Genomic DNA, 72,089 nt, shown 5'->3' on the forward strand with positions numbered 1-72,089 from the left:
AAAAAATATTGTATTAAAAATCTTAATAAAAAGAAAAAATAGCAAAAAATTAAAACAAAACAAAATTATTTGTTGACCTGAGGAGTTATCTGTGCTCAAACTATAGTGCACGAGGAAAAGCTCCCACAATCACATTGGTGTGAGCAGACAGACCACTCCCCACACCATCTGGAACTTGCTCCTCCAGAGTCTACAGAGGCTGCTGAGATGCCATCACTGCCAGGAGCAGTGTCCTTTGAGGTTAGCGTCCTTAGCAATAACAGAACTAACTAGACCAAGGTGCATGTGCTAACGGTGAGACTGTGTCCCTCAAGGCTAAGTGGCTCCAAAGAGTGATAACACAGTTGCCTTTGGAGAGAGAATGTGACGATGTCAACTGGTGGAAGCACTTTGGAGGTGGCAGGGACGTGCTGAGATGCCATGCTGCGAGCAGTTCACAGATGCCCATCTCTGTGGGTGGGGAGACAATGTGCCATAAAAATTCATGCACATATGCACTACTTTACAGAAGAAAAGCTGCTCAAGAAATTGGACTAAAGCTCTTCCAGCTTTTTTGTATTATTTTGGTTATTTTGCTAAATATATATATATATATATTTAAAAATAAGTGAGTTGGGATTGACTTAGATCATCCAAAATGGAAATAACAAATCAAACCAATGACCATCATTTATAAATGTTACTACTATGATAGCATTGGGAAAAGGAGTAAAGGGGGTTGAAATGATTTTTCTAAAATCTTCACTGGTTTGGCAATCTATTAAATATTGAATATAAGCCACATGAAGCAGAGGTCTAAACATGTGAGGTGACATACAGAAACAACATAAAAGGACATGGAACTATGGAACCAGAGATACAGTGGGACAACCCCATACAAGAACATGACAACAGGCATCAACATGAGAATAGAACAGATGCTGCCCACTTCATGGCAAATGAGCCGGAGAACAAGCATGGGAAAAGCGAGAGGATGATACGTAATAGGTAAGACTATAAAGCATTACAGAGAATATTGCATATATGGATGACAGACAAGGAAATCTATACATCTCTGGGTTCTTCAATGAACAAGTTAGCAAATGGAAGACAAAAAATTCTAATATATAAGTTAAGAAAACTTTCCATACTATGTGAATTACACATTCAAGTAACATCATTGGTAGGTTAAGGTTTCAACACTCATTTCATAACAATTATCTGTGTGGGATGAAAAGTGTATTAGGCTCACACTCCCTTTCATGGACACATTCAGAGGAAGAGAATACCAAGCCTTGAGTATGCCAAGAATGAATGGAAAACCCCCAAAATTTTATACATAGCATAATTTTCATTCAAGTACAAATTCCATAGCACTATGATTTCTTAAACATAGAAGAATTTATAGTTATCAACTACTTTGTATTAAAAGCTATAGGATATACCAGATAAACCCAAGTAAAGCCAATAATGATTGGATAAATCAATGCAAAAGAATCACCCAGGATGCATAGCTATAATACTCATGCTAAAACAATATTACGTATGGAGATATTTTTAATGATAGCATAGGTCTAATAGAAGGTTCATGGAAAAGAGAAATGATGTACGAGATAGGGATGATAATCTTAGTCTTCAGATAATGAAGGAAAATTTTCATCTCGGTTAAAATTACCCTGAAATCTATAACAACCACTGAGGTAGAAGCGGGGATTTAAAAATCTCTCAAACATAAAATGGTCAGGACCAGGAGGATTCATCACAGACCTCCACCGGACCTTCAAAGAACCAAAACCAATACTACTCAAATTATTTTGTAAAATATAAAAGGAAAGCATTCTTCCAAACTCTTTATGAAGTCAGTATGATTCTGATACCTAAAACCTTAATGAACATAGACATAAATAAGTGCTTATAAACCATGTTCAAGAACACTCAAAAGATTGCTCCCCATGGTCAAGCTGGCTTCATACAGTGATGCAGGGATGGCTCAATGTACCTAACTCAATGAACAGCACTTGTCCCATAAATGGACTCAAGTCAAAAATCACATGAAAATCTGAATGGATGGAGAATAAAGAAAACCTTTGACAAAAATCCAACACCATCTTATGATTTAAAAAGTCCTAGAAAAAATAACAAATTCTGAACACATGAGTGGCATAGGTCACTCATGTAGAAGCAGTTCACTTGACAATGAAGAAAAGCAGGCATATTTCAATGAGGTTGTTCTTGACAAAAGATGATCCCTCCCGAAACTGATGTAAAAAGCATTGCTTTTTTTAGGGAACTACTTGAATCTTTGACTTTTACCTCAGTAAGACTCTTTCTGAATGATAAAGTAGATAAAAATTCAGTTTCATTATTTATATCTAAATTTTCTCTATTTTTAACCTTCTTAACACTTATATTCTCCACTCACTCTGTTTAAAAAATGGGTTTATCTTTAAATTATTTTCAGGATGGCCTTATTTAAACAAAACACGCTGTTCATTTTGGTAGTATTCATACTTGTGCACGTTTTAACCATCATAAAGGGAGAGAATTTGTAAATGGATGTGCACCAGCTTGAGACAGTGCATACGTCTGTATATAGTTATACTCTGAAGGGAATTGTGAAAAGCCCTCAGCTAATTCTCCCTTTACTCCCAGGCTATTCACTGCCCAGGAAAGCTGTGTGTGATATGTTGGAAACTCTGGCTCTAAAGCGAATCCCTAACTGCCCTTGCTTTTGCTGTTTGGATTTGACCGCGTTACTAAAGAGAATACAAGTAACAACTGCTGCTCCTGTAACCATAGCACTCTGTATTTCGCTGTGAAACCAAGTATCATTCTTTTGAACAATCGTATTGTGGCATTGGGCTAATGATTAAACGGCCCTACACATGGGAATTTCAGTTGTCCATGGTTGTGCCACAAAGTCAATTTTAAGTTAATTGAAAAGAGGAAAGGAGGCAAAAGTCATAGCGTATGCTAATGCTGCCTAGTTTTCTGTATTATTCTTGATCACTTCACGAATGTGTAGGCCAAACTATTGATGGCGTGTCAATTTCTGCTCATGACAGATGCAGGCAATGGTACTAATGAGATAACAGTTAATAGTCACTGAGTTAGCTAATTGGTTTAAGTACAATTATTTACAACAGAACCCAAACTCTTTCATATTTCCTCTGAAGAAAACATTATGTGTAGGGATAAGTCCCGCCCCTTAGGGGGCGTGTTCGCCTCAGGCTAATGTTTGCCTATAAATTTGGCGAGCGTGTTCCCAGCAACTACTTCTGCTTTCCTGGTCTCTGCGAGAACGCTGGTTCTGTAAGTCTATTTCGCCATTAAAGCTGTGTATATATTTTTACAATCTGTCTGCATTCGTTTACGCCGTTACAATTTGGCGCCCACCGTGGGGCTCGAACCCACGACCCTGAGATTAAGAGTCTCATGCTCTACCGACTGAGCTAGCTGGGCGGCCGGGGTGCTGGGAACACAGCCCCACTGCTTCTTATTACTACAATTATGAATACATATATTAAAAACTCTAAACATTAACTCCCTTTTGTAGTGGCATTTCACTTGTATTTTAATAAATAAAACTTGCCTGAGGATCAGAAAAGTAAAACAGCTGCATTGGCCAGCCTTACAGACCAGGAGACTATAACACACATCTTTAATCCCAGTAGTCATACTAGTTTACCATAGAAACCAAGCAGTAGTGGTATGTGCCTTTAATCCCAGAACTAGAGAGGATTATCAAATAAGAGGAGACAGCTTTTAGAGTGTCTCATCCTGAGATTCCTGGAGGCAGGATTGCCATTTTCGGACTGAGATTGAGGTAAGAGCCAGTGTCTAGCTGTTTTGCTTTTCGATCTTCAGACTGAACCCCAATTTCTCTCTCTGAGCTTTACTAATCATGCTTCTCCCTTTCTAGAATACGTTTCCTAACGAACATCACTCAGAGATTGATAACAAGAAAAATGCCTGTCAAGGGAATGTAATCTCTCTGGAAGCTTTGATAATCATTTCTGTAAATAGCATACACGTGCCCGTGACTCAGCAGTTCAGTTCTGAGGCATTTCCTCACCAGAAATGAAGCTCGTGTTCCCCAGGAGCCTCTGTGGAGGTGCTTAGAGTGTCTTACAGTGTCTTACATACTCAAACTAGATGAGAAGACTTCTACTGAATTCATTAAAAGTAAAAGTAGATTAAACTGAAATATGGAAATTTGATTGAATACGCTAGTAAGTGGAAGTCTTTCTTTCGTTCTGTATGTCCTGCTTTCCTGGTTCCCCCATGTCTGGTTGACTGGCCTCTGTCTGCTCCCTGGCCACATGGCCTATCCCTGGCTGGCTGGCTGGCTGGCTGGCTGGATCTCCTTTTCTCTCTGCCCACCAGCCCCACCTATCCCTCCTCTGTCTAGCTATTGACTGTCAGTCAATAATCAGGTTCCTTAGGCAGGCAAGGAGAAACAGTAGTACATCTTTACATAGATAGACAAATTCAGCATAAACAAGTGTAACACATCTTTGCCTAGTTAAACTAATATTCTGCAACAGCTGTACACACTAAGAGAATGAGAATGAGGCATTACAAATCATTGAATTCTTAGCGTCAGCAAATTGAAGAACTAGTTGCTTGTTTTGTTTTGTTTTTTATAGGAACATAGAATCAGAAGTAACAAGCACTATCTTATCGTAGGAGATAAGCTATATAGACATAATTATTTTGCTATCCTCGTGATGATAATAATGCTGCTATAGTTCCAGCCATTATTCTGTGTTCAGGGGAAAAGTAACAAAGTATATTCTACCTGTCTCCTTTTATCAGGAATGTCAAGCCTCATCTCAACTCATGAGCACAGAATGCTGCTTATATTGATAGAAACATATCATCTGTCACCATGAGAGCTAGCATGGCAAAGGTACAAAGTCAGTGTTTAAACTGGGTACCTTGCAGCCTACCCATAACCATAACTCCTCTACCAAGCAAGAGTTGAGACAGAGATGGTGGCTAGGTCATTGGCCATGTCTACAACATATAAGGATAACAAGGAACTGTGTAGACCTAATTTATGCACATCTATGTATTTATATAAGCAATGAAGGGGATTTCACACGATTCTGACAGTCAACAGAAATGAATATCTGCCGGAACCGGATGTATCATAATAAGGTTATGATGCCCACGTTCATGAGGAGGCACTGGACACTTTGGAACCCAGCTTTCTATTATCTATTATCCAGATTCTCAGCAATGAGAAACTTAAAAACAAGACCTCTGCATAAATATTCTCTAAACGCTGGGGCAAAACACTGGAGACATGTCAAATCCTAAGGTCAAAAATTTCAAAGACTTCCACTTACTAGCTTATTCAATCCAATTTATATTTTTCAATTTAATTTACTTTTACTTTTAATGAATTCAGTAGTAGTCTTCTTATCCAGTTTGAGTGTGTGGTCACAATGAGAAATCAATCTATCGACTCTCTGCTGCTTTGTTTTGCTAGAAGCTCCCTATTAAGCAAGTCTAAAGAATGACTCATGAATAAAACATATACTTGGGCCCAGTCAGAAACATCTAGAAGCTGTTTCATATCTGATATTTATGACAGATTTTACTTGCTGTCATGGCTCAAGGATGATAATTACTATCATTTATTTGAAGGATGACATTTTTTATCTCTTTTTTTCTTAATGTGAGGGTCATTTAAGCTGAGACACTTGGGAAATGCCAATAGCTCTAATATATATATATATATATATATATATATATATATATATATATATATATCTACAGTATGCATGGCTCTGCTTATTTTCTCTGTATTTTTTTCAAAATACCACAAGAAAAATCATGTCTAAGCTTACATGAGTAATGCATTTCCATTATCATATATTATTGTGCATACTTAGAATTATTTAAAGGAATTCCAAATAAACTATTTTTAAATCTAGACGATTAAGCGTATCAAAAGGCTACTTATTTTCATCTGTGATTATTTCTCCAATATGTTCATTACTGCCAACTTTTATGGTTGATCAATATAATTTTTAGCCAGGGCAGAAATAAGTAAAATTGAGCAGGAAGCACATGACAACAGTCCTATCTAGGTGATACACGTCACATTTTTACTGTATTCTTTAAGACAGTTCCTTCATCAGATAGTACTTGATCAAAGGAGAGAATATAAATATTATTGTCCAAATAGCAGAGATAATTTTTCTCTAAATTAGTTGAATTTTTCATTCATGGGATATATATGTACCTCCTATAAGAGTATAAAAGGCACAATTTTGTTTTATTATTGCTAAATATTACGATTTACAAATTTGTCCATCTTAAAAACAATAAACCCACCCTAGATGCCCAAGACCTTCTCCATTTGTGATCCCCACTCTGCTCTCTGTTCGGCTTTCAATGTACATCCTGTCTCCACCCTATCCTAAGATGTGCTCAGACATTCATCTCTCTGCTCTGCCGCAATCTTATTCTCTTAAGCCACCACCGACTTCCAAATTATCAAACATGCAAATTCTCTGTGTTCTGCTCCCTGGTTTACCACGAATATTTAGCACTGCCTTCGTGTGCTTTTTTTATAATTAACTTCAGAGCATCCGTGACTCTTGGGCTTATTCTAATTGCCTGGCTTTTCTTTATACCTCATCCCTTTACATTGGGTCCCTTTTCTTTCTAAATGTTGAGTTTCCCTAGATTTCCTTTTCCAGGACTCTACTTTCATCTTCATATATACTTACTTCATGTAAGCTTAGCTAGTTCCCCAAAGTCCCGTGGTGTCATAACACAACCTATATCTGTGCAGCTTCTCTCCTATTATTTGAATATCCTAACTAGGGACTTGGTAACCATATGAAGTGAACGTTTTCAAGAAGCTTGTTTGCTCGTTCAATCTTGACTTTGCCCAGTATTCCCCATTACTGTGAGTGGTCTCGCCATTCATCAAGATGGTCATAGGAACCTTGATTTTTCTAGTTTCCTCTGTACTCTGACCCTACCCATCAGTAAATTCCTGTAGCTTATTCAATATATACACAATGTCATGACCTCTAGGACCACACCACTTTAATTCTCTCTAGTAACCCCATATCTCTATGACCTCAGATGTCCATTGCACACTCCACAGTCAAAGGTCATTGTCTATACTATAAATTATTGAGATGTCCGGACTTTTGATGTTCCAGTTTTTCCTGGAATGCAGGGCAATGCACGAGTCTCTGTCTTGCCCAAGGAGTCTAAGGTTCAGGGCTTCTGTACATAGTTCACATCATTTTCTCAGTCAGCTCTCTTGGGACTTTGCTCATAATCCTTTTCTTCACAGACTTGTGCTAATCCTCCACAGCAATGACTGTCTCCTTGCCCAGCCTGCAGGGTTTTAGATTTACAGGAACTGGCACGTGTGTTTCATGCATCCATGTTTGCTTTTCGGTGCCCTGCTTTACTCCTGGAGTGTGATCTGTATCAGGTCAGGGACTCAGCTTCATCCCTCACTTATTCTCAGTGTCTAGGTTCGCCATCGGCTCACCCTCGGCATCTGCAGGACACAGAGCCATGAGCAGGCCAGAATCACTCCTACAAAGCATGTTTTCCACTCTGAGTTTTTCTTTTAAAGTTAATCTTTTTTGCTTCACTATAAAGTGGAATTCCATATTCTCGCTTGTTCTTTTTAACAAAGGAAGCATTTGCTGTGCGGCCATCCGACTCTCTAATCACTATGAAGAAATAAAAGCGGGTGGACAAATTCGGGCCCAGAAAGCGCTGTGTGGTTCTGCTTGTGAACTTCTGAGACATGAACTCTATGATAGTGGCAGAGAAAGGTAAGGTTTTGCTATCACACATTGGTCAGGAGACAGCAGGAAATTACTGTTACTGTTCATGAGCCCCATCTACGTAAAAGGTTCGGTGGTAGACTTGGTTAACAGAATTGAATTTTCCTTGCATAAAAGTAAAAATGCATCAGGCAGTGGCAGCATATGCCTTTAATCCCAGCACTCAGGGAGACAGAAACAGGTAGATGGGTCTCTGTGAGTTCAAGGCCAGCCTGGTCTACAGAGTGAGTTCCAGGACAGCCAGAGATACACAGAGAACCCCAATCTTAAAAAACAAACAACAACAACAACAACAAAATACAAAAAAAGTAAAAATTCAGTTATTATGGAGTAAATTGAATATTAAACTCATGTAACAGCTAAAAAATTAAAGTGATTAAAATGTATAATTAGAGTCCTGTACCAGTTATTTAGATATAGCAATTTTCAGTGTGATTTGATTACCTGAGGTGTCTGCACAGAATCCTGACCAACACATCTAATGCTATAAACCCTCTTGAATATTCATCCCTGTAGACAAGACAGCTTGTGTCTGGATAAGAGATAGAAGTGTTTTAATATCTTGTGTGGTCCATTTTCTGTGTCCAATAGCAAGCATGAATATGGAAACTACTAGAAAAGCTTATAGAAGAAAATTTACTTTTTCAGACTTAAAATCTTTGCTTGTTTGTTTCTCAGGATAGGATCTGTCTGCAACTTTGGAGCCTGTCCTGGAATTCACTCTGTAGACCAGGCTGGTGGTGAACTTGCAGAGATCTGCCTATCTCTGCCCCCCCCCCCCGAGTGCTAGGATTAAAGGCATGTACCCCCACTGCCAGGCCAGTCTTCAAACCTTATTTTCTCACTGGTTTAGGATGCTGTTTTTAACTATACTCATCATAGTCTTGTATGATTAACAAGCTAAGATATTTTTAATTTAAACCTGTAAGAATACAGAAGCTCTACACATTACAGGGCGACCGTACGATGTACACTGCATACTTAAATTAGGCAGTGGCACAAATCTCCTCAAGCACTTATCATTCCTCTATGGTAAAACATTCGAAATCCTCTCTGCCAGCTTCAGAAAGGCACAGACCTTCAGAGCTGTGTTGGGAGCAGTGAGACCCCAGATCCTGAATTTCTTGTAAACAACTTGTTTTCCCCTGATCTGAGTGCCTACAGCTGCTCTGAGCACGAGACCGTCAGGAGTTCCTGATGGCAGGAGAGTGGTTTCTGGTGGGTTTGACTGGGGTGTGGTTATCTCTATACAATAGGCCCCTGAACACTATAAAAGGGGACATTCTTGGAGAATTCAAGGATGACCCATGTTGCTGTTTCTCTGTGTGTGTCTGTGTATTTTAACCTCCAGCCTCCTTGCCCGAAACTCGTGAACTGGGTAGACACTGGGGCGCGGTGCGAGGCAGATCTGTGGTCGTCTTACTGTGCACGGGGTGTGGGGAGGGGGGGTCAGGGCTCCTTCCTGTGGTCCAGCTGCGACTCAGTCCCCACCTCTTCTCATTCTCTCTCACAACCTTCATTTTCAGAGCCACATTTTGTAGATGCCACATTGAGCAAGACCACAGGACCATGTACGTGGTGCTTGACTTTCTGTGCCTGACTTATTTCACTTAACATAGTGATCATTTCCATCCTTGTTGCTACAAGTATACGGGTTTAGCGACGGCTCAGAGGTTAAGAGCACTGGCTGTGCTCCCAGAGGGTCCTGAGTTCAATTTCCAGGAACCACATGGTGGTTTCCAGCCATCTATACTGAGATCTGGTGCCCTCTTCTGGTGAGCAGGCATACATGGAGGCAGAATGTTGTATACATCAATAATATGGGTTTATGGCTGAATATTTCTTTAACCATTCATCAGTGCTAGACACTAATGTTGGTCACACATCTAGGCCAATGTTAAGTGTGCTGCTGTGAACATAGGTGTGCAGGCGTCTCCTAGGCAAGGTGACATGTCAGAAGTCGGCCTTCTGGGGGTTTTGTCAATTCTCTCTAGCTGTTTGAGGACTCTCTGTACTATGTCCATGCTGATTTGCCCTCACATTAGTAGTGGGGGAGCTATTTGGGCCACATCCTGTCCACGCTTGCTCTCTCTAATCTACACAGCAGCCATTCTTCCCGGCACAGGCAGGGACTTGCTGTGTGGTCTGGATTTGCCTTGCTCTGATGACTGGCGAGACTGCCCATTTTCTTGCTCCTTTTGGCCATTTGACTTTTAAGAAAGTCAACTCAGGTTTATTGCCCACTTTCAATATGGCTACTCATGGGGCCTGGAGAGATGGCTCAGCAGTTAAGAACAGTGACTGCTCTTCTAGAAGTCCTGGATTCTGTTCCCAGCAATCACATGGCAGCTCACTACCATCTGTAACCCCAGTAACGGATTGTACCCTCTTTTGACCTCCATGGGCTAGACATGTATGTGGTGCACACACACACATACACACACACACACACACACACACACCAGTGCCCACAGCTGGAATTCTTGAGTGTTGTAGAGTTCAGCTCTCCTAGAGTTCACAGACCTGCAAAATGACCTCCCAAGTGAACTCCACATCACGGCAGACTCTCAGGCGAAACACTCAAACACGTAAAATGAAGTGGAATGAGCCTACTGAGGCTTGCTTCCGAGCCCATTATCTGAAGAATAGTTTGAATATTCTCTAGCATTGTGTAGGTGGGCTCTTCCCTCCGCTGTCTGTCTCCTTTGCTGAACAGAAGTATTTTGTTTTGAAGTAGTCCAAGGAGATTTTTGAAAACATATTTTGCACCATCAAAGCCTTACTGTTAGAATTACATCTTTTAAAAAATAATCAAGCAATTTTTCTTTTATTAGCAATTGAAATGCTAACATTTCTTGTGACAAAGTAAATGGAGTTGAAGTCATTGAAATTTTTATCAAAGTTTGCCAAGATAATCAGGACGTTATTTGTGGGCTGTCACTGTTGTGGTCTAAAAGGACCCCTTCGCTCTTCCAGCAGCTCGATTTTTAGGCATCCCTCAAAAAAAAAAATTACATAGTTTTGGCAACCACCTGAAGGCAGAGAGCTGCATCTGTGGGGAGACTCCACTTAGTCTCCAGGTAATGCCTACCTCCATTGGTTCCAGCTGGACAACGCCCACAGCTGGAATTCTTGGGTGCTTTAGAATTCAGCTCTCCTAGAGTTCACAGACAAGCAAAATGACCTCCAATGCCGCTAACCTATGAAGAGGACTCCACGTCACGGCAGACTCTACGGTTGAGGCAGGGCATTCACTTCATGTGTTCCTCAGTTTGTAGCAATTTGTAGGTACAGAGTGACCTATCAACAAATCAACGGCCCAAGTCCCTGAGATGACATCCTCTCAGAAGCTCATAGGAGGCATCCATGGCCAGAGGAGACCGACTCCACAGGCACTCTGCCATGGTCCTCCGGCTGCCCCGACAGACACAAGTCCGTGGAGTCTGCATCCGTCAGACGCAAGTCCCTGGAATCTGCCTCTGTCAGGCACAAGCCCGTGGAATCTGCGTCCGTGAGGCGCGAGCCCGTGGGGTCTGCGTCCGTCAGGCGCGAGCCCGTGGGGTCTGCGTCCGTCAGGCCCGAGCCCGTGGGGTCTGCGTCTGTCAGGCGCGAGCCCGTGGGGTCCGCGTCCGTCAGACAGAGTGCTCTCACTCATGTGTGCACCTTTTGCACATCAATCGGGGATCTCTGGGAAAGAACAATGGAACCAGGAAGCTTTGCAGACCGGTCACATTTGGAAGTGCTGAGAGCTGTTTGTTTAGTGGATATGGTCGGTGATGGTTAAAAATGGAAATTCACCTGGGTTACTACAGGCTGTGGCCAAGCTCCCTTCCCATCACCCATCCTTCCTGTGCTCCTGTCTGCCTCCTCAGGCCTGTGGTCTTTACTACGGATGGTGTCTACACAGTGGTTAGTCATTGTGCATGTGGAGTGGGAAAGAAAGCCAAACTAAACTAAAGTTGCATTTTCAGAAAACTAGACGGTGGGAATGAAAGCACTCAGAGAGGTTACAAGAGAAGAGGATGGAAAACTGGAATCGTGGCTCAGTTGTAGAACATTCCCAAGTTTGAAGAGGCCCAGTTGTAGAACATTCCCAAGTTTGAAGAGGCCCTGGGCTCCATGTGTTACACACGCACGCACACACACATGCATAGGTATTGAAGGCATGACGTGTGACTTGATGGTGGAAAGGAAAAAGCATGGTGACATAATAAATAAATAAATAAATAAATAAATAGGGAGAAGTGGAAGAGTAAATTACAGCACTGAAGACCTCGTTTTAAATGACCCAGGGGAGCTGTGATGACTTTGGCTTCACGCGAGGACTGCAGTAAGGGAGGGAGGGTCTTTGGATAACACCTCTAGCACATAGCCAAGGGGGCTTCTGACTTTCTAATACTTGAGCTTTGTCCCTTTCTACTTACCTATATAGACTCGATGAAGTTCATAATCATTGCTATGGATATTTACTACGAAGATATTGCCTGCACCCTTATGACACTTTAAGGCAAATTACCGAGAAATAAATTGTAGGTACAGCATAAAAATGATTAAAGGTATGTTACTGTGGGAATAAGTTCTCGATGGATTGTTTAATAAAAAACCCAGTTACCAAATGGTGGCTTGGTGTCATTTTTATTTCAATGATCAAATACAGATTATAAACATACATACATGTATATACATTTAGATAACACAGAAGACAGGGAGAGCGAGACAGAGGCCTAGGGGACCAGAGGAGCAAGAGCTCCCTCCTTCATCCCCTTCCATCCACCAATGGTAGAGCACTCCCTAGAAAACAAAGACGGGCGAAGGGAGATGCGGGGGAACCGCAGTTATCACGGAGGGATGGAAACATGGCGACCTCACAAATCTGAGTCTTGTAATCACCTGACAACTATGTCACACCTGCTATCTGTACCGCAAAATCAGTTTCTCATCCAGATCTTACACTGCAAATCACTTCTTGTCCACTATTCATTTCCAATAAGAGATATCAACATCTTTAGCTCAGAGATAAGCACACATCACATTTATTAACATTTGGCGTGCAGCCAATAAATTATAACAATAAAATAAACCACGAGTGGCTAACTGTAATAAATTAAGTATGAAACAAAAATGTATTACTAAGGAGCAGGCATTAAATATATCTCCCCCAATAATCCCAAAGACACCCTAAATTCAGCACCAAGAATTCCACATATTCTGGTTACACAACACTTCAAACTAGCAGTAGCACACGACATTTTACAACAAAAGGCCTTGGGAAAGCCTCCAGTTCATCACTGACGTGGCATTTCACTATTCTATCAGTTAGCATAACTAGGAACGAGGAAAATCAATAATGTATTTGCTTTGTGTTGAGAGGACACATAGGCTTTCAAATGTCTTTTATCGTAGTACAATTGAACTATGAATCAGGATTAAATTAGGCAAATTTGTGTCCTGTACTATCTTATTTCTGAGAATGACTTGGACTAGCATGCACTTCCCCCTACTTTATGAAACTTCCTTTATCTATTGTATTTAAGAACTGCCACTCTTTTCTCATACTTTACAGAGCAGTGTGAGCACCCAAACAGCTGGGGAGGACAGGGAACCAGGAGAGAGCAGCAACCAGCCACAGGAGCAAAAACCACACTTAGCCAACGTTGGTGTCGGAGGCCAGCACAGCTGTAGAATGACGGGCAAAGGACCTGCTGCCAACCTGAATGATAGCACTAGGCATCTGAGGTTGGCAAACATGCTGGACGTTAGATTCTTCAACACAGAAACAGTCTGGTCCAGGTTGATGGACAGCTACACCACTCCAAGGGGCATCCAACTGTGGCTGTCAACCTCCCATGAGGTACCACTTTGGCAACAGTGAAAACATCAGCTATCTTTCCCATCTACAACAATTAGTGAACCAGCACCTTCAAGAGTGGCACACACACAGTAGACTACAGGAATACCGTTACTCTGAGCTGTTCTTAGCCAATTTCCTTAAGGAAACATGGACTCCTCCACATCTAAATTATCCCAGGCCGTATTATTACTTTTGATGTGTGTGATACCTTTTTGCTGTTATTATGGAACTTACTTTTATATAAGAGTTTTATTTTTCATTACTATAAACTAATTTATATCAATATATGGTACTTTTTAAGGAAATATGGGCAAGTCTTATTTCTTAAATAAGCAAATACATTAAGATAATCTTAGCAGGTTCAAGTCTTTCCTCTGGAACTCAGACTGCCACATTACAGACTTGGATGTTCACTCACTGACCAAATCTCTGCTTTATTTTTACTACAGGAGAAGGGGCGATTATATTTAACTAGATAAATTCCATAGAGATTGAATACAGGTTGTTGTAAGTTGGAAAAAAACCCTATTATTTATTCTCTATATAGACTCATCCTAAATCACATGTGAGGGAACAACATTTGGGGTGTTGGGTATATCTTCACGTAACTCTCTTCAGAAACCATCTTTAAAGACCAGCACTCAGGTGTCTTCTCTGAGGGCCCTGTTCCTGGCAGCATTTGACTGTGACTGGTCCATCAAAGACAGACCAGAAGGCTGAGTTCTTCTGCATGCTAAAACTGTGTGCTAAGTAACTACACTGTTCACCCCACACTGGCCTCGCGTCCATCAAGTGGGGACCAAGGTAAATGAATATGACAAAGGCTATTTCCTGAGTCCTGTGCTCCAAATACTTCACTTTAGCTTGCATGTATCATTCATTTCTCATGATTCAGACGCTATCAGCAATAGCAAATACAACACTGTACAAAGTGACCACGAGAGCTACACCTGTCTGATCTCCTTTTCATTCCTTACAATGTGAAAAACCCTTTTCCATCTCTACCTATTGACTTCAATACAAGACTTCTGCATCAATCTATTCTGGGAGGCTTGGTTGCGGGAAAACACACAAATTCAAGTCCTGAATCCCAAACCAATAGCACCTTGCTGAGAATCTTTCAGTGACCACTTCTGGCAGTATCAAAGGCTTCTCGCTTCATCTGTGGGTGTCTGTCACAATCTGCTCTGCTCTGGCAATGCTACACAGCCTCTCGTGACGTCCTGTTTGTGCACATCCTACAGCTGGGTCTTGCACAAGCTGCTGGCTTTGCTAACACTGTGTCTGATGAACCTCTGAGATCCCATGAGTCCTCACCTCATTTTAGATGAAAGGAGGATTAGCATCTGGAGGCACCGGGAAAGGACCACATCTCACCAGCACTGCACCATCAACACCTTGGGAGTGACAAGCGCTTGCAAGGTTGATTGACTCAGAGGTCAGCCACTGTCTCTGAGGTCACACAGGTCTCAAGGAAAGGAAGACAGTGGGGTTGGGTCCTACTGCTCGTATGTTTGCTATATGGCAAGTTATTTTGGATTTGCTTAGCCTCAGCATTTTTATCTGCGCAGTAAAGCTAGTAACACCTACCCTGAATAGCTGTTACATATTTGACAAATTCCATCTGTCAGGAGCAGCAGAGATGATGTAAGAGCTCGGGGATCAGCAGCAACCATGCTTTCCATTGATTGTCTCTGCAACACATTATTGCATACAGCAGCTGGAAACAGCTGGGGTTTCGGGAAATGGCCAGTCACGGATGGGATCATTTGATACAGGGAGAAGCAGAGGCCAAATAAATAAATAAATAAATCTTGAGTATTTTTACAAAGTCACTTTCTCATTCAGCTGCTTCTAAATTCAAGTTGAAGCACTCCAGGCTAGTTGAGAAGGTGAGAGTTACCTTCATTGATCTTTATAACTTTAGTCTGGAAAGAATTTTGATAATGACCCTGAACCCTTATGAAATTTTCACAAATACTATATAAGACACAGCTACCATCAAATTGCTGGCTTTTGACCAAATCATAAGCAAACTGAGATAGAATTTAGAAAGAAAATTTCAGAAGTGAACCCATTAAAGAAATGGCCATGATTGTCAGGTGAGGCCCACACAGGCAATGCACACTGAGATTAAGCCATAAGGCGAGGGTCTTTGACGAGAGCTCTGCGACCTCAATCTGCCCAGCGGAGACGCTGTTCTGGGCGGAATTAGAATAATCTGCCCATCCTCCCCAGGGACCGTTAATTCCCAAACTTCCAATGGAGAAGCACGCGCTTCCATGAACTGAGTCATTCCTACGATGGTGGAATTTGGATGGCAGCCTTCGATCAGCGGACTATCCATGCTTTAAAGAGACGCAGAACTCAGTGACACACACCACCCACGTCAGAAATGACTAGGACGTGACAAAGCTCCACGCATCTGGATCGTCTCAGCAATCTGACAGCTTCTTGCCTGAGGCGGTTTATCTACTCTTGAGAACACTGCTTCCACTGCCTACACTGTAAAGCACCTCTCTCGTGCTCCGCAGAAGTTCCTGCAGCGATTAAAACAGACTTCTACCACAAATAATGAGATGAATGGTTCCAAATCCATGGGCAAAGGTGGTGAACGGATAAATCAAGAACCTGAGTTGTCAAAATACTCTCGAGGACACATTTCTGCTCGGAGGGCTCCACGGAGGGTGGGTCTCGCTTTCAAGGAAGGAATGGCGTTTCTTTTGTTTCCGTTCAATTCTTTCCTGCTTTTCTTTCTTCTCCTAAAGGAATAAAAATGTAAAAGAAAAAAAACAAAAGACAAAACAGAAAACTCTAAGTTTATGTACACTTTGTGACCTTGTTATTGAACTGGACTGCTGGAAGAAAATGATTCATTATAAGATCTTTGCACACAACTTCTTTTTTTTTTTAATTTATTTATTTATTAAGGATTTCTGCCTCGTCCCCACAACCGCTTCCCATTTCCCTCCCCCTCCCCCGATCAAGTCCCCCCCCCTCATCTGCTCGAAGAGCAATCAGGGTTCCCTGACCTGTGGGAAGCCCAAGGACTGCCCACCTCTATCCAGGTCTCGTAAGGTGAGCATTCAAACTGCCTAGGCTCCCACAAAGCCAGTACGTGCAGTAGGATCAAAAACCCACTGCAATTGCACACAACTTCTTGTTTAATTAGTTTTGAAGGAAAAGTAGCTAGGGACTATTGCTGATTTGTTTGAACATGCAGAAATTTACTATTAATAGCAGTAATGTCATTGCTTGCTTGCCTGGTTTTTGAGACAGGCACTCAGAAGCCTGGTGGAAAATGGGGAAACAAACTGGAAAATTCAAACTTTGATATCCAATTGCCTCGGTAATATTGGCAATAAGACAAGACTTTGATACGTGAAGCATTCTAGCATTTTAAAAAGAATCAAGCACTATGTAAGAGATTAAAAGATCATAACGAAATACTGACTGCTTCATTCAAATAATGCACTTCTTATTTTTATTTTTGAAGACAGGGCCCTACCATGAGCTAATACTGACCATCCAATTCTGTTACCCTCTGCATGGAGCTGTCATGAAGCCCTGGAGTCCGCGCACCAGGGCAGATGATAACTGCTTTTCACAGCCAGGACTGCTGACTCCGGGAAGGGACACTTTCCCCATCACCCAAGAGCCTTGAGCTGCATTTCCCCCCTTGGCCTGCAGGAGAGTTCTGCAGTGGTCTTTACTGGCCTTAGGGGATTATTCCTTTAGTCCTGAAGGTTTCATCAGATATTCCACTTTTAAGGAGTTCAGCTTGGTCTTATGCCCTCTAGGAAGAGCTAAAATGTGTATGATAAGGGACAGGGACGCACAGGGAGAGACACTGTGAAAGAACTGGGATGGGGAGTCACCCAGATTCACACTGAAGCTGGCTGGGACAAGAAAAAAAAAATATATGCATAACAAGACTGACCAATGAAGTACAAGGTCAAGAAACAGAACCCAAATGCAGGGGTGTGTCATGAAGATGAGCTCTTAATCCACCAGGAAGAAAGGTGCTGGTTCCTGAAACACATATCCCGGGAAAGCTAAGTTGGAATCAAATTCTCATCATGTAAGAAAATAACACGAGGGCACAGTAAAGGCTAAGACACTGAGATACAGTAGCCGTAAAAGAAGGAGGCGGACCCAGTAGCTTCAAACCACGGGGAAGCTCTCTTCACTAGGTGTGAGCATCAGAGGCCAAAAGAAAAGACAGAAATCCAAAATAAACTGGAATTGGCAGGGCCTAAGGCACTACTAAACACAGAAAAACAAGCAAAGTTGCATCTTCTACTAGAAATCATAGGTGAATTTTCTACTGGAGAGGGTTTTCAGAAATCACTAAGGCAAAGAGACTCCAATAGAAAAGTGTGTGCGCCTGTGAAGACCATTTGCAGAATATACGTCACTAACACATATTTGTAATGAAAACATGCTCCAGCTCCGTCTGAGACATGCATGCAAGTCAGGAAATCCTCTGCATGACGCCTGCAGGCAGCAGACTGAGGTGAGCCCGGTGACGTCAGACAGTAACCTGCTGGAAGAGCTGCAGAAGTGTGATGTGGGCACTACTCATAAGCGTGTCATCGACTTGTACAAAGTATAATGTTTCTGTCTACTATTTATTCAAAATTAACAAAATGTGTATCTGTTTTAAAATAGAAGACTGTATTTTGCTTGACAGCACCAAAAAGTAACCTGTTAACATATACATATTAAAATCAAATATTTATTATTCTCACACATGTAGTAAAGAGCAGCTGGATATTGTACCTTCTAACTCCAATGCTGATCCCTTTCACTGAAGAATTACTAAATAAGACCCTTTTCCCTACCTCATCAGCAACATCAAAAGAACATAAGAAATCAACTAAGTTCCTCCACATTAGACTCAGCACTACTGCATGCAAGGGCTGGTTCCACCTCAAAGACTCTGGACCCTCAGGGTACCTGACTGCCTTCCATGATGTTAGAGGCAAGAAGCACAAATGGAAGAAAGGGCACAGTGGGAAGTGCCTGAGGCGGGGATGGCAGGGATGCATGCCTGGAATATCACACCTGCTGCAAGCTCTCGTGCTTTGGGCAACCTCAGAAGTGTGGCCAGAAAGGAGAGGCCATGGGGGAATCTGAGCTGCAGAGGAGGAATGGCTAAGTAGTCTCCAAGGAAAACAGGATGGGAAAGAGAAGCAGAAAAGGAATAAAGAGCCAGGGAAGAAGGAAGTTCATCGCGGGCAACACCTACCAGCCACTTCTCATATTCACTGATGGCTTGCTTGTCTTTGTCTTTCTTCTCCGCTCTCTTCAGCTCTTCCTTTCTTCTCTCGTTGATTTTCTCCTTCTCCTTTTGTTTGAGAAGAGCCTCCTTTCTCTCACTCCTGTGTAGAACATGAAACACTGGAAAGTTAGAGGAGAAGACACGCTAGAGATGCCCTAGTGTAGCTTCGGAAGCGATGAGATTGGAAGACATGGAAAGCCCTGCAAGCGTAAGTCCTAAGGAAGCCTCGAGTATTCCCTTGAAGCCACCGAGCTGCAAGGATTACCATTTCTCAAAAGCAGTCAAGTTGTCTTTTCTCTTCTCAGCGACCGTCTCCTCTTCCTTCTGTTTCTTCGCTCGCTCATATTCTTTCTCCTTCCTGGTCTTCTCTTTCAGGTACTCCAGCTTTTTCTCCTTCCATTTCTCGAAGGCCTGGAAGAGTTCACAGTGTTTGCCTTACTCGTCACCACTTTTCTGAGATCGACAAAAGTATAAGGAATCCTTCATTCAAGCACCGGAACCGCTAACGACCAGGCTCGGATGGGGTCTGCGGTACTCACCTGCAGGGCCTCATCTTTCCTCGCAGCGTTTTCTTCTTCCGTCTTCTTCTTGTTTTTTTCCTCCAGCTTCTTCTTTGCTGCTATTTTCTTTGCTTCCTTTTCTTTCATAGCCTTCCAGGCCTCGAATGATGCTAAGGCTTCCTCCCTCTTAGCAGCTCTTTTCTATTTCGGTTTTTGAAAAAAACAATGGCATACATGTACGTATCTAGACAGGAGTACAGGTCTAGACACATATACACAAGTATGTATTTGTCTCCAGTCTCCCAACAGTTGTTATGCAAAGTAGTAAAACAGGTAATTTATTTAGAATTACTTGGAAGAGTTGACCTACGGAAGTTATTCACTCCTTTTTAGAATGTCAAAGCACTTATCAGGGGTCGACCTATTTTGTATTCATGAGAAAGAAGCATCAATTGACTTTGGAAGTATGCTAAAAATAAATGTTTTCAAAAGAAACTGCAACAGGCTAACTGGTATTGTAAAATGTTTAGTAAAAAAAATCATGAAAGTTAAAAGATTATAAAATAAGGTAAATTAATTACCCAAAGCACACAGTGGGTACAGGTGTTTGGTGTGGAACCCTGTTTTGATATAAAGGCATAACATTCCTATAACAGGAACATAGACCAAATGTCAAATAAGGGCATCCCACTGTAGAACATGCGGGGTACTATGCAGCTAAGTCACACACTCACTCTCTAACCTTGTGAAGGCCAGTATTTGACCTCAAATACGGTTCAACCGTAGAAGACGTAGATTGCATCATGGAGGTGACATCATCAAAAGCAAAAGTCCCCGCGGGACTACACAGCAGTGCAAGGGCACAAAGGTGCTCAGCACAGCTCCTCGAGGTCGCCCCACAGAGACCCACCTGGCCCCAGTGCTGCTCACTTCAGGGATGTCTCCCTGCTGGCCTACTTATGTGGATCAGTACAATGAAGTGGGTTCTCGGGCAGGCGACAGGGACCCAGTGAAATCATAGGAGAGGCTGAACAAGAGTCTCAGGCAGCAAAGGGTCAGGAGCCAAAGCAGGGGTCGGAGTGGAAGACAGGACAAGAAAACTGAAGGCCAGTGTATGTTGCCTATGTTCTAGCCTAAACTCTAATCACGTCGATTTCTGAGACTGAATTTGGTGGTCACACCGCTACTGCTAATAATAGCCCTGCTGTGTCTACCCTATGCACAGGAGACTTAAAACGTACATGGGGCTTTTATGTAAAAGTTAAATTGAACCCAAACTGAAAATATGAAGCCAGAAATTGGTTCTTTCACGTATACATTTTACCACTTAAAAACCATTCATTTGGTGACATTAGATACCCAGAGGCTCTTACTGACGCAGGATTCTTTCTTTTACGTTACCTGCTCATTTTGGATCCGTAAGTTTTCACTTTCGATTCTTTTTATCCTGTGCATTTCGTGCAAATACACGTTTTTCTTTTCCAGCCACTCCTGTGAAATTAAAAAAAAAAAAGCTTATATGATACTACAAGGTGCCTAGACGACTTAGAACTCATACCCACATTTGAAATATTTGTTTAAAGTTTAAAAAAGAAACCAAGAAATTTATACATTTTGTCTAAAACAGCATTCTTTTCCCAGTGATGCTGTAAACGTAAATATGAATATTGTTGTTTAAGAAAATCTTACTGCATTATCTCCCGTGTATTGTAAGACTGCAATGATTTAATATGACTAAACGTATCAACATTTTATACTGAAATTCAAGTGTAAAATTTTCCAAAGGAGGTTATATTCTGTGCAACAAAACAAAATATCTTTCTTAAAATTATGAAAAAAATAGGAAAATCTTAATTTGTGGAAAAATTAGGAAAAATCTTTGTCTCAAGAAAGAAAACATTTAAAAGATTTGATCATGAGCAACACAAACTTTGAGAATAGTATAAAGTGCATGTAGATTTTACAGCAAACTGGTCTTTGCTATATTTCTATAATTCATAGCAGTATTTTCGCTTTCCTTAAAAACATTTTTTTAAGGAAATTTAAGCAAAATGGGGCAGCAAATTATTCAGAAAAACCCTCACGGTTGCTCACACACTTCTAAGAAAAGCTTCCCCAGTGACAGTGAGCATCCAGCTATCCTTTGAGGTGGTCGCAGTATTAACTGGTGGGCAGGCCTGGGGAGACCATCAGCTCTTGTTTAAGACGTGTTTTCCATTTACCTGGTAAACGGTCGCCCTTATGTGATCGGCTTTGTCGGGCTCCAGGCTCCGCTTCCGCAATGGCTTCTGGTCCAGGACTTTCAATGTCCCTAGGTAGTGAGAAGAGGTAGCTGCAGATGGACTTCTCCGTGTGGGGCCGGATTTCTTTAAAAACTCAGATGTCATCAGCCTGGAAATTTCCAAATAGACAGAGAGCAAGTGAGGTAGAGCTGCCAGGTACGGTGACTACCTTCATAACCACACTCTAAGGTAGAGCTGCCAGGTACGGTGACTACCTTCATAACTACACTCTAATAACGTAGAGCTGCCAGGTACGGTGACTACCTTCATAACCACACTCTAAGGTAGAGCTGCCAGGTACGGTGACTACCTTCATAACCACACTCTAAGGTAGAGCTGCCAGGTACGGTGACTACCTTCATAACCACACTCTAAGGTAGAGCTGCCAGGTACGGTGACTACCTTCATAACTACACTCTAATAACGTAGAGCTGCCAGGTACGGTGACTACCTTTAAAGCCACACTCTAAGGTAGAGCTGCCAGGTACGGTGACTACCTTCATAACCACACTCTAAGGTAGAGCTGCCAGGTACGGTGACTACCTTCATAACTACACTCTAAGGTAGAGCTGCCAGGTATGGTGACTACCTTCATAACTACACTCTAAGGTAGAGCTGCCAGGTACGGTGACTACCTTTAAAGCCACACTCTAAAGCCAGGCGTGGCCTCTCATACCTACAACCCTATACTCAGGGGGCTGAGGCCTGAGTTCAAGGCCAGCTTGAACACAGTGGGTTCCAAGCTATCCTGGGCTAAGTGTGGGGCCCTGTATCAAACAAACAAAATGAAAAAATTATGAGTGAATGTAATGAGTTATAATTACCTTGAAAATAACCCAGTTAAAAGTCATGTTTTCTTAGTTCTGCTTACATAAATTAAACTTTAGAACTTTGAACTATAGTTCTCTTCTTAGATACTAATAATTAGAGCCCTTTAAAGAAACATAAACCACATCTTAATAAAACATAAAAACTACCAATAAACGTAGGTTTTAATCACTCTTTGAATATGTTACGCATTATTCTGTTGCTTTCTAACTGTGGATTTAGCAGGTCAGGACCCATATTTCAGACGCCATGGGGAAATCTGGTGTATCTTCTCTATACTGCGTTGGCTCTCGTCACTCATTTGCATATCCCCACCCCTCCTTCAGGCTGCAGCAGGGGCTCAGTGGTTAAGGCAGGAATAGAAGGGCTCAGAAAATATCAACTACCGACTTACTGGGCAAAGTTGACAGCCTCTTCATTCGGCTAATACTAGATTAAAGGGATCGGAAGGCTGAGGTGTTGGCAACACCAATCAGAGAGCAGGGGTGAGGCTCTTGGGATTCTAGCACTTAGTATTATTATTATTGTTGTTATTTGGTTTTACTTGAGACGGTATTATGATGCAGTTCAGGCTGGCCTTGCATGCACACATCCTCCCGCCTCAGCCTCCTGCATGCTGGATTACACATGGGCTGACGTGCGCGGCTTCACGTTCTTATCACTTCAATAAACCCATTTAGCCGTGGAAAGTGTTTGCCAAAAACACTTAGTAGAAAAACAATGCCGGATTTCAATTTTATGACCATCTATATATAGTCTCTCATCAAAAAAAAAAAAAAAAAAAAAAAAAAAAAAAAAAAAAAAAAAAACCAGGAGCTTTGGCCAAGGAGCTGTACAATGAGATCAGGGAAAAAATGAAAACACAGTCGGGGGAAAAAATCAAAGAACTCTGAATAAATGGAGAGATTTCTATGAAAGAGCGGAACCAACTAAGAGCTTCATCACGAGGTATCGATCCCATCTGATGAGGGAAACCACTAGAAAGATCCATGACAGCAGGCAGAATGTGTTTCATGGACTCCCAACCGAGGTGGGTTTTGCTAGGCTGTGAGCCGATGCACAAGGACATTGGTAACTCTTACCTGCCAGAGGCACTGGACACTCGCCCGTTCGTTGTCTTTTTACCCTTCAAGTTTCTGTCTTCGTTTGCTTTCTAGCAGAAGGGAAACACATAGACAGATCACTCGCCACGGTAACGCGGGCTGAGAAGCAAAACTGAGGAAATCACTGTTCTATATCTAAGTGTCAGGCACCTTATGCACTAGGGTGGGTCACTGAAAAACACTTTTAAAAGCTTTTTCTTTTTCTTTCCCTCCCTCCCTCCTTTCTTCCTTGTACTCCTCCTCCACCTGTTTCTGTCTCTGTCTCTCTGTCTTCGTCTCTCTCAAGAGGGTCCCACACAGTTCAGACTGGCCTGGAACTCAATAGGGTCCCACACGGTTCCGACTGGCCTGGAACTCAAGAGGGTCCCACACAGTTCAGACTGGCCTGGAACTCAAGAGGGTCCCACACAGTTCAGACTGGCCTGGAACTCAATAGGGTGCCACACGGTTCCGACTGGCCTGGGGCTCACTAGGGTCCCATACGGTTCCGACTGGCCTGGGGCTCACTAGGGTCCCACACGGTTCTGACTGGCCTGTAGCTCACCATGTAGCCAAGGTGCTCTTGAAACCTCTCATTAAAGCTGTTTGTGTTTTGAAGAGATTAAAATTTCACCAACATAACATCTCCATAGCTATTCTAAACAGCTATATTTTATGATCTGATCTATAGAAACCAATATAGAGACACATATATTATGTGGTTATGAACTATTTTAAATCATATCACTATGCCTGACAGTTTCCAGGGAACAACTGCCTGCATTCTGACAAATGCAGACTTTCCTTGAAATTGAAATTCAACGTAATTATGTAATATCTACTTGAAAATCCAATACCACTATGGAAAGATGTTCTCCACACGAATATAGAGGTATGAAGACAGGCATGAGATACTTGGAGGTTCCATTTCATGTGTGAGTCTGAACTGCTAGTGCTGTATGTTACAGACGGACCTTGGCTGGCTCTGCTGTCTCGGTGGGTGTGACGACACTCGGGGACGTGGAGAGCAGTGGGTCAGTGGTGAGGTCGTCGTCTGTGAACCCAGCCTTCGCTCTGTCTTCGTCATTGTCACCAGCAGCCACCTGACCTGCCCCGGCTTGCTCAAGTTCAGGAGAAACACAGTTGACCAAAACTGACGTTTCTTCGTTTTCATTGGATATCAGGGAATCCCAGAGTTCGGTAGGTTCTCCATCATGATCTGTTTGGAAGCAGAGACACAGCACTGAATCTGAACCTTCTGATTCCACAGTGTATGACAGACTCACTTACTCTCCTTCAAGCGAGTGTTGTCCTAACTATTTAGAACATTTATGTGTGTGTTCATATATGTTCATATGAATGCAGGTGCCCTTCTCAGAGGCCAGAGGAGCCAAAATCACCAGCAGCTGGAGCTACAGGTGTGAGCCGCCTGATGTGGGTGCTGGGAAGGAACCTTGGGTCCTACAGAACAGCAGCAATGTGTGCGCTAAACTGCAGATTCCCTCTTCTGGAGCAGGCTGTCCTATAGCTGAGACCGGCCTTGAATTCCTGAACCATCTTCCTTTACCTCCCAAGTGTTGGATTATAGGCACGAGCCACGATGCGAGGCTATAATCTCTTTTTTCTTACAAAATAAAGCGCGATGAAAACCATCCAGTTAAATTTGAACACACTTGGTCAATGAATGCAAAAATGCTTATTCAATCTAACATTTGACAAGCCTCACACTTAGACAACACAGCATATGCATAATAAGAATGAAATAATTACCCCCAAGTAAAGGAGAACGTGTGGCTGTGCAAATCAAGTCACCGAGACCGCAATATCCATCCCATTAAAGCTAGGAGCATGCTGGGAAAGCAGGAGGCAACGGCTCCCTCCACAGCACTGAGGGGGGAGGAGCGCAGGCGAGCTGCACGCATGGCCAGAGGAGCACAGATCCACGTAGTTCACCTCACACAGAGACCCAGCCCAGCTCAGGCCAGATTCACACCTTCATTTCCTTCATTGTCTCCCATGAAGGCACCAAGGGCAGGGCTGCTGCACCCAGGACATCCCCGGCACAGGCCTAAGCTCCGCATAAGAAGACTCAGTTTGGCTTTCTCAGAACTGCTTCTATTTACGCTGACTCCATGACACTGTGGGGCACCCAACAGGCGTAACCCAGAGGCCACCATGTGACAGTCACCAGAAGAACCCAGCAGGCCATGTGTAGTAGTGGTTTTGGTTTCCACCAAGGTCCAACTCCCAGTCACAAGAACGTGGGTCACAAGCTTGCCTACAGCTGTGCTGATGGAGGCGCCCCCTCTGCTGAGATTCCCTCTTCTGAGACAGTCTAGCTCTATGCCAAGGTGACCAGTACTAGCCAGTGCAGCACTTAATGGAAGCCAGCCCACACGCCATCTTCCTCAGCTCTTCCTTTGGGCTGTCTCAGCTACACCAGCTCCAACATTAGCAAAGGAAATACCCGACGTACACCTCATGCTTACTATGCGTTCACCTGGGTGGTAGTCCCAGGGCCTTTATACATTACCAATCTTTAAAATTCCCACAACCACACCAGGTAGATGGCGCTGAGGATAAGTCGCAGGCCCAGAGGCTTTCTCCTCTGTCCATCTGTCTACATCTGGATAAAAAGCCCAGGTAGCCATTATGCTGTGTTATCTGCACGATGCCAGCAACAATCACACACTACAGGCTCCCTTCAATGACCATCCCAGTAGTCCTTGAGACTTTGCTGGAGGCAGAAAAGACATTAACACTCAATTCTCACAACAGCCTATTGAGACAGGGACTACAATACACTGGGGAATTAGAGGCACTGGGAAATTAACTTCTGTGTGGAAAGTCACTCGGATAATTGCACAGCCAGGGTTAAAGACATACCATTTTCCCGCAAATATACAAGATAACCGTTTCCCTTGCAGACAGGACACTGAGTAACACAGAGTTCACAAACGAGGTAGGACATAGGTGTGACTACCTTTTACGGATGTTTTTTCCTGAGGTTCCGGTGAGGTACAATTTCCAGGGCTTTCTTTGAGGGATGATGAGGTCAGACTTTGTAGGAGCGAGTCCTGCTAAGAAAGTATTTACCATATAAGGTTAGCCCTAAGGATTCCCAGAGGCAACCGGATCTTTAAGGCTGTCTGTGCTGGACAGTTGGCTCAAGGGTTAAGAGGGCTCTCTGCTCTTCCACAGGACCCTGGCTCTCTTAGTTCCTAGAACCAACTTGGGCGGCTCACAACTACCTGTAACCTCAGCTTCTGGGAATGGGACACCCTCTTCTGCCCTCAACAGTACCTGTCAAACTACCATGAAGGAAAGACCAGGGGCCAGCAAGATGGTGCGGGAGATACAGCACTTGCTGCACAAGCCTGGCACCTGAGTTCAATCCCCATGTAAGGCCGGAAGAGTTAAAGCCTCACAAAGTTGTCCATTGCTCTCCGCAGGCAAGTCACAGCGTGCACAGACTCACAGAAGCAACAAGCACACAAAATTTGTAAATAAATAAAACGTAAAACAAAATAGAAATAGGAAAGAAAAAAACAAATTTAATGGCACAGACCTCTCCACAAAGACTCCGGTCCCAAGTACCTTAACTGATGAGCCTTCTAATTTAACTTTTCATAACTTTGTGTTTCATAACAAATTTCTAGCAAATAAAGGGAGAAGACACAGACATACAAACACAATAACAGACACACAAAACAATAAATAGTAATCCCATCTGACATTTAAACTTGATTATAACACCTTGAAAAAAAATCATACAGCAATTGCCTTCACATGTATAGATGCAAAGTTTCACAAAAAAGTAAGAAATCAAAGCACAAAACTTACAACATCTTGATCAGTCAGGGTTTAAGGCAGGAAAGTGTGCAATTGACATGCACATCAGTCGTGCACACAGGCACACTGACAAAGGCAAGAGGGAGGTACAGAGAGGAAGCACATCTGGTGTGGCATCGGCAGGGCGCTGAGGCAGAGGAATCGAAGCATTAAGTGAGAGCTCACACCAAGATGAACACACTCGGAACTGACCAGCGAAGAGACGGAGGTTATACACCCGGGGAAGAGAAGGAGGTTACACACCCAGGGAGGAGATGGAGGTTACACATCCAGGGAAGAGACAAGGTTACACATGCAGGGGAAAAGAAGGAGGTTAAACACCCAGGGAAGAGAAGGAGGTTACACACCCAGGGAAGAGACAAGGTTACACACCCAGGGAAGAGAAGGAGGTTACACACCCAGGGAAGAGACAGAGGTTACACAGGCAGGGAAGAGACAGAGGTTACACAGGCAGGGAAGAGACAGAGGTTATACAGGCAGGGAAGAGACAGAGGATACACAGGCAGGGAAGAGAACTGGTCAAACTTTATGGGAAAGCCTACGAGAGGGACTTTAAAGAAGAGTCAGAGCGGAGCCAGGGAGACACACAGCGAGCAGTGGGGGACATCTGTTAAAAATGGAGCAACAAACGGGTTAATAGCTCTCCACTATGGGCTGTGTCAGACACCACGTGACCACGTCAACAAGACCCCCTCACGGTGTGGAAAGATTCCATGCCTTACAAACAAGGAGTCCAACACAAAACACCAAGAGAGTGATAATAAACGGGAGGAGAGTGGCCTGGACGGAAAGCAGAGCCGCTGTGCAGGCAGTGAAGCTATGGCTGGATATGTTCCTGTGATATTTTCACCACAGTGCTACACTACTTCAATAAAAGGGTGCATACACATCACATTTCAAGTCAAGCGACGCTGGCTTACACATTTTAAGTTTACAGTTAAGAATCTGTACCTGGGGCTGGAAAGATGGCTCAGAGGTTAAGAGCACCAGCTGCTCTTTCAGAGGACCAGGGTTCAATCCCAGGACCCACATGGCTGCTCACAACTGTCTAGTCCAGTTCCAGATGATCCGACACCTTCACACAGACATACATGCAGCCAAAACACCAATGCACATAAAGCAAAAGTAAACAAACCATATTTTAAAAAGAAGAATCTGTGTACCTCTCTAAATGGAGCTCCCTTCTCCAATTCCTGTCCACCCAAAGGTCTTCATTTGTAAGTACCATATTTGCGGATGTAATTGCTGTCAAGGCCTACTGCCCTAATTCTGCTAGGATTTGTTTTAGGAAAAGAGGGAGCCAGAGGCACAAGGCATGGTGGTGACTGCAGGGTGGTAGGATCCTCTCGGGCCTCGGGAGTGGCCTGACATCTAGATTTCAGAACTAGGAAAGCCAGTTTCTCCTCTTATCAACCTCCTTGTTTGTGGCAGTTCCAGGAAACCACTGGGATATTTAATTGAGCTGGTAATCGTATTAAATACATAAAATCAGTGTTTCAGTTCCTCCCTTGATTTTTTTAGAACAAATTAAGAACTAGCCAGAGGAGCCGCAAGTGAAATCAAAGCAGTCAGCTCTGAAGGAGATGTGCTCAGGGTGACTTAGCACTAGACATCCCTGGGCTTGGTACTGATTGATGTCTCTCTGCACCACGTCCTGTGAGCAGGTCCTTCTCCCACACTGCAGATGAGCAGAAAGAGGAAGAAACCTGGCCAGGCAGCTTGCAGTTCAACTTCCGGATCTGCTCAAGCAGATTATGGGGGAAAATGTACTTTTCTGAGACATGAACTGGAAGTCGGCTTTGCACAGTGAAATACCAAGTGAGGTGACAGCGATCTCCCCGGTTATACAGCAATCATGGCTCCTCATGGAAGCCAGAGGATGTACCAGGTCTCCCGGAAGACAGAACACCCTGAGAGGGAGAATTATGACAATTCAAGATGGGCAATACTACACATTCCCAGAAAAAAGAAAACTATTTTCAACATCTTACCTTCTTTGAAATGGATGCATCTTACTCTAACTGCTATGGGTATAGCTTCCCAGTGGCATGTAAAACCATGCTATGTTTACAGTCAAGGGAATTTTATGCTCAAGGGAATCTAGTATAGTTTTTAAAAAAATGAACACATCAAAAAATGAAAGAAAAAAACAAAAACAAAAAAGAACTCTAACGATTGCAAAGGAAAATGCAACATACATGTAGACAAATGCAAGCGCATGCACACACATGCAGGATAGGTCTGAACTAAGGAACTCAGCAACTGTGGTGCCAACCTCAACATCACGGTTTTCACAGTGTCCTTTTTCCTCAGTTTCCACCTCTGTGCCATTCTGCCTTGGGAAGGCAGGGCTGGGGGCAGAGTCTTCACTCGGGGGGTGTTCCTGGCCATCTGCTCTGTCTCCCTCCTCCGTGGGGCTGAACTTTTTGACGCTCCTGGGCCGAGGTGAAGGCTTAAAATGGCCATCGACCTCACAGCTGCCGCCGTTTTCCCCTAAAAAAGGAAAGGCTGTGAGCGTGCGCGAGCCCGACCTCGGCAGCGCTGCGGGCATGGGGTGAGTGTGCGAGCCCGACCTCGGCAGCGCTGCGGGCATGGGGTGAGTGTGCAAGTCTGACCTCGGCAGCGCTGCGGGCATCACACAACTTCGCTCTACGGAGTGAAACCCCCTCTGAAGTCAGGCCCTCCACACAACACCGGCCCTTTTCAGTATTCAGCATTCAAGGACTTTTGCAGGTGGAGAAAATAAATGATTCTTAAATAAATAAACTGACAAAACAAAGAAAAGTGCTATTGCGGGCGTGGAGAAAATGATGCTGATCTCAGGGTGTGGGGGGCCCCTTGTGGAGGAAGGGGTGCAGCGCTGACTGCTTAGAGAAGTCTTCCATCCAAAAAGTCCTAGCAGATATGGTGGGACCCAGGGTACTTAGCGCTCAGTGGTTATGGTGGTACCGAGGGTGTTGAGCACTCAAGAAAACAATCCAATCCCCAGCATTCTAAATACAGAATAATTAAAAAAGAAACCACTGATTTAAGAGTGTGGCTACAGCCAGGAATTACATTCTTCTCTAAAGTGAATCAGCTGTTGTCATTCACTCATTCTGATCCTTCATTACTTCTCTGTGCCAAGTACTTTTCAGGGCCACTCGTCTCAATGTCTGTGCTCCACACAGAAGAACCCAACAACTTCAGTATATTTCACGTCCCATTTCCAGAAATGCTTTGCTTCAACCTTAACAAGATTATTACTCAGATGGAAACCCTGCGTTCATCCACACCTAAGGGGCATTCAGAATTCTGCTGCCACCTTGTGGTTAGAACATAATATTGCCTTACTCATTTCAATTTTACCTTTACTGCAACTTCCCACCGGCTTTTTCCAGTAACTGAAAGGTCTTGTTTATTAGCCCACATCGATGCAGCGCAGGCTAGCCTCAAACTCACAGCAATCCTACTGCCTCACCCTCTGGAGTAACAGGACTTCGTGTCTGCATTAACACACCAGGCTCCTCCACAGCTTTAACGGATTAACTAGGTGGAGAATTACTTGGCACCTACGATAAACTGGGAATTACACACATCTGGCTGTTTCAGACTAATTTTTGCTGCTGTGTTCACATTTCTTCTCTGAGTTCCTGTTTTTATTAATCTCTCTGGTCAGTTCTTGGGATTAAATTTGGGACCCTTTCCACATGCAGGGCAAGGACTTTATCGTTACACTACATTCTCAGTCCTCCAAGTTTCTTAGAGACCAAATTCAGCTATGCTCTACCTACGAGTCCATCACTACACTTGGGAGGCTTAGGCTGGAGTTAATTCAGCTTCCTTACACGGGCGGCTAACATTTGATGGCCTTTTCTAGTTGCTTCAAAAGATTCTCAACACAATACTGTGGGACAAGAAAAACAGGTTTGCCCTCCCACTCCAGCAGCTGCAGCGGCCAAATCTATTGGCCCATGTCGCACATAACTACAGGTGGCGACGTCTGTGATCGGTGGCTTGGACGCTTTCCTGGGAGTCTCTGTTCTGATTTTATCCTTTTGTCCCTTTGAAGTTCCTAAGAGTATCAGGGATGGAAGCGTCATTCCTTAACATATGTCTGAAATCAAGTTGTATCTGATGTCGCAGGTCCCATCCACGCTAACTAAGAAATGCCTGGCAGAGCTACACTTGACACGATGGGGAGACGTCACACAGCTCAGCACTAACTAGTTCTTCCTTTGTAAAACAGAAAGGAAGATGGCCAGGAGAATCCTCGCCTTCCCACATGCTAGTTCCGTGGTATTGCCCACGGGCTCCCAGGGTACCACCTGACTGTCCTCCATTAGTCCTCCCCCCAGTCAAGGGGTTAGCACACTGGTGGAGAGTACCTCAATCACACCAGGAAGCTGCTTCTATCCTCAGGAAACTGGATTTTGGCTGATAGTCCCATGCAGTAGACCAAAGAAAGATTCTTTTTTCTTAGGGAGAACCTGGAAGCTTCATTAACACCAAAAGCAGAATATTGATATAGAAATGCTGCCATGCTTCCGTAGGTCTACACTTGAACCCAGGGCCTTGTGTATGCCGGCTGTCTACCCACCACTTCACCACACTATTCACTGCAGCTCCCTCCCCACACACCGAATGGAAGCTGATGAGTGTTTGGGAGCTGCATCTGTGGGTGACCACAGCCGCTTGCTTTTCTCTCACTTCCCAGCACAGATTCCAGACTGGATATGCAGAGGGCTTCTGTAGCCATGGCTACTAAGCTACAGCTGAGAAATTGGAAAGTTGAATTCATTAGCTACCATATAAAAAAATTTTGACAGATTATTTTAAAACAAATTCCGGAAACGCAATTACAGTAACGTCCCAAGTTACCTGGAGATGGGCTGCGTTTGCTGAGAACTCTGGGTTTAGGCTTTATTGCATTGATCTCTTCTCCACCTTCTTGAGCATCTTTCTGTGATTTGGAAGAGGAGTTCCCGGCTACATCGTCGTGAACTTCAGGTGACATGCCTCTGCTGTGCTGGCTGAGCTCCTGCTCCTCTCTGCATACATCACTCTTTACGTTCTTGGTTTTCAAAAAGGACAGTCTTGGAGAATTCTTCTCCTCATCGTCAGATAAATGAAAATCGTTTATCTTTTTTCTAACTAGACTTTCATCTGTTGAGGTATCTGAAAATTCGCCTAGAGAGACTGAATTACGAACAGGAAAAAGGTGATGTCAGCAGTGCATTTTGAACATGCGACAGCCAGATTCTATCTCTTTGAAAAGCAACCATCTTCAGGAAGAGAGAGGACCGGAAATAAACCAACAATCCCAAATAGTACGAATTGATTTTGTACCTCTTGAAAACCGCTAATCTTGGCACTCCTTGTTGGCATTTATGAAATAAAATCTGAGTTTCGTTAACATACTAAAAATATTTACCAAGTGTCTGAAGCACTGTGCTTATTCTGAGGAATGTCTCCCAAAGGTTGCTCAATGTCACACCCACCCCAAAATATTATATCTAATAAAGAACAGCTTAAAAAGACGCAGGACTTAAAGGGCTGTTCACAGTACAAAACAACACATTTCATTTCAGATTTAAAATTCTATATGCTTATACCTGAAAACTAAAGTAGAATGTTTAGCCCACTTAACAGAAACCAAGTTAACCCAAAATACTGGCTATATGAATGTGTAGGGTCTGTCTTTCACAATGACCCACTTTGGTGTTTTGACTGAGAATGAGAATATTCCCTGTAGGCTCAGGGGCTTGGACACTTGGTCCCCAGTTGGTGGCACTGTTGAGGAGGAAGTGTATCACTAAGGACAGGCCTTGGAGCTCACAGCCTGGACCACCTCTGGCTCTCTGCTTCTTGTCTGCTGATGTCTCTTAGCCTGCAGATCCTGCAACCTGCGCGCCCTACAGCTTTCTGCCATGCTGCCCCACCATGACGGACTCACGTTTCTCTGAGATCATAAACCCAAATAAACTCTTTTTTCCATCACTCGCTTTGGCCATGGTGCTCTAGCATAGCAACAAAAGAGTAACTAAGGCAGAAGTTGGGACCAGAGGAGAGGCTGCTGCTAGAAACCGGAATGTGGAACACCCCGGAGCTCACACAGCAGCGGTTAAACTTGAAGGGAGAGTTTGAAAGTCCATCCTAGGAGGAGCCTGGGAGACTGAAGTTCTGAGAGTCATAGGGACTGTAGCTGTCCACCTCAAGAAGTTTCAGGAGGAAGCAAAGACTCTAAAAGCAGGTAGGATAGAGGCCATTCCTTGTGGTTCTTGTTGAAAAATCTGGAGGCTGTCTGGCCTTGTCATAGGATCTTGCCCAAGGATAAAGGTGTGGGTTTGTTTTTGTCGACTTGGACACAAACTGGAATATCTGGGAAGAGGAAACCACAACCCAGGAACTGCCTCCAGCATAATGGCCTGTGGGCTTATCTGTGAGGCAGACTCTTAACTAAGGATTGATGTGGGAGGACCCAGCCCACTGTGGGCAGCGCCATCCCTGGGCAGGCATCCTAAGAGCACAAGAAAGCAAGGTGAACGAGTTGAGGGACAGTGGCCACTGGGCAGTGTTCCTTCACGGTCTCTGTTCAGTTCCTACCTCAGGCTCTTGACTGAGCACCTGAGGTACCTCAAAGGATGGATTGCTACCCGGAAGTGTAAACCACATAATGTTAATGTTTTATCACAGCAATAGAAAGCAAACAGTACACTAACTTAAAAAGTAATGGGCTTAATTTCTTTGATAGAGGAGGCTTGGAGACAGCATACCATGGAATATATGGCGTGGTTATTACTGGTTTTGTTTAGGCAGATCTGTAAGAAAAACAAGCAAGCTGGACCGGAAGATACAGCCCGGAGAGAAAAAGAGCCCCGGGAAGCTAGACGTTTCAGCACAGCTTGTGCAGGAGGCTGTTGAGATCAGCACAGTTAGCAGAGGCTCCCAGCTCTGCACTGGAACAAAGGGAAGGCGCCCTCGGGGCAAGACCCCTCCCCCACTAGGTAGCTGGGTTTCCAATTGTGAAAGAGGATATAGAATTCTGCTTCTAGAAATCAATGGGATAAAAAGAGATGTGACCCAGTGACAGCCAAGTTTGGCAGTGGCATTCACTTGGTGCTGACTTTGGAGGCACATAATTCAGCTGTAGGAGAGGATCGTGGATTCTCCTCCTATGGTTGCAGAGAGTCTCCCTAACTAGGTGAGCTGTGGCAGGAGGGGAAGCCTCTGTCCGAAGGCTCTGAAGGGGTGAAAACCATGGTGTGGAGTTGTGAAAATGAAACTTGGACCCTGCTGGAGAAGCAGAGCCATGAGATATCTGCTAGAGGGAGTTAGAGACAGGAAGGGGCAGGGGAAGCTGCAGACAGAGAAGCCTGAGGGGCAGAGTCAACCAGAGTCCTGCACACTAATTATGGAGCTCTGTAGGGCTCAAGCTTGCCCTGCTATGTTTCTTTCTGCCTTGCTTTACCCAGAATTTCCTCACTATGGGCCCCCACATGCCTCTCTTTTGAAAGGTCGTATACATCCTGTCCCATAATATCTTGGAATTATATATTTTGCTTTTCTGGTTTTCCAAGGGGTTACAATTAAGAGATCGCCCTGAATCGTCCAAAAGAGACTGGACTTTTAAGCGGTGCTGAAAATGTTAAGGATGATGGAGGATTTTAAAGTCGGACTGGATGTGTTTCACATTGGCCGTGAGCTCATGGGTTACAGAAAGTGGAATCGGGCAGTTTGAATGAGAATGTTCCCCCATTGGCTCAGGTACGTGACCACTTGGTCCCCAGCTGGTAGCACCGTTAGGGGAGCAGGTATCAGGTGTGGAAATACATAACTGGGGGAGGCTTTCAGAGTTCATCGCCTCGACACAATTCCAGTTTGCTCTCGGCTTCACGTTTGCTGGTGAGGTTATGGCTCAGCTTCCTGCCCCTGCGGCCATGCCTGTAGCTTTCTTTCCTCCAAGCCCACTCCCCATGAGGGACTCACATCCCTCTACAGCTATAAACTAAAATAACTCTCTCCCTAAGTCCCTTTAGGTCATGATGTTTTATACCAGCAACAGAAGAGTTAGCTACTCTACCTACAATCCCAAGCCCCAGTCAGGCTGCATCAAGCAGATTACAGAAGTGCTCCCAGGTTGAATCCTCTCACCTCCGGTTGCTATCTGAATACAGAATTCTTCAAGTTGAACTTAAAGATGAAACTTCCTTCTAATACAGCTTACTCCTAAGACATCACTTTATGGTAGACCTGCTGATAGTGCACTTATATAGTTTTAAATTCACATTCAGAAGTAAGCAAAAATAATCCGTAAGCTTCTTGAAAAGAGTGGCCTTTCTAAGTCACTGCACACACAGAAATTCTGAAACGAGTGAGCTCATAGGCACGGTATTGTCCTGAGAAGTTAGTGGACACGCGACACATAACTAGGGAAGCAGAACACAAGGAGCTGGTCCGTCTGTGTCTCCCCTTACATACCAATCTCGTCGCTGTCCAGGTCATCTGAGTATTCAGAACTCCTCTGCCTGGCTGATCGGGCTGTAATTGCTCTGATCAGCTCATCCTGAAAGGAGATCAGTAATATCAATTCCCATTCAAGCAGGCACATCTCATACGTAGAAGTAATTTTTAAACAAGCAATACTTTATTATTCTGCTTTCAAATTCAAGTTTCATTCCTCCACCTTCACTCGAAGCCTGCTTTGTGTCACGGTCCCAAGTCATCGAACTCACTGTAGGCCATTTAAATGGGAGCCATCTCCTATGGGATCTGGAGTTAAACAGGAAGTGGCTACCAGCATCAGATAAACTAATTGCAGGTTACGATCTGAGCTAAAAGCTCATTAATGATAGGAGCATTGGTTTCGATGGGATTTATCAGAAACCGACATTTTCTTAGAGACCTGTACATTCTGAGGGAGGTAGGGACTTGGGTTTGACAAGCAGGGTAGGCACACAGACTACCATTGAGCCAAATTCCTCTCAGTCTTGCACTGGTACTTTGGGCATACTGCAGATATAGGCATAATCAATACTGCAGATGTTGGTATAACCAATACTGCAGCTATGGGAATAATCAATACTGCAGATATAGGTATAATCAATACTGCAAATATAGGCATAATCAATACTGCAGATGTTGGTATAATCAATACTGCAGCTATGGGAATAATCAATACTGTAGATATGGGTATAATCAATACTTCAGATGTGGGTATAGTCAATACTGCATATATGGGCATAATCAATACTGCAGATATGGGCATAATCAATACTGCAGATAAGGGCATAATCAATACTGCAGATAAGGGCATAATCAATACCATAGATATGGGCATAATCAATATTGCAGATGTGGAAGAAGAGTTTGAAATCGTGATGATCCAAGTAAGCCTTTTAATGCTTACAGTAGAAACCTGAAGTCTAGGCAGAGACAGACTCTAAGGCGGCTCTTTTACTTTCGGCTCTTTTACTTTCAACTTAGAAGCCAATATTGAAGAAAGAGTAGTCACAGCGTGGGTATTTTAACACCAGCATCCAAAGTTGACAAACCACCTACAATAGAGCCAAAGAGAAGCAAAAACCCTCGCTTCTAGCCAGACCCCTGGCAAATCAGCAAGTGCTGAATTCTAGTATATTCAAAACCAAAATGCCTTGACATATTTTACCTGAAAAGAAGTTCTCTTGGTAGCTTTTGGACTCTTGGTATATGCCAAAGTTGTGCTGAAGATTTCATCCGACATAGTGTATTCTTTTTCTCTACTTTTATAAAATCGTTAATAAATAATTGGAATAATTCATTCAAACTGTGATTATAGCTGAAAAATATATAAATATATAAAATAATTAGACGTTTTTACATGATCGAGATACTCTATTCCTGGCGTTAGTGTCCTCCCTTCCAAACAGAAAATACCTCGCTCCGAACACTGGCCTATATGTTCACTTCAAAATATAAATGGCGTTTTAGTAAAGACATAAAATTGTCCCAACAAATTGCTTTCGCAAAAAGAAAAGACAAAAGAAAGTTACTGCTTTACAACTATTTTAAGAATGAATAAACTTAAAGTATAAATTAAAAATAAGGCTAAGCACCAAATGTCCCAGATATTTCTCACTTTTCCATAATTCAACAATATTGCTTTGCAGATGCCAGCATGACTTATTCCAAGAGGACTGTCAGAGTCAAGGTTATCTCACCCATGACCCGAAAAATGAATTGCATATAACCGTATTCAAAAACAATGCTTCGCCACGAACAGCAGCGACATTTTCCTAAGCCATTTGTTTGCTTTCTCACAAAATAAAATAAAACACACAAGGACGTCTCGACACCAGGCTGCATTAAAGTCTCTGTGGTTCGCGCTACGCCGGAGGCCCATTCGATGGCCGGCCACCGCCCAGAGTTCCCCGGGCCGGCCAGGTGGCGTCCGAGTCCCCAGCTCCTCCGCGCGGCTCCCGACCCAGCAGGCGCCAGGCCCGCGCACACCCAGCGCGGTCCCCTCGGCTCCCCGCGCCCCCGGCCCGCGCATCCTGCAATCCACCCCGTGCCCCCTGCGCCCGGGCTCCTGGGACCACCTGAGAATGCAGCGGTTGGGCTCTAGCACCGATGTCGCCCCGGCCAGGGCCTGGAAGTCTGCGAAACCAGGTATTGGAAGAAGCAGGAGGCGGGGCAAAAGATGGAGGCGGAGGGCGGTTGCTAAGCAACAGCGTCCCCAGGAGGAAGTGACTTCCCACCCACCTGATCTCTCGGGTACCCAACACTGACTTTCTGCCCGCGTCACTAGGACAACGGCACAGGCCAAAGGAAGTGACGTCACCGGTGGTGGTGTTGGGAGCTCCATGCTGTAGCAGCCTGAATGCAAAGGCCGTTGCCTAGGAGACAGGACGGTCCCTCCGCCATCAAGCCAGCGCACCTTGATTGCTCGTGCTCAGAGTTCTTGTTTAGGAGCAGGTATGGCGTAACAGCGACGCAAAGCAGCGTCCTTCGGCCAGCTAGGACGTGGAATCTATGAATCTGAGCAGCGTCAGCCGACCCGACGGGAAAACGTGGTAGTGACGTTTGCAATCTTTAGAGTCCAGCTCCATAGTTGATTCTTGGCGTTTGCAAATTAAGGTCTCTGTGCTTTGATTTCATCTGAAACTAATAATTATAATGATGCCCTACTTAAAGGGTTGCTGTGAATATTGAATGCAATACGAAGTGAAATGCTGGGAAGTGTCTCGAATCCAATGAACCAAAACTGCATTCGGTTAATATTACAGATGAGCACTTTTTGCAATGAAAGCGGTACACCACGGAGCCTGGATCTGCACATAGCACAGAGACTGTTTCTCCTTTCTCTGTTTAGCTAAGAATTGCTTAAAAGTCAGTCAGCAAATAAAAATGGGCAAGTAGCCTGGAGGACAATGTATGCTTGAAGGAGTTAACATCGTTGCCATTTAATTATCATAAATAATGTTAATACACAAAACATTTAAAATTTTTAAGTTACACAGGTTTCATGTACTTTTAACTTGGAAACAAGTTTGTCAATATTAATTCATTGGCTACTAACTAGTTTGTTTCTATATCACCATAATATTTTACTTAGTAATTATTTCCAAAGAGATAACACTGAAAGTTAGACTTACTAAATCGGCATGTAGATTTCAATGTACATAAAAATACAAAGTTTAGTAAGAAAAAACATTTCTAGTATTTTCAATGATCCCTTGTCAAAGCTCCATTTATGTTTTTCAACTTGTTCCTGTTTAGTAAATTTGTTTTAGTTAATTGTGTTGTTTTTAACAATTTTTCAGTGGGGCCAGACATGGTGACACTCACCGATAATCCCAGCACCTGGGAATCAGGGGCAGGCAGACCTCTGTGAGTTCAAAGCCAACCTGATCTACAGAGTAAACTCTACACCAGAGCTACACAGTGAGACCCTGTCTCAAATTAAACAAACAAACAAATAAAACTTATCTTTTTTTAAAAAAAGGGAGGGGAGGGAAAGCTAGAGAAATGGCTCAGAAAAAAATGCTAGAGCTCTGATTGTTCTTCCAGAGGTCTTGAGTTCAATTCCCAGCACCCACATGTTAGCTCACAGCTGTCTGTAGCTGTTGTCCAGTGAATTCCAATGCCCCCTTGTGGTGTGCAGATGTACATGCAACAGAAGCACCCATATGCATAATAAATCTAAACAATTTTCAGTGAATATTTGTAGAACATAAAGATTTTCTATTCTCACCAGTTACTGTTAATTTTTAACCTATATTTTATTAACATGTGGTTCTGTTAAAGCCCCTTGTACCTTCAGCAAGCAAGTATCCAAATTTTTCTCATACAAGAACTAATGTTGAGATATTTATATTCATTTAAAATTAAGGACTATGTTCATTTATTTATCTATTTGGCTGATAAAACTTTCTTTAGGCAGGACTTATGGATTAAAAAATTACAAAAACACCAGTCTTGGAGAAATAGCTCAAAAGTGAAGAGTGCCTCCAAAGAGTGCATCCAGCTCTTCCAGGGAATCCTAGCATGGTTCCCAGAACCGGCATCAGGCAGTTCCAACCACCTGTAACTCCACCTGCAGGGGATCCAACAGCTTCTTCGGGTCTCCATTGATAGTGGCATACATTTACACAGACAGACAGACACACAGACACACAGACACACACACACACACACACACACACGCATACACGTGCATAAAAAGATAGTCTTTAAAATCTCCCAAAATTATCCGTGAAGACGGCTCTTGAGTGAAGAACTTATTTTCGTGCAGAATAATTTCATTTTGCTTCAGTTTCTTAGTTGATGCTAATAATTCGTAGACAACATAGTGAGGCTGAAGAAAGCCACAGATATCAAAATCGGTTCACCTCGACTGGCTGATTTCTCCACAGGACACAATGTCTTTTCGTTATTTTCACATATTAAGCTACAGACATTTTAGTGCTATGTTAATATTTTTCAAGCAACTCTGGTATATGTTTAAAGCAATGTTTTATGATATCAGAATCATGGTACTATTTTTTCCTAATGGGTTATAGATCCATAATTGTTGAGTGAATGAGTTCATGAATAACTGAATTAAACCTTAACTGAAAGGTGATATTAAAGCAAAAGGTTCGCAGATACCCCACTTATAAAAAGAAACTCTGCAATGCTTTAAATTTCTTCTCTATCACATATTGCCCTTCATATGTCTGTTGAGTTTAGTGCCTTCATGTCTAAGCTTAGGGCTTTGTTATTTACTTGCATAAAAACACATTCTGAGTCAGATCTTAAAAGTCCAAGTGGAGAGCACCAAGTTCTTGGCTGCCAATAGGACATGCTGCAACGCTGAGTAAATTCACAATGAGAATCTGTTCAGACCATTGATCCCCACAAGGACAAAATGAGAAGCTCTTAAGAGAATTCTTCCTGGCAGTATTTCAGTTTTTGCGGATGGAAGCGTGAGTTGAATAGCAAGCTTAGGAGAAAAGACAGGACCAGAAGTCTAGTGCATGGAGCCCACGCAATAGTAGTTTTCAGAGGTTGAGAATCGGTGCTGCCTTGTGCGAGTGCTTAAGATTTGCTTGTGGTGTTTATTCAGCTTGTAGTCTTGTACTGCTTGGTGGGCTGGTGTGTGTGTGTGTGCCTGGTCTGTGTGGGCTTGTGTGTGTGTCTGTGTATGCCTGGTCTGTGTGAGCTTGTGTGTGTGTGTCTGTATGTGTCTGTGTGTTCATATGCCTGTATATGCCTGGTCTGTGTGTACGTGTGTTTTGGGGTGGGGGTGGCACAGGGTGTAGGGAAAGAAGACCCATTTTCAAATGCCAAAACGACTGAGATGGGACTTTTTTTTTCAACCGTTCCTTATTGTACAGCAGAAAGCTGTCTGCATTTGTGTGGCTTGTGGTGCAGATTAGGGATCAGATGAAAATAAAAAGGAGCAAGGTGCTCACAGTCCTCATAGGGTAATAAATACAGCAGCCTCTGGGCCCTGGAGAGTGAGCTATCCATGGACCCATGGCTGTTGATGGATGAAGGCCAGCAGCCTCTGGGCCCTGGAGAGTGAGCTATCCATGGACCCCATGGCTGTTGATGGATGAAGGCCAGCAGCCTCTGGGCCCTGGAGAGTGAGCTATCCATGGATCCCATGGCTGTTGATGGCTGAAGGCTGAGCTAAGACACAAGGACACTGACACTGAGGGAGTTATGGGGCAAGCCCACTGCTGCAAGGAAGAGACTCACAAAGGGGGACATCAGAGGGTCGAGGAAAGCCACCAGCTATGGTAAACTATAGTGTCTGTCATCTTTCAGATATGTGGGAACACTGAACATCACTACTTTAAAAGAAATGTCAACATTATCAGGGCAAAATGAAATCACTCTTGTCAACCTTAATCTTAAAAGCAAACAATGCCTTGTTGTTGTGAAAGGCTTCTGTATGGTTGACTGATCCTACTAAAGACTGTCAGAACCTTCAACTCCACAGACAACACCTCCTACAGATAGTAGTCCAGCAGGACATCGAGCTAGCGTCCCCTGCTCAGGCTGGAAATGACACCACTCTTTATCAATGACAGACTGAAGATTGTTGTTTGAAAATGCCGCATGTTTCTCCTTTGCCCCCCATGGCCTTGCATATGTCCATAATTTACTCTAACATACATGTTTCCATGGCAATGGTCTGCTATTATCAAACAATTTCCTTTTTGTTTTTGGAGAATCTCACCGTTTTAAATAATTCAAGTCATCAATATAACTATGCACCACTGCATTTTATATAGAGCTATTCGAGTTACTCTACAGCAAGAGAAACGTGATTGTTTATTCTCAAACAGAACTCATCATCTTGAACAAACTGTCTTTGTTGTTAGGTTAATGTCCTAAGCCATATGTCATTCCAGATGTTCTAGCGAGACACATGGTCTGGGCGGATACTAATTGGAACTGCGGCTAATATTCTGGGTCTGGAATAGTGCTCTCTCCTCTGCTAATGTTTATTTTAATCTTTCTCTATCCTTATGAAATCTCTGTGTTTTATATATTCACATTTTATGAGAGAAAATGAAGGTCTAGAAAACTTAATTACTTTTCCCAGGATATTTACTTCAGTGATTAATGACTACAAACAAAATTGGATCCGGCCAGGCTAACCTAGAACTGGTGCTCTTAACTCACAGTCTAAGTAGGCAGCAGCATGGCGCTCCCTCCCTGGGGGGTGTTTCACAGCCTAATCCCTAACCCCTGGGAAATACATTACCTTATTTTTTAAATTAATTAAATTAATGATTTCAAAACGCAGGAAATATCCTCCCTGATTCAGGAGGAACCAATGTAATCACAAGAAAACTGTGGGAGGGGTCAGACACAGTGAGAGTGAGCCCAGAGGTTGGAGTCCTGCAGAGCCGTAGCCTAGATCTGATTGGCTTTTATAGATTCTTCTTTCTATCCTTCAGACTTGCGGTCTTGTCAACCCATTTTAGACAAAGCCAATAACAGACCCAAGACTTTATTCTCCCCGTATCGAGCTTGTTGAGCCAATGACTTACAGGAGCATGCGTGCCTCCAGCCAACGCATCACTAAAAAAGTCCACCCCAGAGTGAACAATGGCTTACAAAAGTGCCACCGTTACAGTTCGCTACATCACTTGCAAAGAGCAACACCAAAGGTTTTCTCATCTCCTAGCAATTGCCTGCTGCTTGTATGGTATTGAGGAGGAGTCTCATGGGCCGCAATTTCCTTGTGGGTCTGTAGCCTCCCCCACACTCTAGTTGGTAATATGTCAAGCTAGAGTTACACAATGTCTCATTCTGTGAATTAACTGTTCCAGAATAAACGCGCGTTGTTTGTAAATAACCGTGTTTCAACATGCTGTGGGCACATAAGAAATTATGTCACTCCCGTGGTACATCTTCTTTCATATAGCTGACTTTTAAGTCAAGATCTGGTCCTTGTAATGGAATTAAGATGAAGGTGAGTTGTTTTATATTAAGAGATCTGGTTTCCTTTGGTATGTATTACCTGTAGTGGGTTGGCAAAAACAATTATGAACCGTGCACAGCCGAAGATGGATGCCCCAACGGTACAGAGGAACTTTGGGTGACTGTCCAGGCAGCGAGATGTCTCTGTCATTTCTAGAATTTGGAAGTTGCTTATTTCTTGTTTGCTTAGGTAATATTATATCCTTCTGGAGTCTTTGATGGAGTTGAAGAATAGAGAGATAGTTATAGTTGTTTTCCTTTGTTATGATAAAAGATAAAATAGATATAAATATTGTAACTGTAATTCTTACTTGATAACTGTTTTGTTATATGTAATTTTGCTTTGTTAAAGTTAAAGCCTTCTTTTTTTTGTTTAAACAGAAAAAGGGAAAATGATGTGGGAGTGTCATATCAATCTGTTGCTTTCATTGGTTAATTAATAAAGAAACTGCTTGGCCTGATAGTGATAGGTTAGAACATAGGTGGGTGCAGTAAACAGAACAGAATGCTGGGAGGAAGAGGAAGTAAGCTCAGACTCCATAGCTCTCCTCTCTGAGGCAGATGCGATGAAGCTCCCACCCAAGATAGACGTAGGCTAGAATCTCCCTGGTAAGTCATCACCTCGTGGTGCTACACACATTAATAGAAATGGGCCAAGCAATGTTTATATGAATACATTTTGTGTGTTGTTATTTTGGGGCATAAGCTAGCCAGGCGGCCGGGAGCTGGGTGGCAGGAACGAAGCCTGCAGCTCCTCTCTACATCCCTCCCTTGTCTCCTCTGGGAAGCTAGCTTTGTCTGGAAGGGGAAGAAGCCTGCTGACCTGCATGCCTCACTGAGCTCCAGAAGATGGCAGCAAAGGATTTGCACCCACATAGACAGCAATAATTATGACTACTTGGAATGAAAATAATTTAAACTTTTAAATACTTAAAGTAATTCCTTGATTCTTTTTACACGATCAGACTTTTCTTTATACTATAACGTTAAAATATTAAGTAATAAATTATAAAACCGTTATAATTTATTACTTAATGTGATAAGAAAACATTTAAAATTCTTTTTAAAAGTTTTGCAGCAGCAGCTTACCCAAATCAACTCCCTACTACCCCAAATAAAACTACAATAGTGTTAATAGTTACAATTATTTTCCATAAATTTTTAAGACAAAAAAATATTTACCTGATATAGTCTTCTCTAATCCAGTCATGTCACTCAAATATCTTTGCATATTAATTAAAACTGGATTGTACCTCCTTCAGTAGTCACACAACCACATATCCATTTCTGGGTCATTATTGATTACCCTTTGGATAGTTTCAAGCTTTCATGAGAGTTTTTGAGTAAATATAAAGTCCTCCACTATGAATTTAGAATAGAATGCTGTCCAGAAAGTGAGTGGAGCCATGGTATTTATTACCACATATGCTTCCCAAACACTTGCAATCTTATACACTCTTTGTGAATACCACAACAATAGTGTTTACCTAGATTTATCAGTTAGATACTCTTATCACTCCCTAGAAAATGCAATTTATTTCCTAAACTTTTCTTCTCCTTTTTTTGTGCAACCCAATTCATTTCTGCTTCAGACATGATGCTACAGATATCCATAAATTAAAAGCTGAATATCAAATAAAGACTTAAATACTATTTCCTCCAATTTCTAAAACTAAACATTCAAAGACAAAGGGAGGAGAAATCATTCAGAGACAGGAAAGGTGTCTTCTGTAGGAGAAAACAAAGTAGTTTGAATTTGCTTTTTTTCTGTAACAATTACTCACAGGAATCCCTGAATATAGTTCTGCAGAGGAAACACACGAGGTCGTGGGAACTAAAAATAACATAAATTAAAGTGCTTCATGTTTAGAACAGGCCGTGATAGATGTTAAGGGGCCACCAAATAGTTTACGTTACTTCAAAGACGTTAGTTGCCTAATCATGCGTTCAATTTCAGATATTTTATACACATGTGCTCTGTAGCCAGCCCAAGAGTAAACTTTGATAGAAGTTTTCTATTAAGTGAGCTACTTAGCCTCGGAATGAACTTTTCTGGACTGCCAGTAAATATTTTAAGGTGAGGCTTTTAATCTTTGGATTTGCTCCAGATGTCAACCGTGCTTCTCACTGCATGGCATGTAAGCACTTCACAGCTGGCTACATTCTTCTGTCACCGAGTGGAAGAATTGTTCCCTGTAGAGCTGTGTGAAGACTGGTCCACTCCACTATACGCGGCAATGTCTACCTTTCTACAATAATGTGTTTCCCCTCTAAAAGTCAGCATTGTATGTTAACCAAGATGTCTCCTCTGCTAACTGCCAGCCGCTCCTCATGAGCTGAAGAAAGAATTACATCTTATAACTATTGTGGATTCTGTTTTGTCTTGAATCTTGGAAAAACGTATCTTGAATTTGTAGGGGTTAAATCCAAAGTGGCTGTATTTGAAAATGTGTAGACACTTCAATTTAGAGGACTTGATTTTAATATCTCAGCCTATGGGAGGTCTGGGCACAGTTTGAAAAGGTGAAGTGTCACTATGTCACCTGAAGCGAGGTAACACACGTTAATGAAGAGATGTGTGCAACTGCCTTCCAACACCAGCCTGAAGGGTCACAGTTGGCATGTTTTAGACAATTTCCAGACAAAATCAAGAGCACTAGAGCACTATTTGCTCCATTTGTAGAGTTATGTTGCCAGGTAGAAACGACTGGACCTATTGCACTTTCTCCATGCAGTTAAACTAGCGTACCTTGGCTGTAGTGTGATTTAGGAGGAATCTTTTCGGAAGCAGTATGGGAAAGAATCGCTTGAGTACACTGGTGACTCAGCCTCCATCACCCGGCCCAAGGGTCTCATTGCTGGGCTGCTCTACCTACTTTTATTGTCCATGTTTAGCTAAAATCCTTTTCATCTTCTGTATACTGACATCAGCTCCCTCTACAGTCCCAGGAAAGAAGGTTAAGTGATGGAGGAAGGTCATTGGCTAATAAAGGAACTGCCCTGGCCCATTTTATTGGTTAGAGGATAGGTGGGAGGAGTAAACAGAACAGAACGCTGGGAGGAAGAGGAAGTGAGCTCAGAGACTCCACAGCTCTCTCGGGAGCAGACGCCTCAGAGAGAGACGCCATGCCCTGCTCCCTGGCAGACACAAGCGATGAAGGTCGACCCAGGATGGACATAGGCTAGAATCTTCCTTCAGCAAATCCTACTGGCGTGGGCCACCACAACCGGCCAAGTAACTTTGTAACAGACCAAATCTGACGCTGTGGCAGCTTTTGTTGCAAAACCGCAAGTACTTGAGCTTCTGCTAATTCAGGCAGTGGGGTTCCGCTGCAAAACTTAGCCAAGGCAGGCAGAATGGGCCTGTGTCGCCGAGTGGGTCTCGGACTCGGCACTGGGGCCGGAGTCACGAGCTGAAAAACAGCACCCGGGAGGGTGCTGTGTTAGGTAGCGGGCTACCCGCTTGAGTCAGGGGCTCTTTTCCCTTCGCTTTTTCCTGCTGTTCTAAGAGTCTAGCCTCTTGCCTGAATAAGCATTTCCATTTCAATTGCGGTCCACTCTCGAGTACCGCAGAGCTCAGCTGGAGCCAGTCTGAGGGGGTTGTTCTGCTTGTCGTGGCCCAAGATCTTAGCATCTCTTTAACAAAAGAGGCTTGCATCCCAAAAGTCATGACAGCCTGTTTTATTTCCTTGAGATCATCCATACTCCCAGCTCCCAGGCAGACACACGCCATGAAGCTCCGACCCAGGATGGACTAGGCTAGAATCTTCCTGGTAAGCGCACCTTGGGGTGCTACACACAGATGATTAAAAATGGGCTAAATTAATATGTGAGAATTAGCCAGTAAGGGCTAGGGCTAAAGGGCCAAGCAGTGATTAAATGAATACAGTTTGTGTGTTGTTATTTCGGGGCATAAGCTAGCAGAGCAGGCGGCCGGGGTGCTGGGAACGCAGCCCCGCTGCCCTATTACCACAGTTAAGTCTCCTCTTGCTTAACCAAACCTCCATTTTAAAATCTGTCAAAATCCGGAGTATGCTTTCCGTGGATAACCTAAGCTGATTTTGTCTCACCAGCGTTGTTTCTAAAGTGAACAGTATAGCACAGAAAGGCCAGCCTCTACAGTGTATAATCTTTTTGTGAAATCTGAATTCTGCCCCTAACAGAGACTGAGCTCAAACCATTTCTTTTTCTGTGTGGTAGGTTTTGCTAATAGCTTGAGCTGTGAATGTGTAGGTTATCCAATTATCATATAATCCAACAGATTCTTTGGAATTTAAGGTAAGGTTTTGTGCTTTGATTTGATTTGGGGAATCCACTTCAAATCTTTCCATCTTCATCCAGTTTCTTAAGTGCTATAAACATACTATTTTTTCAGTTTGGTATTCCACTTTAACAGATGTAGGTTAGTAAAATGTTCATATTAAGCCATTACTCAAAACAAATTAGAATATTTAAGTTACTGCTCCTTATTGGTTGTCTCTGATCAGTGCTAACACAAGGCAATCTTGACATTTCTCCAGGTTCAGTCCATCAACTTTAGAAAACAGAACCTAGTTCTGGGCCACTCTCTTCTTGCTTCTTAGCAAGATCGCAGCAGCAGGAGTAGCAGAAGCAGGTGTTTAGGTTTGGTTCTCTTGCCCTTCAGCAGTTTTGGTGAAACACATTTACACTACTTAGGAGATGAGGTGATGGTTATTTAAAGAGCTGTCTATCTCTGTCTATGTCTGTATGTGCCCATGCGTGTGCAGGGGTCGGCAGGATCCTTCAGAACTGGAGCTGCAGGTGGTTGGCAGTCACCTATTATGGGTGTAGGAGCATAAGTTGAGTGCTAGGCAAGAAAAGTATGAACTCCAACCACCAAGATTTTTTTATTTTGTCTTGTCTTGTTTAGGTTTGGTTGTTGTTTTTCTTTTCTTTTCTTTTTTCAACAGAGTCAGTAATCTCTTAAGTAGTCAGTAATCTCCTGACTACTTTAAAAAAACCCAGAAAATACACAAGACATGTTAATTTCATATTGCCTCCATAGGAACCAATGCTAGATGTTTTACTTTAATTGGCAATTAATTATTGCTGCTTTCTGTGAGTTACCAAAGCTTAAAGTCCCTTTTAAACATTTCTTTATTACATAAAAACAAATCTCAAAATTTTTATTGAGGCGTTGTCTTAGAGTTTTCATTGCTGTGAAGAGACACAATGACCATGGCAACTCTGAAAAAGAAAACTTTCAATTAGGATGGTGGCCTTACAATGTCAGAGGCTCCGTCCATCATCGTCATGATGCAGAGGATGGCAACAAGCAGGCAGACATAGAGCTGGAGCTGAGAGTCCTATACCTTGCTGGCAACAGGAAGTCAACTGACTATCACACCGAGGAAAGTTTGTGCAAAAGGGACCACAAAGCCCACCCCCACAGTGACACATTTCCTTCAACAAGGCCACACCTCCTAATAGTGCCACTTTCTGTGGAGGCCATTTTCTTTCAAATCACCACATTCTACTCTCTGGCCCCAAAGGGTTTATCACCATATCATAATGCATAAAAAGAAAGAAAATGCTTTAAGTCCAATTTCAGAAGTTCCCATAGTCTATTGTAGTCTCAAACTTGTTTCAAAGTCTACAGTCTCCTCGGAGAGATGTGGCAATCTCTTAACTATATTCCCTCTGTAAAAATCAAAATCAACAAGCAGGCCACATACGTCCGACATATAATGGCACAAGATACACTTTACCTTTTCGGAACACAGGGGAGGGAGCCTAGTGAGGAAATACTGGACCAAAGAAAGAATGAAAATCAGCTCTGCCCTCTACAAACTCTGCAGCTCCATGTATGATGTCGAAATGCTCTTCAGATCCACAGCTCTGCTCAGATTTGTTGACTGCTATACACTTCTCTCTCTTGGACTGGTTCCACTCCCTGTTAGCAGCTCTCCTCAGCAGATGCCATGACTCTGACATCTCTAACATTTTGGGTTCTCTAAGGTAATCCAGGCTTCAATTTCACAGTTTCACTTAATTGCCTTCTACTTCGCCTCCACTCAGGGAGACCCTGACACATTCCTGGCTTCCACGGCTTTATTCCATAACTCCTTTATTCTATCCTTCAACTCTGAAAGAACTACGTGGCCAGAGCTGTCAAGTTCTGCTTCTCAATGGGGCTGGAACATGGACCCCTTGTTCAACTACATCTTCACCGGCTTCCTGTCCTTCACTGCCTAAGCTTGGCTGCCCCGAAGCTTGCTCTGCAGACCAGGCTGGCCTCAAACTCAGAGATCTGCCAGCCTCTGCCTTCCCAGCACTAGGATTAAAGGTGAGCCCCTTTAATCAGTTCCTTTTCACAAGTTGGAAACTTAGCTGGGTGTGGGATCTTGTCCTGAGGTCACCACTCTCTATATTCCATTTCTCAATCTGTTTATCTCCTTGAACATAGGATTTAGCTCCACTAACTACACAGCAGAGTCTATACCAGATTGTTTTGAGATTTCCTCTGCCAATGTAATCAATACAAAACTCTTCACTTTAGCCTCAGGCAGACACGTTGGACACAGGCAAAAGGCAGCCACGCTCATTAGCAAAATATCACAAGAACAATTTCTAGGCAACATACTAAAATTCTTCTCTGAAACCTCTTGAGCCAGTTCCCGACATTTCAAATCATTGTCAGCACCACTGCCTTCCATGTTCCTACTAGGATGTCCCATTAAGCACGGCTTAAAGCACTCCACTGCTTTTGTAACCTAAAGTACCAAAGTCTGAATTCCTCCAAACAAAAGCATGGTCAGGCTATCACAACAATACCCCCGTCCCTGATACCAATTTCTGTTTTAGTTAGGGTTTTTATTTCTGTGAAAAGACACCATGACCACAGAAACACTCAAAGGAAACATTTAATGGGGTGGTTCAGTCCATTATCATCATGATGGGGAGTATGGCAGTGTGCAGGAGGACACGGCGCTGGAGCTGAGTGTACTGCACCTTGCAGGCAACCGGAAGTCAACTGACTGTCACACTGAGCAAAGTGAGCAAAAGAGACCTCAAATCCCGCCCCCACAGTGACACACTTCCTCATATAAGGTCACACCTCCTAGTAGTGCCAATCCCTTTGGGGGCTTTTTCTTTCCAATCATGAGAGATGATTTCTGGGAAGTAGAATCACTCTACTGAAGACACCCCAGTGACCCCAGTGACTCACATGTCCTCACTAGATGAAACCGGTTTAAAAACTAAAATGGCTGAGAGGCTAACTGCACATTTCAAAATCCAAGAGTTCCCGAGACACAAAACAAAACAGGAAACTTCCCATTAAAGAAAAGGGAAACTGAGGGGATGGAATGGGAAAATTTCTCAGTAGAAAAATGGTAAGGAGAAAGAATTAAAGGGGAAATTTTCCCAATAGAAGGGAAATGTTCAGTTGTTGGCCTATGGCTCCACTTTGTGGGGGATTTGAAGAACCGTTGCCTAGGGTCATAAGGACGCATCCGCAGGTGTTCCCAGTTACTCTGCAGCGAATGCCTGCCAAAGATCACCCGCCTCAAGGCTATGTTCAGGTTGATTGGAGACGACAGATATGAAAGATCTGAGAGAATTAAAGCAGGCGGAATGCACTCACCTATGTGAGACAGGTTTTAAACAACTGGGCTACTCAGAATAGAGTTATTCTGCAAGAATGGAAAGAGCCCATGGTAGCGATGCTAGAAGCTAGTCCTCAATTATAATGGCTTACTTGGTGGAGAGAGGGAGCATCAGCTAAGGAACAATGTAATCAGACTAGAGTACTGAATATAGTAAAGGACCAATTATTAGGAGAGGGTCAGTATCTCAATCTGCAAAGCCAAATGCAGGTTGATACTGCTGCTAGAGAACAATGTCTTCTAGCTGCTTTTAGGGTGTGGGATAAGGTCGAGGAGTTAGGGAAAAGATCTATCTCCTTCACAAAAATCACACAAAGTGCAGGGGAAGTCTACACTGGCTTTTTGCAAAGATTAACTTCAGCAGTGCACAGAGCAATAGCCGATCCATATGTTAGAAAGGGCAGAGCACCACACCTGCCTGTGCTCTATGCGCTACCATACAGTTTGCGAGCATCGGGCAAGGGGCTGGAGGTTGAGACACACAAAGACACAGACAGAAAGACAGAGACATGGACCTCTAGTCGCTGGTAAGAAGCCCCTTATTCAAGAGCACCACAAAAGCTTACATACCCAACAGACAGGTGGGCCACCAGGTGAAAATCTGATCCTCTGATCCTCAAGGCAAGGCAACACGTGCTCGTGAAGCAGAGCTGGTAAACAACTTTGACACAGCTTTTAGTAACTCAAATCAGAAGGAAAGTAAAGCTCTCTAGCAGGGAAAAATAGCTGGAGGCCAGGACTTCAAATGGTCCCCACAAGAAAGGTTCTAATCGAGTCTTTGGCTTTTGAGAATACTGCTACAGAATACCAAAAGGCTATAAGGCCCGTGAAGGCTCAGGGTGCTCCTTTACAGGAATGGATAAAAGCTATTGCCAATACTAGATCCACAGAATATAGCTGTGCAAGCAGTAAAGGCCTTAAATCCCAGAATACAAGATGTTTTAACTGTGGGAATTTGGGACATTTAAGGAAAGATTGTTATCATTCTGTTACTCAAATGGATGCCTCTTCAGAGAATAATCCAAGCCTCAGCCCCCAGGAATTTGTAATCAATGTGGGAGAGGTAAACACTGGACTACCAAGTGTGGATCAAAGAGAGATGGATATGCATGGTCACCCTTTGCCTTGGGAAACTGGCCTGGCTCTGGGACCAGTGGCAAACAACACCAGCTACCGATTTCCTGTCCTCAATGGTATGGGTCATCAACAGAACCACCAAGGGAACATAGACTCAGCACTGGAGATTCAGTGCTTGTTACCTCAGAAAGTGCTGCTTTAGAATTAGCAGTGGGCAGACATCTAACTTTGTCCCCACAAATCTCTTGTTATAAAATTGCCACTGGGGTGTATGGCCTCCTTCCCCAAGAAACAGGAGGAATTAATTTTTGGTAGAAGCAGTCTAACATCTCAAGTATTTATTGTACACCCAGGAGTTATAGATGAAGATTACCAGGGGGAAATTAAGATTATGGCATATGTAAAAGGGATATACAAATAGAAGCTAGCGATAGAATCGCCCAATTGCTGTCACTCCCATATTTAAAAGGCAAAGCAGCCTCAGTGAATAGGACAGGAGGATTTGGAAATACTGCATAAAAGGTATTTTGACAAATTGTCATTGATGTTGAGAGGCCTAAATTAAAGGCAAAAGTAAATGAGATTGAGATTGAAGGATTGTTGGATTCTGGTGCTGATGGATCTATACTTTCACAAGAATCCTGGGACCCCAATTGGCCTGTACAAGAAGTCTCCACTCAGTTGTGGGTGTTGGAACCTTATCTCAGGTAAACCAGAGTGTAGAATGGATTGAAAGTACAGGGCCAGAATGACAAGCCAGGGTACGTGGCTGATATGGCCATGAATCTATGTGGGAGAGATTTTGACAACAATGGGGAGCTCAAGTTAATATTCCTTCAATTTCAGAATCAGCTCATAATCTGATGCTTAAATTGGGATATATTCCTGGAAAGAACTTTGAGAAGAATTGAGAGCAGGTTTTACAAAAGCAAGGCAGGACAGGAACTGGATATCCAAATTGAGAGTTGGGGCCACTGTTGCTAGCCCCACTGCTCTCCCTTTCAAAGGGCTAAGTAAGGAAGCCTGCATGGGTGGAGCAGACCCCCAACTAAAGAAAAAGTGCAGGTGCTTGAGGGACGTGTAAAAGAAAAGTTAGAAGCTAAGCACATCGAGGAAACCACTTGTCCTTGGAATTCTCCTGTATTTGTAATAAAAAAAGAAATCTGGAAAATGAAGAATGTTAACTGATCTAAGAGCTGTTAATAAAATAATTCCACCTATGGGATCTTTACAGCCTGGGATTCCTTTACTTTCTTTATCGCCCCAACTGGCTATTATTTACAGGATCGCTTCTTTACTGTTTCTTTACAAGAACTAGAGAAGAATTTGTCTTTCCAGTGCCTGTTTATAATAATGCCTAGCCTGTAAAGAGATATCAATAAAAGTATTTTCTTGAAACATTGTTAGATAGTCTAGCATTGCGTCAATATTTTGTAAATCAACCATTGGAAGTGGTACTTAAGCAATTTCCTCAACCTATTATGTATCATTATATAGATAATATCTGATTGGCTGCTTCTGATACAGATGCCTTAGAAAGAACGCTTAACACAGCACAGAAACATTTACCCTGTTGGGGATTACAAATTCCTCTTGGAAAAAAATGCAAAGAGATTCTCTTAACTATTTAGGATTTAAATTAAATAACCAGAATTCAGCCACAAACGGTACAGATTAGAAAAATAATCGCACTCAGAGGGAAATGCTTGTTAAACAGAAGGCGGATGTAAGGACCCCCAGAGACAGCCTGCATAATGCTTTACTAACTTTTAAAACATTTAAATGCTGGTGAAACAGAAGCAACAGCTACTGAAAGACATTGGATTGTGGGGAAAAAAAATACTGAATCTAATCAGCCCATGTATTACAAATGATTTTAACACTACAACAGTGCAGGAAAGTGTTGACTTAGAGCCGAGGCTAGTCTTGTTTCCACAGGAAATAAAAGATTGCAGATCTCATCAAAACTGATGAAAATCCAGCACAGCCAGGAGTCTCTCGTGCTTCAGCTGCTGAGACGCCTTTGGGAAACAAAAGGCCTTAGGAGCAGACAGCAAATCCTCCCACCTGGGGGCAGCTGAAGGGTTGGTGTGACAAAGGGGAGGGAAGGACAAAAACCCTGAGTGTTGCAGATCTGTTCCTCGCTATACTGACTTGTGGTAATTATACAGGTGACAGGGACACTCTATACACGCTGACTTCTATCCCCGGTACTCCAGTAACACAGCAGTGAATTAGGGAGATACAGATATTCCTGTAGGGGTTAATGACTCTTCATGGCCCCCTGGTCTCTATGACCACAGAGGCCCTTCTCAGCCGATGGAGGAGGGTAGCGTGACCGACAGTTACACTGTGGGAGTGCAAGGAATCCCTGTTTGCACATGAAATGGAGCTCAATGCCTAAGTATAACTTCTCAAGTACGGCTGTCCCGTCGTCCGCAGTCAATACTACCGGAGATTATCGTCACAAGTCTTATATGCTTCAGGCATCTGGTGGTAAAGGGCTGGAGATTAGTGCCACAGTTCTGTAAATCTATCGTTCTGTGAGATTGGCTTTACTAACAAGGAATCTGATTGGGTGCGCTGGCAGCAGTGAGATTCGCTTCACTAACAGGGAATCTGATTGGGTGCGCTGGCAGCAGTGAGATTCGCTTCACTAACAAGGAATCTGATTGGGTGCGCTGGCAGCAGTGAGATTCGCTTTACTAACAGGGAATCTGATTGGGTGCGCTGGCAGCAGTGAGATTCGCTTTACTAACAGGGAATCTGATTGGGTGTGCTGGCAGCAGTGAGATTCGCTTTACTAACAGGGAATCTGATTGGGTGCGCTGGAAGCAGTGTAAGAATGAGAAGCCTTGAGTGTTAATTGGTATCTCCCAAGAATATGTCATAGACTGGAGTCCTTATGGCGCTGCTCGAGGAAAATATTCTCAGAGCTAAGATGGAAACTGAATAAACTGAATGGAACTGTGGAAATTAGCGCTTCTGTTAATCAATCTATCCGATGGCACAGAGTTGGAATGGCAAATCCTCTCCTGCAATTGGCAATGCAGCTCAGACTGGCTTGTGGAAACTGGCAAGTGCCTTCCATCCTCTTAATGTGTGAGAAGGAAAATTAAACATTAAGGATGATAAATATAATTTGTCTTTTAGACTGAATCAAAGCCATCCTTTTATGGCGTGTGTATCATTACCTTACTTACTACAGAAAGAGCCCGCATAATACCACCCTAAAAATTACATCTCGTAATTAAGACTCCTGAATGCTATACCCTTCATACCTGCGTTAACTTTAGCATGGTTTTAAATGTGACCTTTGGGAGTTTATATATTCTTAGAGCAAGGCCAGCAATCTAGATACCAGTGAGGTGGCGATTCTGGTTCAGAAGCTGAGAGAATATTGAAGATAACACATCAAATGCCTGGACTGGTTGTTGCAGTTATTCTGGGAATGATAGCACTGACATCTACAGCAACAACAGCTGGAATGGTGCTTCATAAAGAATTCCAAACTGCTGAATTCGTTAGAAACAGGCATAAACATTCAACAGAACTCTGGAATGAACAAAATAAAATTGGTAATGAGATAGTGAATGAATCACCTGAGTTAAAGCAAGCTGTTATATTGTCAGGGAGTCAGTTAGAAAGTTTGAGGGAGCAGATAAAATTGAAATATGATTGTAATGTTTCTTCTTATTGTATTTCACCCTTAAGATTTAATGGATGCAAGCATGATTGGGGAAAGGTTAAGATGCATTTGATGGGTCACCCTAATTCTTCTCAAATGGTTTATTATTTATAGAAAGAAATTAAGGAAACTTTTGCAAAAAAGTTACCTGATAGGATAGGAATGTATACTATGGAAAGTCTTGCAGATACCATAGCATCACTCACCCCTATGAATCACTTTAATAGAATTCTTATTGTAACAGTGTTGCTTTTGTTCTAACAATAGCAGCCTTACTAGTTTTAAAATGTGTTTCTGGCATACTTACGTAAGATTGTAATACAGCTAGATAGAAAAAAAGGCTGTATGCATTGTGAGGCTGCATAACCTTCGAAATAATTAAATTTTGAATCAAAGAAAGGGTATCTTTAGTAGAGTTTCCTGTTGACCTTGCACCAGGGTTAACTCCATTAACCCCACTGGGCCACACATGACCTGGCTCCAGAGTTAGCACCCAGCCTAATCCATCCTTTGTGTTACAGAAACCTTTCGTTTCCCTATGTGAATCTTGTCTGAGAGTTTCCCATTAATGCAAAGCCTATGCCAAACTTGGTTAGGGGGCAACCCAACCAAGAAAACCAGGGTACCCTTCTGAACCAGGTGTTTGCACTTGGTATTGTGTTTTTGGAAGCTCCATTCAAGGTTTTGAGCATATGGAAATTAACTGACTAAAGTGTAAATATGGGAAAAAGCAAAAATGCCCTGGGTGAAGGGAGAAGGCTTCAGTCTACCACGGCTTGGGATCCCTGCAGCTGCAAAGACTAAATTCTTTCTCAGGTGTCTCTCAGTCCTCATTTCACGAATGTGCATGAACCCACACATCCAGCCATGACATCTGCATCACCCTGTCCCGTGGCTGCTTTTCTCCCCTGTGTCTAACCTCCATGCCTGCTAAACTGGCACGACTCTTTCCCATCTCTCTTCCCTTGTCTTCCTCTGGGCAGCTGCTGAGGTCACACAGTTCGCATGCCCAGGTGATATTTTCTTTAAAATTCAGGTAAAATTGTCTTTGATATTCTGTTTGAGTTCATTCTTAAGATCTCTTATTTATGAGAGAGACTAAGCACGTACGCTAAGACGAGACTCCATTTTCCCTGTATCAGTATTTCTACCCTAGGTCCAGATAAATCCGCCCCATCCCTAGGGGATTAGACCTATTGTTATGAAATTTAAGATCAATTGCTCCTTTGCAAGAAGAGTTGATTGCTGTCGCTTGCCTGGTGGAAACCTTGTTTGACCTCCATGTGAAAGTGTTATCCCTTAACAAGCAAGACCTTCACAGAAGGGGAATCTAACACTTCAGGTTCAAGAAGCACACGTGTTGAGTATTCATTTAGAACAGCAGCGAGTTCATCCTCTGCGGGACAGACATATCCATGGAAAACCAACCACAACTATTGGCACTACTCCAGGGTGTGCCCTGTATCTTGTGGGAGAGCCACTCATTCTTCATGGATATAGGAAGAGACTTTTCAATTAGTCGTTCATTCAACCAGAGTCTTTAGGTAGTTGCTTCTCAGTAAGGGAGTACGGAAGCAGTCAGAGAGGCTCCTGCTGTCAGCCAAGCGGTTTGTTGAAGGAATTCCTCCGTTAGGTACAGTACGGTGAGGACGCTATGTTGGTAAAAATGGCATCTGCCAACCCAATTTGCGATGATGCTGACGGAAAACAGAAACATCCATACAAGAGAAGTGTGCATACCCTAGTGATCATGAAACTCACGTCTAAAGTTACCACCCAGTAACAGACACTGCCGAAAGCTGACTGCTTGCTTGGACATTTTTTGCGTATCATATTCCAGCAAATGCTTCGTGTTGATGTGTCTTGTTTAAACATTAGACATACAATAGCAGCAATAGTTGAACTTTTCTTGGTGAGAAGAAATTTAATTTGTTGAGGTCACATACCACCCCCCCCCCAAAGGCTTTTTACTCATCATGGAGCATTAGGTGAGCTTTTCAAGCAGACTATTTTTAATTTTTCTAGCACGCAGATGAAGCATTCCTTTAAAACCCACTGTGCTCAAAGTCTATGCCTATTCCAAATAATCTATTCAAATTTCTCCTCCTCATCTGTTCCTTAGTCTTTTTCTTCTGGTGGAGCATTGGACGAAGCTTTAGCTGGAGAGTTGGGACAGACAAATCACCATCCCTATTTTTCAACAAGGAAAGAAGAAGCAGAAGAACTGTCTGGCAGCTCCAACACTGTCCTGTTTCTTCCTTTCTAATTCTCCTTAATAGCTTATAAGAAACTTCCAGTGACGTCATTGCTTAGGCTGAGGGAGTGAACCCCAATCGGAGTGAGTACCATGGCAATCTGAGACACCTAATTGTCTAAGTCTGCATTGTTTTCAGGGTTTACTTGAACCTAGCATTGCACACATTGTTTTGATAACAGAGCACTGTTCTAGCTACCCAATTTAACTCCTTGGCAACTTCCCCAATAGACAGTAATAGGCAGTAGCGCACCAGGGATGCTTTCTTAAACAGAAGAGCTATTTTTACAAGCAAGCAAGGCTAGTGTAATGTGGGCTTTCTTGTCGAGGATTTTCAGAGCATCGTGCAAACTGTCCATGGGCCACAGGCCTTAGGCAAAGGTGCATGGGCTTATTGAAGTGGAAAAAGCTGGATGTTGAGACAAGGATTCTATTTTGAGGAGATAATAATCTTTCTAAAGCCATTTAGTGTCTGGGAATAGATATTCAGGAGCGAGTCCTTAGACACTAGGACCAGAAATCTCAACCTTCAGTGCGTTTATAAGTGGTACCAAGGGGCAGGTTAACATACAGATGCTGGCACAGTTGTTATGGAGTTGCATCTGAGCTCCCAGGTTTCTCAGAGGCCTTGCAGTTAATGCCAACACCAGCCCTACGCATGTTTCCTGAGTAGCATGACCCAACACAAGCGACCTGGTAGATTATAGATATCTAATACCCGGGTGCAGAGCAGGGATTGAAACAGTCTCTCCAATGCAATGTGAACGAGCGAGCCTGTTCCTGGTCCGCAGGGATGACATGTCCCTGTCGTTTCCCCATTTCTCATGTGGTTCACAAGAATCGTCTCCCAGAAACTGAAGTCAAGTGGGGACAGGGAGAAAGCTGTCTGTGTCCTTTCTTCCTTCTTCACATGAATCTTTCCTCCTCCCAGCCTACTTTCCAGTTCATGTCTTCTTGCCCTTGTCCTTCTCTTTCCTGCTTTTCCCTCCCATCTTCTTCTCTGTTGAACTCCTAGAATGAAAGGAGTATGAGGGAACAGAGAAAACACAAACAAGCAGATTCTTTATATTGCGGAGGACAATTTGATGATATCAAAGTTGCAACCCGGCAGATCCGGTTACTTCTTCACCTTCATACCTTATTTAGAAATATTTTACCCAGGCACAATTTTGTTACAGGGATCCTACCAGAGACAGCCGCACCAATTCCAGCCAGCTGAAACTAGCTCAGGTATTTAGGACCTAAGTGTAGTACCAAGTGTTTAGAGTAAGGGTTTTTAAAACCAAAAACCACATCCTGGCATCTCATTCAGCAGATGCAGAGGGAGAAACTGGGACATTTTCATCTCGAGTTTCTAGAATAGAGCTGGGTAATTTTCCACGGGCATCCCTTCCCGGATCAAATTCTAGTTAAAGGTAAAATGGCCTCAGCAGGAACAGCAAGATGGAGGAACGGCTGCACTGACTCGCTCTTTACACTTGAAAAATGTTACATTGAATGAATTCTCTTCACTTAACTTTCATCAGAAAGATTCAATGTTGCTATTTTGTTTTCTAACCCAGAGGAGAGAGACAAGGCAGAATAGTAAAAACAGGAGACCAAAACAAAGCTTCATGGCCAATTCTGCCATATTATTTATTCAACTGTGGGAATAGCCCCAGCTTAAATGTATTCCTGCGTCTGTGCCTTTCTACACACCCCATTCTTTCTTAAAAGGCGGGCTCCCTTCCCTTGCTTCTTGATTCTGGGTTCTGCCACATGGCTTGTTTTAGCTACAAGGACGTCAGAACATTTGATGTTCTACAACTGTTGCATTTTCCTGGGTTCTGGGGATTATGCAGCAGGTACTTTTCCCATTGACCCATATCCTAGGCCCTACAGGCATTCTTTAAGGAAAGTCTTCCACGTGAAACTCTATCAGAGTTTGCTTTGCAGGAAATGAACGAGAGGACAACCGGAGTTTGTTTACCATCTCCATCTGCCATCTTCCATTGCGGTCCGGCTTCTGTGACAATGGAGCCCCCATCCTTGCGAGGAATTACAGGTGTCCTGGAGACCGACCTTCTCACTTCCGTAGAGATAATGAGGACTAGATTGGTCTACTCAGTTGTGCGTTCCTCTTGGGATAAGTTTAGATGCCAAATTCAAGCACAGCCATCAGTGAGCGCATTGTCTGCTCTTAAGTAAGGCAAAAAGACTTGCTTAATCCACTGTGAACAAAGGGATTGAGAATAAGGATTTTGTGGTAGAATTATCAGCTGATATTCTTTTAACTTTTAAGCCAATATAGTAGATATAAAAAATGGTTTAGCCAATCAGTGAAGCTTCCAATGGCAGTTAGGATAATTCTGCGATAATTTGCAATATTGAAACTTTTAAAGCTAAGAGAAATAGTACTCCAGGTGTTTGCATTTTATTTCATAGCCGAAGGGGTTTTTTTTTTGGTTTGTTTCTTTTGTTTTTTTAATGGAGAAAAAACAATATTTTGTGGTGTTATGTCTGGACCTCTCCACTGAACTATCCTCATTGTAAATGTTGAAAGAAAAAAAATTTCTTTTCTTGTCGTTAGAGAAAATATACTAAGAGTTAAGGGCAAAACCTTGGAATAATAGTATTTCATTAATTACTGAATATTTTGTATAGTGTATAGCCAAGCAATTTGTCATGATATACAGCTCATGAATATTGCAATAAAGGCGTTTAAAATCTATCTGACAGTATTTCATGATTTCTCTGAAAACACTATAGTTTTGAAGTGAGATTTCACAGCTATGAAACTTTTTTTCTGGCATCTGCGATTTGCCTGAATCTATTCATAAGAGAAGCACACATTTTCTTATTATACTGAGGGTTGTTCAAATACATCCAATTTGCATCCCCACATTTGAATTTCACATATTCAATTTATGTTTCCTTTCATCGATCTCTCTGGCTCCTTAAAAAGATGAAAAATGACATGTATATTTTTGGATTCTTAGCTACGTTTCCCAGAAAGATTGCCTAATTTGGAAGATTATATTATCTTTTCTTTGAAACACATATGGACCCAGTAGAGTGTCTAAACATTTAACATCCTAAGTAATTTTTTAACCTATCCCAAAACCTCTTGCTTGAAGGGGTAATTGTATCTGTTTTCTTTATGTGGGGTTGCTTCCCTATCTTCAGTACAGGCACTAAAGGGCCTGCCTGTTAATTTAAAGTATTGTTAGTATTTAATATTTTATTTGAATATTAATACGATTCCTCGATAGTCCTTCATAATCCCTCGCAGGCAGCCCTGTGTTCTCAAGGAAATCATTCATTTTGCTTAACAGGAACTCATTGGACATTTACCATTTGCTATAAGAATGCAGGTGGCATCCTTGAGAATACTGGGCTTTCTTTCTACACTTGGAACAAGTCGCTGTGTGCCGTGAGACCCGGTCTTTCACGGGACTAGAGATGGGTGCACTCTCTGAATAACGCTGATGGCTTGTTACAAACATTATCACACGGCTCCTTCTTCATTGTTACAAATAAATATTTCCCTTGGCAGCTCTACTTTTCCCAGGAATTTTCTACTTGAAGTTGCCTTCCCCTTGGGTAGGGCTGGGCTCCTGTCCACTTTGTGTCTTGACGGAATGTGTTTTTTCACAAACTCTCCTTAATGTGTAGATTCTAATAACTCACTTTAGGGGTGTCTAAGGACTCAGAACCAGCTGAAGTATCTGGCTACACCCTAATTCAGCTTTATGCAGATCAGCCCTCTTACCGAAACAGAGCATCAGCTGGCAAGGCCCTGGAGAGAAGACTGGATAATTCATTCTGATTCAGACACTCTCGAACTGCCGTTGTGATCTTCTTATGAGCTTGTTTTGTTACCCAGAGCAGAGCTCGGCACTGCTCCTGGCCTGCAGCAGGCATTCATTAAGTGGAAGCCTGAACTGGCTTTCATTTCCTGTCTTAATGATGACTGAGTGGTGGTGGCTGTGGAGTTCACTTCTGTGATCACGTTCTGTAGACGTTCCTGGTTGATACACTCCAGAACAAGACCATCCCATCCCTTTCACATTCACCGCGTGCTCTATGCTATCACCATGTCACGAGATATTTGCGACAGCCCTAGCTCTCAACATGCTGGCCTCCTGGCATCCCCAATGCAGATCAATCTCCTTAACTCCCTGAGCTCTTTGTACTTGGCTCATTTATTGCTTCTTCCTTGTCTTTAGTCACCGTTACTTCCCCCAATGGATCGCACCTTGTTGGCCAATTTCCGATTCCTAGGGGGCACACCTTACTTCTGCCGCATCTTTTTCTTATGGTATTCTACATTTCCTCCCACTGAACAGTGCCTAGTCTCTTGGCTAGAGTTATGTTCATCGCCTCTTCTTCCACTCAAGGATAGACTTTAACTCACTGTCCTCCATGCCTCTAGCTGACAGCAATGCCAAGAATACACTCTGGGCTGTAATCAGCTCTGAGTTAGTGTAGACAGAAAAGAAGACAGATGGGCATCTTCTCTACATCAAGAAGACGTAGAGAGGGGATTTTAGAATATGCAAATGGATTTTGTCACTTTGTTTGATTCTCTCCTGGAGCTGAATTATGAGCTGGAATGGGAGAGTTGTACTCGGAATTGTAGCGTCTCCATCTGCCTTGGCATCCCTCCTCAACCACACTCTTTTCTCAGGACTAAGCCTATCCTGCACACGGTCTATGATAAAACCTATTTATCTCATTCAGATACCCAGTGAGAAGGCCGGATAGACTTGACGAATTATCTTGGTAAGTGAAAACAATAGTGAAAATTAATTAAAAGATAACATAAAAAAGCAAAATAACAGAATGCAGTTCTGATTATTAACCCAGTATTTTGGGGTTTCCAGAAGAACCACACTGTTTTCTTTAATCATAATAATTCTATTTTATTCAAATTAAATTTCTACCAAGTCTCATATTCCTTTATTATATATAAACATAATTTTAGATAATCTTCATTATGGGAAAGATTGAATAGGAGAAAAAAACATTTCCAAATAAGTCTAAGTCTGACGGGAGAGAAACCATTTGGTAGAAATTGTGCAATATTAATGGTATGTGCGTGGGTGAGCTTGGAAAAGAGTTGACTCAGTGATCCAGGGAGCTGCAATATACCTGCCATTAGGTCAACGCTTTGTGGTGGTTGCCAAGTGACAACCTTTGCTCCATCTAGAAGAGGTGGGTTTGGCAATCTTATTGTGTTTTAGGAGGGTTGTGCAAGGATCAGAGTTCACGTTCCATTGAGAAAATACCTCTGTTTATCAGATTCAGAAGGGGAAGCTTGAAACAGTCTCAAAACTTCGTTGTTTTTATTTTTGTAAAAAAATATGATAATTATTCATTAATTTTAAACAGAAGATCATTAAATAGTCAAAGACAAGTAAGCTATAGCTGGATGTCACCCTGTCAAGTTTCTGTCTTCCTTTGTGGAAGCATTCCTACGCAGCTTTCATCACGCCAATGGTCACGGAGGCCAATTCTCGTCCACCTCTTTGGAGATGACAGCTCTTCATCTACGCAGACCTTCCAGAGTTAGCAAAAAGTCACAGAAAAACTAAGGAAATAAGTGTAAGATTTTATTAGATTGTGAATTTCATTAGTTTTCATTAGAATAAAGTTTATTAGAATTTCATTAGTTAGTCTCTTTAAAGATGAGAACAATTTGAAAAAAATCATAATTCCATTTATCGTTACCTTTTCAAATTCTTAATGTTTACTCAGTATCCATGAAAAAATTAAGTAATAAGGGGGTCCATAAGAAGAACAAAATTTCATGATGTGAGATAATATTGTAATTGCTCCTTGAATACATAATCACTCGGGTGATGGGACTGTGTCGAAAAATGAATCTGTTTTCTAATGAGGATTTAGCATATAGTCCAATAGGCAGATGAAGAATTTCAAGAGGAAAGACTCTTATATTCAGATCCACGAGACCCATAGAAACATCATATAAACATGTGATATATTTTTGAGAAACTCTCGCTCGCGATCTATCATGTTTAGTGTCTGCCCCTGATATGATAGCACATTATGTTTCATAATTTGAGTTTGTTTTGTTTTGCTTTTGTTTTCTGTCTTCACAAACAAACAAACAAATAAATCCAGCTGTAGAGAGAAAGGCAAGAGGCTTGATGTGACCTTAGGGGCCATTTTTGTCACCCATCTGTACAGATGGCTAAAATACCTCCAGGGGAAGATGGGGTGCTCCTCATAGGGGTGGAAATGGACAGATATGATTTCTGCAGTCTGCAGGAGAAGCTGGGAAATGTAGTTCTCCAGCAGGAAAGCATCATCTGTTGTAAAGGATGGCATTCAACCCAACTGGTTTGACTTACATCAATACTGCTGATCTGGGCCAAGTCCTACCTTTATAGTTGAACAATATTGTAGTTCAACACCAGGTTTAAATTCAGACTGCTTTATTCCAAGCTTCATTGTGTCGTTTTGTATACGTTTGGATATCTTGAAACATAAAACCAGGAAAGATAAGGTTAAAAAGTAAACTGCACAGGTTCAAGGCAGATGGGGGTCCCAGTGCTGAGAAGGGACATGAACGTAGGCTCCCACACTTATCAGCAAGTTATCTGCAACTGATGCTAATGACCAAGGAAAAGTTTGTTTTCTCCATTGGAATCTCATTGGGTAAATTAACCACACTTCAGGAGGTCCTATGCCCAGGAATAGTTGGCCAATACACCAACATATAACAAACTCAGTGACATTTTTTGAAGATGTTTTGCTTCTTCATTTTGCTTGTATGTTTTTGTGGGGTTTGTATGTCTCTGTGGTGCGTTTTTATTTAATTGTTCATCTTGTTGTTGTTTGTTTTGTGGAGTTGGGTAGGTGGGTAGGTAGGGAGGATCTAGGAGAAGCTGGGGGAGGGGAAAAGTATGATCAGAATGGAGCATAAAGGTAGTTAAAATTTTAAAAGGAAGCTGGGTGTGGTGGCACAAGCCTTTAATCCCAGAACCTGAAAGATAGAACAGGTGGAGGATCTCTGTGAGTTCGAGGGCAGTGAGGTCTACACAGCAAGTTCCAGGACAGCCAGGATGACATAAAGAGACATTGTCTCAAAACAAATGAAAATTTAAAAAGGCAAGAAAAGATAACAAAAAATTAATGCTTAAAACTGTTCTTTAGAATATAATAGCCAGAACCTGGAAACAACCTAGATGCCCTTCAACGGAAGAATGGATGAAGAAAGTATGGAATATATACATATTAGAGTATTACTCAGCAGTAAAAAACAAGGACTTCTTGAATTTTGCATACAAATGGATGGAAATAGAAAACACTATCCTGAGTGAGGTAAGCCAGACCCAAAAAGAGGAACATGGGATGTACTCACTCATATTTGGTTTCTAGCCATAAATAAAGGACATTGAGCCTATAATTCATGTTCCTAGAGAAGCTAAATAAGGTGAATCCAAAGACAAACACATAGGCATCCTCAGGAATATTAACCTTCATCAGGCGATGAAAGGAGACAGAGACAGAGACCCACACGGGAGCACCGGACAGAAATCTCAAGGTCCAAATCAGGAGCAGAAGGAGACGGAGCACGAGCAAGGAACTCAGGACCACGAGGGGTGCACCCACACACTAAGACAATGGGGATGTTCTATTGGGATCTCACCAAGGCCAGCTGGCCTAGGTCTGAAAAAGCATGGGATAAATCCAGACTAGCTGAATATAGCGGACAATGAGGAATACTGAGAACTCAAGAACAATTGCAGTGGGTTTTTGATCCTACTGCACGTACTGGCTTTGTGGGAGCCTAGGCAGTTTGAATGCTCACCTTAGGAGACCTGGATAGAGGTGGACAGTCCTTGGGCTTCCCACAGGTCAGGGAACCCTGATTGCTCTTCGAGCAGATGAGGGGGGGGGGGGACTTGATCGGGGGAGGGGGAGGGAAACGGGAAGCGGTTGTGGGGACGAGGCAGAAATTCTTAATAAATAAATAAATTAAAATAAAAAAAAAAAAAAAAAAAAAAAAAAAAAAAAAAAAGAATATAAGGAAAACTTAGGTGAATGTAAATACCCTGGGCTATTTATCTTTTTCATTGTTGTTGGGCATCTAACTGAGGGCTTATCTGACGGCCGTAAGCGGCCATAAGCACCGGCCACACAGGTGCTCATCATCTCCTCTGTCCTTAGTGCTGAGCCTTAGGCAGACGTGGGGAATACGCTCAGCCCATCATTTAATATATATCCTGGACTCTCTTTCTCAAATCTTGGTGTTAGCCTTTTCCAAGTCAGATGAACTAATAAAGAAGCTGGCTTGGGGAGAAGAAGAAATGTTTCCTAGATATTATGAATAGAGTGTTGGTTGGTGCATAAAGCATCAGGATTTTAAAAAGTAGTATTCACTTCCTTTGCTTTGAGAAGGATTCCAATACACTTTCCAATTAAATAAAAATTTTTAGCCAACTTAAATTTCATAAAATCACTTTAGAAAAGTTTAAAGGAAGATTTGTTTCTATTTACTGGTAAATATATACATATATTTTATATAACTTCCCCATTTTTACCACTATTCTCTCTCTCTTCCTTTCTCTCTTTCTCTCTCTCTCTCTCTCTCTCTCTCTCTCTCTCTGTCTCTCTCCATTTTGCCTATGAAAACGTTGCTGACCATTAAGATTGGTGGTGGAAACGTGATTTGTCTACAGATATATGTAGATTGAGAACATTGTTGGAAGCAAATGGATCTAATCCAGGGGTTCTCAACCTGGGAGTCTGGCGACCCTTTCACAGGGCTCACCTAAAACCATATCAGATATTTACAGTACAATTTATAACAGTAGCAAAATTACAGGTATGAAGTAGCAACAAAAATGGTTTTATTGTGTGTGTGGGGGGGCACCACAACATGAGAAACTGTATTAATGGGTTGTAGTTTTAGGAAGGTTGAGAACCAGTGATCAACAGTTTTCTGATTGGACTAAAATATTTATTCAAGATAGTAAAGTCCTCTAGAACATGACGAAGGTAGGGATGGGGCTATATGTTATAGTTGGACAGTATTAAGTTTTTCTGGTGTGTTCCTCTGGAGCTGGGAAACTGTCAATAATTTCAAAAACTAGAAGAAAGGGTTTTGAATGTCTTAATATAAACGTTTAATTGATGTTTAACTGAATTTAAAAATGGCAAAGTGTAAAGATGTGTTGAAATGCCCCATGGACTCCACACGTGCGGATTATAAAAAAGTACACACATATAAATGCATTCTAGCAGAAGTCCGTATGAAGGAAGCGTGAGCCACTGTGTATTTATATGCAGAAGCTTAGTAAATATTTTTGGAGTCTTCTCTTGACTTAGTCCTGGCTCGAGTCTCTGTCAAGGACCACCGCAGGTATAATCGCACCTTTCCCACAATGAGCTCAGGGACGCACGGCATTCTGTCCTTTATAATGCAGCTACTCTTTTCCGAGAGCACCCAGATCTGAACAGCAGAGCAGCCAAGGGGTGCTGAGGCGGCACAGGGCCGCTGGGCTAGCGGGCTGGGTAGCTGGCTCTGAGGCTGGGCCGCTGTGGGCTAGCCTTGTGCCTCACAGAAACAAACTCATGGTATCAGAGCCTTGCACCTAAGATGCTTCAGCTTTACACTCTAAGTCCCCTCTCACTCTTCTGCTTGTTTTCTTTCCCCTCTCCCATCTCCGTCCTTGTTTCATTTCTTCCAAAATATCTCCAACATTAACATACCAGACAAAGCTTCTCCAGAAGCCTTTGTACCCCAGTTTAAACAATACTGCTGCATGTATTTTCTGTCACCCAAAGTTCAAACACAGTCTGCATTCTATGAGGAAGAGGTCCTTCACTGTCTCAGCAAGCTTCAGGAATCCCTACGAGTTCTCCTACGACTCTAAAATGACTTGAAAACAAGTCCCCCCCCCCCCCCAAAGTGGTGTGCCTTAGCACCTTTGTGTGCCACATAACCTTATACTTCAGCCACAGCGCGAACTTGTGCAATGCCCGAAAACGACCTCAAGGGGACAGTATGGCGCAACGCTGCAGTGGTGGCGCACGGGAACGTTCAGTCAAACCTCGGAATCGTTTTCGTGTCTAGTTTTCTTTCTGGCTAGCGAGCCGTTTCTAGGGGAAAGGTTTCCAAAGGAAAACAGAAGTTGTCCTTTGATGACCTTGCCTTGTCTCCTTCTTTTTTTTTTTTCCCTGTCAGGCACTAACGGAAAGAGTGCGTCCTACTGAGTGAGGTTTGGGAGACCACGTTTAGGGTCCAGAACAGTGGATTCCAGATTCGCCAGATTGCTTTGCCTTGATGGCTTTTTTGTTTTTGTTGTCAGAACTCTGGAGAGGCAGGAAGAAGCCCACTGAGGACCAAGACCTATCCTGGGCCCAGAGCAGAGCCCCGGCTGTGCTCACAGCAGACAGTATGTCAGCTCTGACCCCTTCAGAAACTCCAGACATTCTCAAACCCGTGGGACATTGCTGGGCTGTCATTATGTAGACACTGCGATCACATAATTTTGTTTGAAACTGTTATTTTAAAAGAGGCTTTAGAAATGCATAGCCTTAGGGTATGGGCAATTTAATGAGAACGCGGTTTCTTACAGCACAGATTTTCATGCTGTGAGTTCCTTTTGATAATATAGTTGTTGAAATTTTCTTACATCAGATCTTTTGGTCTTATCCTCCACTACCTCCCTCCAACTCTCCTCAAACGGTTTTACTATTTACCTCTTCCCTCCCAGCTTCATGTCCTTATCATCATTATTATTATTTATTACTAACATTTCTTGACTATTTCTAAAACCATAAGAATATTAAACACAGAAGTGTTGGTAGATAGATACTCTCACATATGCGCTTAATAAAGATACTTTCTCTGATATATTCTAGTACAAGTTATGAGACAGGTGCAATTAATTGTCACATATTGGAAGGTTTGAAGGATGTCAGTCTCAGAAGTTAAAGGAAGGGAGAGAACCGGAGATGCTCTCTGACAGTAGCATCGCTTGCTAGATTCTGAGATAATGCGAAGTTATGTGTCTATAAGATTCAGCAATTCCAACCAGATTGCTGTCTCCCTGCTTCTCACCAGGGTGGTGCCAGTTTGAAGAACTTCCAGGCTTCGAGCTTTCCACTTACTGTGCACGTCATTTGCACCGAGTGTAAGACCCAAGAGATACTTGGATCTCTATATCAGCATAAGGTAACTGATGCAAATCAAACACAAATTTATCATGAAGCTAATGAAGCTTAGGTTCCAGGATCCGTCCCTCTTCCAGGCTCTGTGAGCTGCTGGGGGTTTTAAACTGTTTGGGGATGCAAGCTGCAATTAGGAACTCTTCATGTGAAGAATCTTTCTTGGTAACTTCCTTAGGAAGTCACAGGAAAAAGGGGTTTACTTTCTAAAATGTTTATAATTTACCTGAATTAAAAATAGTTTTTTAATTTAAAGGTAAGTACACCATTGTGTTGTGTGTGTGTGATCTGTAGTATTTTCACGAAAACGGGCTCTAAATTTGTCTAATCTGAAGATTAACAAAATCTGCCTCCATTCCTGGATTTGACAAGCGCATATGAAGGAGTGATGAGATCTGCGATGGAATGTGTGTATTTTCTTGCTTAGGCTGTGCCCATGATAAGATGGGGCACAGATGGGTGAGCAGTCTGTCTTCACACAGTCAACCCGACTCAGGACGCTGGGCAGCCCTGCCATCCTTAGTCTGGTTCCTGAGGTGACCCGGGGAGCGTCATCACCATCGTCAGTCCATAGAAGAGGAACTTTCAGGAGACACCGTGCACGCCAGTTTGGGAGGGGTGCTTGATGTGGATCACAATCCACTGGATCAGCCCTGTGTCTATTACTAAATGCAGGAGACAGGGAAAGGGCACGCGGTGGGAAGGAGGGGCAAAGACAGATTTGGGGTGATAGTCTATAACAAAAATTTGTTTGTGTGTGTGTGTGTGTGTGTGTGTGTGTGTGTATGCAGGCGTGTGTGTTCTGGCCATACGTCAAGGTCAGCTGTCTACCTCTATCCCTCTCTCTTTCTCTCTTTGAGACAGGGTCTCTCACGGAGCCTGGAGATCATCCGTTCAGCTACACTCATTGTCCTGCATGCTCCAGGCCTTTCTTTATCTCCATAACACTGAGATTATTTATCCACATCATGGTCACCAGTTGTTGTTGTTTTATTTTATTTTATTTTTTTCATATGGACATTGGCGATAAAACACAGGTCCTCAGGTTTGAGTGGCGAGCTCTCCCCAGCAAAGCCAACCCACCAACCCCATCCTAAGACATTTCTGTGTGTAGCTGAGGCACAGTTTGCACTTGTGTGCCCTTTTGGCTGATATAACCATTTTAATGAAGCATGGAAAAACATTCAAAAATTTGCCTGGAACAGAATCTAAAATTTTAGGCTAGGATATATCCACCTGATAAGATAGTGGCTGAAAACACACGGACTTAGTTTTTAATTTGATTTCACTATAGAATGCCTATTGACTACCCAGACGTCATACTGTAGACTTCAGAACGTGAAGACATCATTGGCAGTGTGTCACTGGAAAACGGGAACCTTTAGGCCGATCCTCTTGTGATTGAGGTCAGGGGAGTCCCGGGGCAAGAGCAATGCTACTGACTCAACCCAGTCCCACACTGTTGAAACAGGGAATGCACGTTCTGAAACGACAGTGAACTGTGTGGTTTAACATGTTTGATTGCAACCACAGTTAGGATTGATGGAGCGTATAGTGAGGCCGTTGTGAACAGAATGGGTAGTTAGGATGCACAGAGAAGCCAGACTCCAGAGTAAGAGATTTCCAAGGTAAATTAATGTTGATGTCCCTTCCTGGAATAAGATCTACAACATTTAACTTAGGGATTTTTGTGTGAACCAGACAACACAGAGTAATCCATGGCTTCTGTTCAGTGTAAAGTACATTGAGACCCTATCAGAGCCTTGCTACTATTTGTAACTACCATCGTAATTTTTCTTTTATGATTCCGTCCAGATCAACAGTATCCTATAGATGTCTAAAAATATGTTTGTCTGAAAGCAGTTTTTAAAAAAGATTTATTTATTTATTTATTTATTTATTTATTATGTATACAACATTCTGCCTCATGTATGCCCACATGCCAGAAGAGGGCACCAGATCTCATTACAGATGGTTGTGAGCCACCACGTGGTTGCTGGGAATTGAACTCAGGACCTCTGGAAGAGCAGCCAGTGCTCTTAACCACTGAGCCATCTCTCCAGCCCCTGAAAGCAGTTTTATAAAGACAGGGATGTTTCGTTAGGGTTAAGCCTGTGGAGATCTTAACTTTCAATGGAGAATGTGATTTCTAGAAAAGCAGTAGGGGCTTAAGGCAGGTCAGATCAGGAATGGAAGCTGCTTTTATATTTAAGATAGAAATCTTATTTGTCTTTTCTTATTTCTTTAAAAAACTCTCATTAAATCAAGAGATTAACATTTGCAAATTAATGTGGTTTTCATTCTTAATGACACATACTTTCTTTTTATGATTATCAGTACTCTTATTTTTTAATTTTTATATTCATTTTACATACCAACCACATTTATCCTGCCCTCCCCTATTCGTCTTCCCCTTAACTTCTCCTCCCCATTGTATCAAGGCTGAGCAAGGTATCCCACCATAGGGAGTGGGCTCCAAAAAGCCAGTTCATGCACCAGGGATAAATGCTGGTCCCACTGCCAGGGGTCCTACAGAAAGACCGAGTGACACAACTGTCACCCACATGCACAGGGCCTAGTTCGATCCCTTGCAGGCGCCTCAGTGATCAGTCCAGAGTCTGTGAGCTCCCACTAGCTCAGATCAGCTCTCTATGTGGGTTTCCCCATCAAGATCTTGACACCCACGCTCATATAATCCCTCCTCCCTCTCTTCGACTGGAATCCAGGAGCTTGGTCCTGTGCTTGACTGTGATCTCTGCATCTGCTTCCATTAGTTACTGGATGTAAGTTCTATAATTACAATTGGGGTAATCACCAATCTGA

The 72,089-nt window shown here is 42.8% G+C and overlaps 1 protein-coding gene across 3 annotated transcripts; it reads right to left on the reverse strand.

Annotated features, from left to right (window-relative positions):
- Positions 1 to 12,437: 12,437 nt before the first annotated feature.
- Map9 (microtubule associated protein 9) lies at positions 12,438 to 38,146 on the reverse strand. Of its 3 annotated transcripts, none has more exons than XM_041659301.1 (14): positions 38,053 to 38,146; positions 37,143 to 37,292; positions 35,954 to 36,038; positions 32,354 to 32,671; positions 29,769 to 29,986; positions 26,625 to 26,718; positions 24,616 to 24,860; positions 23,642 to 23,712; positions 21,672 to 21,840; positions 20,851 to 20,940; positions 19,489 to 19,650; positions 19,215 to 19,360; positions 18,917 to 19,049; positions 12,438 to 16,427 (listed from the first exon to the last, which is right to left on the reverse strand). In XM_041659301.1, exons 2-14 carry the CDS (start codon positions 37,215 to 37,217, stop codon positions 16,305 to 16,307), a joined length of 1,929 nt encoding a protein of 642 aa, XP_041515235.1. In that variant the 5' UTR covers positions 37,218 to 37,292; positions 38,053 to 38,146; the 3' UTR covers positions 12,438 to 16,304. The 3 variants fall into 3 exon arrangements, with proteins under 3 accessions (XP_041515235.1, XP_041515231.1, XP_041515234.1); XM_041659297.1 differs by having other exon boundaries at positions 26,625 to 26,721; XM_041659300.1 differs by lacking the exon at positions 38,053 to 38,146 and adding an exon at positions 37,794 to 37,813 and having other exon boundaries at positions 26,625 to 26,721.
- Positions 38,147 to 72,089: the final 33,943 nt, after the last annotated feature.

This window comes from Microtus oregoni, unplaced genomic scaffold (genome assembly GCF_018167655.1).
Source record: "Microtus oregoni isolate MIOR12 unplaced genomic scaffold, Mior012 000010F_ref0000083, whole genome shotgun sequence".
Taxonomy (NCBI): Eukaryota; Metazoa; Chordata; class Mammalia; order Rodentia; family Cricetidae; genus Microtus; species Microtus oregoni.

Bases quoted from the DNA above. Each gene is read 5' to 3' on its own strand.
- Map9 (XM_041659297.1), bottom strand. From the start codon at position 37,217: ATGTCGGATGAAATCTTCAGCACAACTTTGGCATATACCAAGAGTCCA. The intron at 29,987-32,353 runs GTAACTTGGGAC...TTCCTTTTTTAG, and splicing joins CAAACGCAGCCCATCTCCAG to GGGAAAACGGCGGCAGCTGT. The intron at 24,861-26,624 runs GTAGTCACACCT...GCTTCCAAACAG, and splicing joins GGAAAAAACATCCGTAAAAG to ATCATGATGGAGAACCTACC.